The sequence below is a fragment of the Panthera uncia genome, chromosome D1 (genome assembly GCF_023721935.1).
Source record: "Panthera uncia isolate 11264 chromosome D1, Puncia_PCG_1.0, whole genome shotgun sequence".
Classification (NCBI taxonomy): domain Eukaryota; kingdom Metazoa; phylum Chordata; class Mammalia; order Carnivora; family Felidae; genus Panthera; species Panthera uncia.
Window position 1 is genome coordinate 66,245,480 of NC_064808.1, and position 72,089 is coordinate 66,317,568.

The 72,089-nt window shown below is 37.1% G+C and overlaps 1 protein-coding gene and 1 pseudogene across 2 annotated transcripts; one reads left to right on the forward strand and one right to left on the reverse strand.

Moving 5' to 3' along the window:
* Positions 1-5,196: 5,196 nt before the first annotated feature.
* HIKESHI (heat shock protein nuclear import factor hikeshi) lies at positions 5,197-47,739 on the forward strand. 2 transcript variants are annotated; one of them, XM_049653064.1, is made up of 5 exons: positions 5,197-5,399; positions 9,662-9,899; positions 38,040-38,191; positions 46,609-46,727; positions 47,193-47,739. In XM_049653064.1, exons 1-5 carry the CDS (start codon positions 5,370-5,372, stop codon positions 47,266-47,268), a joined length of 615 nt encoding a protein of 204 aa, XP_049509021.1. In that variant the 5' UTR covers positions 5,197-5,369; the 3' UTR covers positions 47,269-47,739. The 2 variants fall into 2 exon arrangements, with proteins under 2 accessions (XP_049509021.1, XP_049509031.1); XM_049653074.1 differs by having other exon boundaries at positions 5,201-5,399; positions 47,660-47,739.
* Positions 47,740-66,313: 18,574 nt separating this feature from the next.
* Positions 66,314-69,773, reverse strand: LOC125938044 (G patch domain-containing protein 1-like; annotated as a pseudogene).
* Positions 69,774-72,089: the final 2,316 nt, after the last annotated feature.

Genomic DNA, 72,089 nt, shown 5'->3' on the forward strand with positions numbered 1-72,089 from the left:
CTTGGCTTCAGCTCAGGTTATGATCTCACAGTTGATGGGTTTGAGCCCCACATCTGGTTCTGTGCTGACAATGCAGAGCCTGCTTGGGATTCTCCCTCTCTCTCTCTCTCTCTCTCTCTCTCTCTCTGTCCCTCCCTGGCTCACCTGTGCTCCCTCTCTCTCAAAGTAAATAAACTTAAAAAAATAAAATAAATTTTAGAACCAAGATATCAATTTCTACAAAAAGTCAACCAGGATTGTGATTGAGATTGCATTGAATCTTTAGACCAATTTGGGGAATATTGCCATTTTAACAATATTAAGTCTGCTGACCCGTAAACATGGGATGCTTTTTTATTTATGTAGATCTTTAATTTCTTACAATAATGTTTTGTAGTTTTCAGAATACAAGTATTACGATTTTTAGTCAAATTTGTTCCTAGGTATTTTATCCTTTTTGATGCTATTGTAAATGAAATTGTCATCAGAATTTCATTTTTTGATTGATCATTGCAAGTGTTTAGAAATACAGCTGGATTTTGTATGTTGATCTCATATCCTGTAACCTTGCTGAATTTATTAGTTCTAATTGTATGTGTGTGTGTATGTGTGTGTGTGTATTCCTTAGGACTTTCTATATACCAAGTTATGTCATAATAGAGATAGTTTTACTTTTTGATTTCCAATCTGATGCCATTTATTTATTTATCTATTGATCTATCTATCTTGCCTATTTGCTTTGGCTGGAACCTGCAGTACAATGTTGAATGGAAGTGGCTAGAGCAAATATCTTTGTCTTGTTCCTGATCTCAGGAGAAAACATCTAGTCTCCCACCATTAAGTATGATTTAGCTGTGGGATTTTTGTAGATTCTGTTTATCAGGTTGAGGAAATTCCCTTCTATTCCTTGTTTGTTGAATTTTTTTTTTTTTTTTAATCATGAAAGGGTGTTGGATTTTTACATGAATTCTTAAAACATGCTCCTTCTCCCCTATGGATGAATTAGTAAAAGATATCCCTCCCTGCCTGAATGATATAGAAAAAGTCATCCCCCATCCTCCAAGTGGATGTTTTAGAAAAAGCCATTGTCCCTTTGGGTGGACTTAGTCTCACACTGGTGTGTTTGACTTGGTGAGCCAAATGCTCATCTCTTACCTGGGTGTCCTTATTCAAGAACTAATCTATATATGGTGGACTCACCCCATAATCACTTTCTTCAGTATCTACTTTCCTAATGTCTAGGGCCTCTTTGATTCTTTTTTTTTTTTTTTAAAGAGAGTTTATGCCGGGGCGCCTGGGTGGCTCAGTCAGTTAAGCGTCCGACTTTCAGCTCAGGTCATGATCTCGTGGTTCGCGAGTTCAAGCCCCGCGTCAGTCTCTGTGCTGACAGCTCAGAGCCTGGAGCCTGCTTTGGATTCTGTGTTTCCCTCTCTCTCTGCCCCTCCCCTACCCATGCTCTGTTTCTCTCTGTCTCAAAAATAAATTAAAAACATTTAAAAAAAATAAAATAAAATAGAGTTTATGCCAATGGAAGATGTATAGATGAGAACCAGATATAAAATCTTGCATCAGTTTTAAGTAGTGTACCTGTTTCAGTCTACTGACTTACCTCTGCCTTCTGTGGTCCCTAGCAACTCCAATTCCTGAGCTTCTCTGGAATTTATTATCTTTCTCTGTAGGTACCTGAATTTGACCTTCCTCTGTTCTGCTAAGTCATTTGTCTTTCTTCACCCACTTTTGATAGGTATCTTTTTTCTTTCTTTTTCTTTCTTTCTTTCTTTCTTTCTGCTGGTATCTTTTTGACTTGGAGTTACAGATATCTTCTAGTTCAAAGAAGATGGAGTTTGTGCTTCTATTTCTTATTCTCCTTGTTGTGGAAAAGAAAATTTTTCTTAAAGAGAAAAAATATTTTTGCTCTCTTTAAGTCAGAATTCAATGCTCTCATTCTGGAAGTGTGTAAACCTAATGCCCCCCCAAAATGAAACAAATCACCTCATTCCTAGGCTAGTTAATGAAAGAGCTAAAACTAGAATTCAGAATTCCTGATTCCCTAGCCCAAACTTAACAATGAATTTATTGTTTATCCATAGAAGCATACAAGTGAGCGCTGATAGGTAACTTTGAGGTCCTAGGGCAATTTCATGAAGTTTTCCATGAAACTCCTTAATAATATAACATAAATGGATTTCAGCATTTGTTCAAATGTTGGTGTGAATAGGAGAATTCACTGTCCCATGTCTGTCTATTCTTATTTCAGAAAGCTCTGATTATTAGAAAAAAATTTTCCCCTAAAATGTTTTTCTTCATTTCCATTATCCTATTCTGCTGTCTTTAGTTACAAAGAGCTATTATATGTAAAAATAATAATATAGCTTGGTGAATAAAAGGCTGGTTGTTATAATTTGGAGAAAGGATACTAAAATCACTGCTTCTAATTCTTTGCCCAATGTTAGATCTGGATTATTCACCAGCAAAATGGAGAAAAGCCTGAAATTCCACATAACAAAGATTGGGATAATTAATCAACAGCAACTTTAGTTTATAAAAATAATTTCTAAGTTAGCTAGCTCTCAAACCATTAAATAAAACTTCTGTGTAACAAAATGAATGACTAATTATCAAGGGATAAGATTCCTGAAGAAAATATTTGAGTCAAGTGGGAGGTTGTATATGAAATTGCCAAGTAAGTATTATAGGTACATAACATAAGTTGTGTAAGCACAGAAAGATTGGAAAGTGTGAATTGCTCAGAGAATCAAATGTATGGTAAGGGTATAGAAAGGAAAAAATCTGGTCTTTCCTCTGGGTTTCTCTTCACTCTCATACTACTACCATACTCACAACACTTCGGACACCAAAGGTGTGGATTTTTTTTTTCCCCCACACCAAATAATTCTGTGACACCAGCTGGGTGTCCTACAATTTAACTCAATCCTGACACTACTTGGAGATAGCATCAGATCACACAGGTTAAGAACTCAATCCCACAAGACTGTCCCTCACTTAAAAAAATTTTTTTATGTTTATTTTTGAGAGAGAGAATGATAAAGCATGAGTGGGGGAGGGGCAGAGAGAGAGACACAGAATCCAAAGCAGGCTCCATTCTTTGAGCTGACAGCACAGAGCTTGATGTGGGGCTCGAACCCATGAACCCTGAGATCATGACCTGAGCCTCAGTAAGATGCTTAACCAGCTGAGCCACCCAAGCACCCTAACTGTCCCCCACTTTAGATGCCAATTACAAGTAATAGGTCTGGGTTACCCACAACTTTTGTCCAACATGGCCACAAATTGGAGGCTCCCATGATTTCCTCCCTCTTGGATTCTACTATTTACTAGAAGAGCTCACAGAAGTTGGGGAAACACTTATGTTTACCTGTTTGTTAAAAGATATGATAAAGAATAAACTGCCAGATGAAGAGATACATAGGACAAGGTCTGGGAGGGTCCCAAGTGTAGGAGATTCTATTCTCTTGGAAATGGGGTGTGGTGTGTCACCCTCCACACTATTGGGGTTTTATGGAGGTTTCCTCACATAGGCAAGATCAATTAATAACTCCATTTCCAATCCTTCTTCCTTCTCTGGAGAATGGGGCATGGGGCTGAAAATTCCAGGCTTCTAATCATGGCTTGGTCTTTCTGGTGACCCGCCCCCATTCAGGAGTCTACCCAGAATCACCTCATTCGAATAAAAGATGCTTTGTAGTGCTCTTATCACTTAGGCACTTAGGAATTTACAAGCATTTTAGTGCCCTATGTCAGAAACTAGGGGTGGAGACCAACATATTTATTTTTTATTATTTCACAGAGTACATGGTGGTTATGAAGACATAGAAAATCTGTCAGGAAAGGTAATAATGTTAAACACTAACATTTTATTAAGCTATATTCTGGCTATATTTAGTACTTTTAATGCAAGAACCTTCATAACAATCTTATGATGCAGATACTATTATTATCCCATTTTACAGATGCAGAAAAGGAGGAATGAGAGTGTTAGGTTAACTAACCTAAGGTTATATAGTTAATAAATGATAAAGAAGGACTTCGAACCCAGGCAGTGTACCTACCCCTCAAGAAGTGATCTTATCACAAATGGTCTTTCTATTTTGAAGGTTCTAGGACTTTTTAGGTAGGAAGTTGGAGACATTGATAGAAACATCCTCTTCTCTCTCTTCACCTTTGGCCTGGCTATCTAAAAGGAATACCTGAAATAAGATAAGTGGTTGCAGTTTTTGGAACCAAAGCGGAGGCCAGAGGATTGTTACAAACTCTCTGATCCTCCATATGTAACCTGGGTTTGGGAGGACAGACCTGTTGATGACTGGTATTTCAAGTAGGGTAGAGACCCTTGCGAGGGGATACCCTACCTTCCTATATAAGAAGAAAGATAATTAAGCTGTGAAAGGAGAATGAGTATTGGTGTCAATCAGTACTTGATGCCAGTTCTTTTGGCTATTGTTTTTCACTTCCTATGAATCTTTTCTGCAAATGCACATAGAAAAAAGTAAGACATTTAAAACCCCCATAAATTAAGCGCTGCCACCTATTGTTTTTATACATACTAACTCATTTAATCCTCTCAGCAATCCTATAAGACAGGTACAATTATTATTCTTATTTTACAAATGAGGACATAAAAGTGCTAAGTTACAAAGTTATATAGTATCTTGCTTACAGTCTTACAGAAAATAAATGGGGGAGCTAAGTGAAGCTGAAACGAACAATAAAGCTGCCAATAAGTACTAAACAGCTGATTAAAAATTAGTATTTTTGAGATACCGTGTAGCAGAAAGAGCTGATTTGGATGAGGACTTGGATTCAAGCTCCAACATTTAGTGCTGTGTAAAGATTAGGGGCTAGCTGGTCACCCTGGGCAATTTCCTGGCATACCAAAAGGGAGACAGTAATACCTACTTCATAAGTTTTTTGCCAGGATCTAGTGAAGTGATTATTGTAAAGCGCAGTGTAATCCCTAAATGTCACACAACCGTGAGAAACAACTACCGACCCACAGTTCGGAAATTTGGGATCTGGACAATCCTGAAAAACAAGCCCTATTGACGCTCCTCCCGGAAACCGGAAATCGACGCAGGGCCCTCTGGGATTTGTAGTCTTGAACAGGCTCTGGCATGATTTTCTCCCTTAGTTGGGGAGGCTCGTTGTAAGCCCCGGAAGTACTCGTCGCCCGAGGGGCGTGCTGGCTAGGAAGTGGGGTCAGAGGCCGAGCGGGGCAGAAGGCGTTCCTGCCACTGGCCTAGTTGCTATGTAGTGGAGGGGCAGGCGTCGTCCCGCATGTTCTGGAACGTTCTTGGGCTCGACTAGGGCAGGAGCCCCAGGACTTCTAGTTGCCGGCTTCGGGTCCCTGCCGGCTGAGCGGAGTCGCCGCCATGTTTGGCTGCTTGGTGGCAGGGAGGCTGGTGAGGATGGGGCCGGGTGGTATCAGGAAGGGGGCAGGACACCCGAGGGCGAAGCCCCGGGAAGGGGAGGGTGCTCCGGTGCAAGAGATGCGGGGAAACCCCCTAAGTGTTCTTTCCAGCTACATATTAGGGTGGAGAGTGGGTGTTGGGGTGTTCGTTCTCCTTTGCCCTCAGCTCTGTTCAGTCATTTAAATAGTAGCCACGTTAGCTACCATTTATCGAGTGTGGATTATCTATATGCTTGGCAATGCACGCTTTTTGTCCATTTCTCATAATTTCAGCCTTCTAGGTAGCGCTAATTTGGCACTTCACATTTAACCCTCGTAACTCGTGAGATAGTTATTATAATTTCTGTTTTGCAGTTGAGGAACTTAAGCTCAATCGGCAGTTTATTTAAAAAAATTTTTTTTAAACGTTTAACAGAGAGAGACAGAGCATGAATGGGGGATGGCCAGAGAGAGGGAGACACAGAATCTGAAACAGGCTCCAGGCTCTGAGCTGTCAGCACAGAGCCCGACGCGGGGCTCGAACTCACCGACCGAGAGATCATGACCTGAGCTGAAGTCGGATGCCTAACCGATTGAGCCACCCAAGCACCCCTCAATCGGCAGTTTACACGCCTGAGCTCATAAAATAAGTTAGAGATAAACCTGGCGTTTGAATCTAGTCTGTAACATACTGTTTCTAAAAGATTAAGGTACCGGGGCAGTGTATATACCTTTTCGGGCCTTTTGGAAGGACCCCAGTAAAAATATGCTTATGGTAATTGGAAGTTGGCTGATAGAAACACCTAAAACTTAAGTGTGAGTCATAGCTGAGGTACCCCAGAAGGGTATGAGCTGCGAAAATCCTTACTGGTCCAAAGAGATAATAACCTGCTTTGCCAGATGATTAGCGTTAAATGAGATCACCTAGAATTGTTAAGGAATAACCTGAGAATAATCAAGAGAATGAACCTTGCTTCCCTTAGAAACCACCCAGAAATCCACTTCAGACTCTACTCCTTTCACCCAGAGTTCTTTTTCTTTCTTTTTTTCTCCCTGCTTAGTTAAATTTTGCAGCCCCTTTGTTGAATTAAAATTTTTACCAACTTTTGATAATGTGTTTTGTGCATTAAGAAACCACAAAGATAAATTGGAGATGACTAGCCTCAGAAAGTTTATTGTCAGTCTCTTGAATGACTGGGAGGCCACTTTTGGTGATGGTGGTAATTGGTAATATTGGTGAGATAACTTTGGATTGCTCCCTGCTGTTGGCAGGGAAAATGAAAGGACCAGACTGGGGTGAGTGTGGGACTTGTATGAATGAGTGTCCTTAATGAATGGTATTTAAAATGTGTGTATGTGTTTTGTTTTTATTTATTTTTAAGTAACCTCTCTGTCCAACGTGGGTTTCACCTCATGACCCCGAGATCAAGAGTCACATGCCTTAGCAACTAAGCCACGGAGGTGCCCGTGTGTGTGTGTGTGTGTGTGTGTGTTTGTGTGTGTTTTAAAGAAAAGCACATAGATCCATGTATCTCTCACGTTGTCAACTGATTGGGAAGGACATTTAATTATAGCAATACCTGTGTCTACTTACCTAACACCTAACCTCTGTAATGGAAATACAGTAGAGGTTTCTTTCTTTCTTTCTTAACGTTTATTATTGTTATTATTATTTTTTTTTTTTTTGAGAGAGAGAAACAGAGTGGGGGATGGGCAGAGACAGGGAGACAGAATCTGAAACAGGCTCCAGCCTCTGAGCTGTCAGCACAGAGCCAGATATGGGACTCGAACTCATAAACCTGGTCATGACCTGAGCTGAAGTCGGAGGCTTAACTGACTGAGCCACCCAGGTGCCTCTCCAGTAGGGGGTTTCTTAAAGATAAGCTTTTTGGGAGGTGTGTGACTCTTAGTTAATCAAAGAACATGTTAATCACAATGAAGGGCAAATAGACCTAGAGACATCCAAAACTTAACTTCATTATTCTCTAACCAGAAACACCCACTTAACCTAAAATTATGAACTCAGTTTCATTCCTTGAAAATTTTTTCTTCACTAAAAGAGTTCTCTTTTCCCTAAGGTCAAGGATTAGTGTGTCATAATACAGATTTACAGAATGGTGGTTGTTAGAGTTGACGTTTAACAAATACTTGTTTTGTCTGATGGCTATTTCATGCTTTGTAAATACCATAATTTCATATGTTTTTTTAAGATTATGTGCATGCCAAAAACTGGTGAAATTGAATTTAATACTAATACAGGCAGTTTGTCTTTCTATTTATGTTTTTCCTTTGTTTTGTTCTCTGTGTTTAAACTGGACAGTTTTTAATAGGGTTGGAAAACTTCAGAAGAGGAAATCGAAACTTGATTTTAAGAACATTCATCCTTAAAAAAAACAAAAACAAAATAAAACCAAAACAACAACAACAACAAAAGAACATTCATCCTTCATCTCTTGGGAGTAAATTTAGGGCAATTCATATTAGATTATTGATAATATGTAACTAAAAATTTTTAAAGTTTCTTTGTAGGAGTAGCTAGGATATTATAAAGGAAAAAAAGTAGTGGCACCTGAGTGGCTCAGTTGGTTAAGTGTCAGACTTTGGCTCAGGTCATGATCTGGTGGTTTGTGGGTTCGAGCCCTCTCAGGCTTTGTGCTGACAGCTCAGAGCCTAGAGCCTGCTGCAGATTCTGTGTCTCCTCTCTCTCTCTCTGCCCCTCCAGCCCCCCCCCCCAAATAAGTTAACATTTTAAAAAATTAAAAGAAAAAATAAGCATTTTTGTAACAGCAAATACTAGCAAAGGAAAAGAAGTTACATTCTGGGTAATAAGAATTGACCATTAAGAATCTTAAAATACTGGTAGTGATTCAGATTTGGTGTTTTGGTCAATAGTCAATGGCCATAGCAATTAAAAAGAAAACGAAAAAACGTTGTATCATGTTAACTCTTGACGCCTATCGACCTGAGTGCCCTCAGAATTACTACTTTTTGCTAATGGATGTGATATGGCAATTACCAATAATTTTTTTAAAGTCGATAAAAGAATTTTCTCTGTGGAAGTAGATTTCTCAAACTTCAAAATAAGATAAGATCTCATTCTAGAAACTGACATTCAATTCTAGAACCGAAAGTTAGATTATGAAATGAGTCAAGAGGAAACTTTTATAGGTTCCCACTTAGCACATTCTGGGTAGAATTTTTGCATTTTATGTACAGTTGATTTTCGTTGTTCACAATAGTTAGGTTCTGTGAAGTCAGTGTGAACATTGATTTGGTAAATAATGAATTGTTTCCCCTAGGGGAAATACAGGGTTAGGTTTCTTTGAGCCTCTGATCTGATGACAGTTTTTATCAACTTATCGTTACATAACTTTGTTTTTTGTATGTTTCTGTTTAAAGGCATGTTATTTAATATGTGTTGTTGATTCATTAACATTGAACTTAACAGCCAGTAACACCATAACTCATTTCTGAATGAAACTTATGTAACATACTTTCTAAATAAGGCACATAACAACCTTTTTGGACTTAGGAATACCAGCCAGCATTTCAGTGTGTCATTTTAAATATCAGAATCACCAACAAAAAGCAGAAAATACAAACATGGCAGTAAATTGATTGTGAAAAGGACACTCGTTTACAGTATGAGAGCTGAAACAAGAAGGCACAGCTAACTTTTTTCCACTTCAGCTGGGAACATGTGCATTAGGCAACTCAGAATTTTTGCTGCTCTGCCCATTAACATGTCCATGAATGACCACCATAGGGTGATGAATATTGATTTTGTGCTTGGAAATAAATTTTAGTGAGTAGACAAATTAGCAAATATGGAATCTGCAAATAATGAGGGTTAACTAATTCCTTCTGGATTGCTTACCCATTTTAATTTCCTGAAGTTCTTTACCTTTATACTAGAGGATAAGGCTTTGGTGGTGTGGTATTTTGAACAGCCTTTCATTTCTGTAACATACTGAAGCTGTAGTAATTTACTTGTGTAAGTAAATTCCTTTCAGGGCACTTCAGAAAGAATTTAGTTATGTTTTTTAAAGGTTACACTCATTACATGATCATTTTAAGGCTGAATATGTATATATTTGGATTTTCTTTTTAAATTTAACACTGGTATATTTGGAAATTCCATATAGACTATCAGATTAACCTGAGGTTATACTGGGTATAATGTCCATAATTGCTTATACTTGGTAACAAGCAATACTGTAAGTGTTCTAGAAACTCCTCAAACTATTGAACTAAGATGAGTTTCTTATTTTCTAGGTGCAAACAGCTGCACAGCAAGTGGCAGAGGATAAATTTGTTTTTGACTTGCCTGATTATGAAAGTATCAACCATGTTGTGGTTTTTATGCTGGGAACAATCCCGTTTCCTGAGGGAATGGGAGGATCTGTCTACTTTTCCTACCCTGATTCAAATGGGATGCCTGTATGGCAACTCCTAGGATTTGTCACAAATGGGAAACCAAGTGCCATCTTCAAAATTTCAGGTCTTAAATCTGGTAAGAATAATATTAAAATAATTTCATAATTAAGCTGTTTTCTTAATAGCATGACATAGGATATGGCTCTTTTTTTTTTTTTCATTATGTTTTTCTGGTTGCTAAAGTGGTATATTATTTTTAAAAATTCAGATGATACCCAGAACATTTGAAAAGTAAAAAGCAAAGGACCTCTTTCTTGGCTCTTCACATTTCCATCCTCTGTCCCTGGAGAGAACAACTTGCTGTTGTTACCTTTGTATGGTATATACTTTTGTAAAGGGATTTTATTGGGTGTTTTAATAAATAATGACAAGGCATCTCAGAATTTGTGATACACATCTGTGTTTTAAATAAACAGACAAAGCAAGTAGACGTGTTTATGAAATAAAATGAGAGTTCTCTTTTTTTTAAATGAAGATTTTTGAACTTTTAGATTTGATTACCCTCCAGTGTTTTTCTCTTGGTTGTACTGACATTGCAGGTGTCAGAACTTACAGGGGCATAATCCTTGCTTTGATGCTTTGAAGTATTTTGGAGAAATGTGAGAACAAAACTAGATTAGGTGCTATTTACTGCCACTGAATCTCCGGTTCCCTTGAAAATCTAGATGAAAACAGACATGAAAATTCTTAGTACATTCTTCTGTCTATTGAGTCCAAGGAAAAATTATATTTAGGCAATATATTTATATATTTAACAAACATTTGGGTATATACTATTAAGATTTAAAGATAATGATTAAGTTCTTGGTGGAGATGACTCATATTCTTATAAAGGAAGATAGTTTTGTAGACCAGTAATTAGAAGGGTGCAGTGTAATAGTGGATGTTTTTACAAGGTGCTGAGAGAGAATATACAGGGGAGCAATTAACTCTCAAGTGGATTGGGGAAGGTTTCCAGGAGGAGGTGATATTGGGACTCTTGGGAGGAGAAGAACCTTGTTAGGCCTGTGGGAGGCCTATTGGACATTCTCTTCTAGGTGGAGATAATATGTGTATAATGGAGAAATTTTGAAAGTGTGGTGTGCACAAAATGGTACAAGGGTAGGATAGGTAGGCATGGATCAAGAAAAGCTTTATGTATCATACTGACTCATTTGAATTTAATAGATTAGCAATTTTAAATGGACTTAGAACACAGGCCTATTTGGTAGTATTAAAAAAATGTGTGACATAATGTAAATACTCAAAAGTTTACATGTACTCTGAAGCCTATCCATTTTTCCCTCCCCATAAAGAACTGCTCCAGGGACGCCTGGGTGTCTCAGTCAGCGTCTGACTCTTGATTTTGGCTTAGGTCATGATCCCAGGGTCGTGGGATTGAGCCCCATGTTGGGCTCCATACTGAGAGTGGAGCCTGCTTGAGATATTCTCTCTCTTTCTTCCTCCCTCCCCCTTCTTCCCCTCCACCCTGCTCGCTCTTATCTCTCTCTAAAGTAAAATGGGGGAAAAAAAAAAAAAAAGACCTGCTCCTATAGGTATAGAGGAGCCGGTAAACAATTTTGGGTACGGGAGGTGATATGATCAGGTTTTGTTTTTAGCCTGGGGGCTGTGTAAAGAATGAACTGGAGCAGTTCTGGCCAGATAATGGACAGTTAAGTGCTGTTATTTTATGTAGTTGGAATTCTACAAGAAGCAGTGGGAGAAAGAGAGAGAAACAGAAGGTAACAATATTTAAAGCTAAATTCTGTTTAGAATTAATGATAAATACTTATCTCTAGATTTAAGAAGCAGGACAAAATCCCTACAGTCCTTCTCAACTGGGGTTCCATGAGATAATTATGCTAAATCCTAAGACAGTGGTTCTTAAAGCATGATTACCTGACCAGCAGAATCAGCATTAGCATTAGCATCACCTGGGAGCTTGTTAGAAATGCAGATTCATGGCAGGACCCCAGACCTACTGTGTCAGAAACTGTGGGTGAAGTCCAGTAGTTTATAGTTAAATAAGTTCCCCAGGTGTTTTGTATGCTACAGTTTGAGAACACTAATGTCTCATACATTTAGCATGGATTCAGTTCTGAATAGTCTTAGGGAGAATTAAGAAAATAGTCATTCTCAAATCACTTTTTCTCTTTTATGTGACTGTGCCTAAAAATAAATGAACAATCTGTAAGTAGAAGGAATATGAATGGACAATTCAGTACATCCTCATGAAATTTCTGGGCCTTTACTGGAAAGAGAAAGTAATAAAGGAATCAGAGAGAAAAGATAAGTTATTTGTAACTGGATGGCAGTTAGTTTAGCAGACTTATCATGAGTGAATAGAGGCCAAAACTAATAGATTAATATCTTTGAAGTGCCAAGGAGACATAAACTAACTCTCAAAACTTTAAAGTAATGGAGAAATAAATATATTGAGTTGGAGGTGGAGAGTTTACTACTCATAGACTATTACTGAAAGAACTATTGAATACTTGTACTTTATAGGAGAAAATTGAACCCACAATGTAGAAGAGCATGCAAGAGGCAAAGTTTAAGATTGGTAAACACGTAGACTAATCTGGCAATGTGATTGTATAAAACAACACAATAAATAACTTAAATGCAGAAGAATTAAATACCGTACTAGAAAATAATGCATAAGACAGGAAGGGTAGTGATCTGAGTTAAAGCTTTCTGAGTTCTTACTGTTTAGAAGGGATAATAGTATTGATTCTACTTTCAGATAATCCTGTTAAAATTTAAGGAAAAGTTAAAAAGTAAAAGCGTACTATATTAAAAACAAAATAAGATGGATGAAAATAATTTCAATTATGTCAATTATCAAAACAAATGTAAACAGGGGCGCCTCGGTGGCTTGTTGGTTAAGTGTCAGACTTCTGCTGAGGTCATGATCTCACAGTTTGTGGGTTTGGGCCCTGCATTGGGCTCTGTGCTGACAGCTCAGAGCCTGGAGCCTGCTTCAGATTCTGTGTCTCCCTCTCTCTCTGCCCTTCCCCACTCACACTCTGTCTCTCTCTCCCTCTCAAAAGTAAATAAAACATTAAAAAAAAAAAAAAAAAAAAGAAATGTAAACAGAATACACTTGCCAGAGAAGACATGGAGGCTCCAGGATGGAATTTTTTTTTTTTTTAATTTATTTTTTAAATATACATCCAAGTTAGTTAGCATATAATGCAATAATGATTTCAGGAGTAGATTCATTAATGCCCCTTACCTATTTAGCCCATCCCCCCTCCCACAACACCTCTAGTGACCCTCTGTTCTCCATATTTAAGAGTCTCTTATGTTTTGTCCCCTTCCCTGTTTTTATATTATTTTTGCTTCCAGGATGGGATTTTTTTTTTAAAAAGCCGTAAACAAATAATTATGTTGCTGCTTATGAGGAATGGATCTAAAACACCTTAACACAAGGAACCAAAGAAAAAAAAGTCACAGATATATTAATTTTAAGAAAAACTAGACTAAGACAAAAGCATTATCAGGATTTAGAAGAAGATTCATTAAGAATGAGAGAATTCATTAGGAAAACCAAAATATTTTTAGGAAAAGATAAGTCATGTATTTGTATATGTAACTTCAATATCTATTTAAAAATTGACATTTATTTATTTACTTATTTTTTAAGTTTACGATTATTTTTAGTAATCTCTACACCCAATGTGGGGCCCAACTCACCACCCAGAGATCAAGAGTTGCATGCTCTTGGGGCACCTGGGTGGCTCAGTCGGTTGATTGGCTGACTTCAGCTCAGGTCATGATCTTGCGGTCTGTGAGTCGAGCCCCACGTTGGGCTCTGTGCTGTCAGTTCAGAGCCTGGAGCCTGCTTCAGATTCTGTGTCTCCCTCTCTTTCTGCTCCTGCCCCACTTGCGCTCTATCTCTGTCTCTCAAAAAATGAATAAACGTTAAAAAAAAAAAAAATGAAAAAAGAAAAAAGAGTTGCATGCTCTTCTGACTGAGCCAACCAGGTGCCCCTAAGAAATTGACATTTAGAATGATAAATGGTATTAATATTTTATCTAACCTCTCTTGATAATTAATACATCAAGTAAATAAAATATTAGTAAAATGGAGGATTTGAATAAAAGATTAACAAGCTTGAGCAAATGACATTTATAGAACCCTGTACCTAATAATTAGATTATACACTTAAAAAAAATTTTTTTTAAGTGTTTATTAATTTTGGAGAGAGACAGAGACAGAATGCAAGTGGAGTAGGGTACAGAGAGAGAGGGAGACACAGAATCTGAGGCAGGCTCCAGGTCTGAACTGTCAGCCCATCGCTCGACCTCAGGACCTCAGGAACCATGAGATCATGACCTGAGCCAAAGTTGGACACTTAACTGACTGAGCTACCCAGGCGCCCCAGATCATGTACATTTTTAAGTACAGAGAACATTTATGACATTTGACTGCATACCAAGTCATGAAGCAAAATGCAGTAAATGGCAGATAATCGGTATGTAGCCTATAATGCAACGTAATTACAAATCAAAGGATAAAACATTGTTAGGTTTTGAAATCTTCCCTTTTCCACGCAGCTGCCCGGGCCCAGATGGTTTTACAAAGTTCAGTTAAACCATTATGAAACAAATTGTTCATCTTATATAAGCTTTCAGAGAGTAGAAAGAGATGGTTACCCAGGTTATATACATATTTTGTTAATGTTTATTTATTTTGAGAGAAAGCAAGCTGGAGAGAGCGATTGTGAGGGAAGGGCAGAGAGAGAGGGAGAAAGAATCCTAAACAGACTACGCTGTCAGCACATAGCCCCACCCGGGGCTCGATCCCACAAACTGTGAGGTCATGACCTGAGCTGAAATCAAGAGTTGGATGCTTAACTGAGCCACCCAGGCACCCACCCAGCTTATATTTTTAAGCTGGTACAATCTTAATACCAAAAAGGACAAGGACAGTATGAAAGAGGAAATTTGGCCTCTGTCAATTTTATTTATTTAAGATTTTTATATCAATGTATATAAAATAGTTACAAAATGAATTCAACAAGATACCTTTTCTTACTTTTCATGGTAGAATATTAAAGCATATACAAAAGTAGACCAGATGGAACACTGAACCTCTCTGTACTCATCACTTAATTTCAAAAACGACCAATTCATGGACATTGTTATTTCTTTTATATTCCCACTCACTTCTCCCTTGTATTATTTGGAAGCAGATTCCAGAATCGTAACATGTAGTCCATAAATATATTTGTATGTGTCTTTAAAAGAGAAGGTCTTTCTTTCTCTTGCTTTTTAAAACAGAACCATAATGTTGCTATCATGTCTAAAAACTAAGGATAATTCCTTAATATGGAATTCAATGTCTAGTGTTCAGATTTCCAGTGATTTCAGAAGTTTTTTGTTCATATATTTTAAAGTTGTAAATACTTTCAATCAACCTTGTATATTGCAACTGGTTGATCTCTCAAGTATCTTTTATAAAAATTACAGGTTCAGTGTATTTCCTGTAAATTAGTTGGATTTAGAGGTTTGATCAGACTTCATTTGAGATTATTTTAAAAAAATTGTTGGTAGGATTATTACAGGTGATAGTATGTTCTTTGATCAGGAAGCAAGTAAAACTTTGGATTGTGAGTAACTTTTTCTATGAGTGTTCTGCAAGATGAGCAAACATTTCTAATAAATTTTAACTGAATAAAGGAGCGATGTTTTGGAATATGAGTAGTACATGATGCCGAACATCACGTGATCACAACTGAGCCAATAGTTCTTGAAATTCTCTTTGATATACAAGTGCTTTGGATTACAAGCATGTTTCCAACGAATTATGTTCACAAACCAAGGTTTTATTGTACATGGTTATCTCTTTTTGTAAAATTAACATCCATAAATATGCAGTGCCTACATTTGTTAATTCAGTGGGGGTTCAAAATCATCATATTCTAATTCTGTTATTTCATTTATTAGCTATAAAGAGACTCTTGAATATCTACTGTTTGGTTACCCAGAGGTAGAGTCATTATAGGAAGGGCATAATAAATGCTTGCCTTTCCTTTTCATATATTAGTGTTCAAAAAATGAGTTGATTTCCTAACATCCAAAAGTAGTAAGCTTTTTTTTAAAGATTGTAAAATCATGGAGTTATGTGGTATATATTTATTTATGTTGTATGTGTTCTAACCATTGGCATACCTCAGGATCCACTGAACCTAATTTTAATTTTTCTGTAAAGATTTTATTTTTTAAAAATAATCTCTACTCCCAACATGGGGCTCAAATTTGAAACCCTAAGATCAAGCATTGCATGCTCCATTGACTGAGCCACCTAGGTACCCACTAATTTTAATTTTTCATTTTCTTTTTTAGGCAGTTACTGATCTTTCGTGATTTTTACCCTTTCTTAAGAAATCTTCCAAAGAAAAGGGGCACCTGCGTGGCTTAGTTGGTTAAGCGTCTCTTTGGCTCAGGTCACAATCTCATGATTCATAAGATTGAGTCCCATGTCAAGTTCTGTGCTGATAGCGCAGAGTCTGCTTGGGATTCTCTCTTTCTCTTTCTGCCCATCCCCTGCTTGCGCTCTCCCTTTCTCTCTCTAAATAAATAAATAAACATTTGAAATAAAAAATACAAACTCTGGGTCGCCTGGGTGGCTCAGTCGTTTAAGCGTCCGACTTTGGCTCAGGTCATGATCTCATGGCTTGTGACTTCGAGCCTGGCCTCGGACTCTGTGCTGACAGCTCAGAGCCTGGAGCCTCTTCAGATTCTGTGTCTTTCTCTCTCTCTCTGCCCCTCCCCTGCTCACACTCTGTCTCTCTCTGTCTCTCAAAAATAAACATTAAAAAAAAAAAAATCTTCCCAAGAACAAAAAACTTACTTTTTATTAATAATTTTAATAATTTATTGAGATATAATTGACATACAATAAATTGTACATTTTTAAAGGGTGCATTTTGATAAATTTTGAAGTATGTATATATACTTGTGAAACACCACACTCAAGATAATAAGCATATCACCCCCAGAAGTTACCTAGTGCTCCTTTGTAATCCCTCCTTTTATTTTGTCTCCTAGCCTAGGCAACTACTGATCTTTGTTTCACTATAAAATAGTTTGCATTTTCTAGAGTTTTATATGAATGAAAGCATACAATATGTATGCTTTTTTGCCTGGCTTCTTTGACTTATCTGAGTTATTTTTAGAACCATCCATGTTGTAGTATGTATCAATTCATTTCTTTTTATTTCTGGGTTGTATTCCATTGTATGGATGTATGACTATTTGTTCATCCTTTTACCCGTTGATGTATATTTGGATTGTTTAGGGGTTTTGACTCAAAAAATAAAACTCATATAAACATTTGTATACAAGGTTTTTGTAGGGACACATGCTCTCCTTTCTTTCGGGTAAATATCTAGGAGAGGAATGGCTGGATTGTATGGTATTTATATGTTTAACTTTTTGAGAATTTGCCAAACTTGGGGCACCTGGGTGGCTCAATTGGTTAAGCATCCAACTTTGGCTCAGGTCATGATCTCAGGGTTTGTAGGTTTGAGCCTCACTTCAGGCTTTGCGCTGACAGCTCAGAGCCAGGAGCCTGCTTCAGATTTTTTGTCTTCTCTCTCTGCCTCTCCCCCACTTGCACTCTCACTCTCTCTCAAAAATAAATAAACATTAAAAAAATTTTTTTTTGAACTGCCAAACTATTTTCCAACATGGTTGTTCCATTTTACATTCAACCAGCAGTGTATGAAAGTTCTAGTTTCTCTACATCCTTGTCAATGTTTGGTTCGGTTCACCTATTCTAATCTGTGTGGAGTGGTATACATTGTGATTGATTGATTGATTGTTTAGAGAGAAGGTGAGCAGGGCAGAGGGAGATAGAGAATCTCAAGCATGTGGGACACAATCCCATGACCCTGGGATTGTGACCTGAGCCAAAATCAAGAGTTGGCCACTCAACTGACTGAGCCACCCTGGTGCCCATATTGTGTTTTATTTTTTGTTTTTATTAAAAAAAATTTTTTTAAGGTTTATTTTTGAGAGAGAGAGACAGAGTGCAAGCAGGAGAGAGGCAGAGAGAGACAGGGAGACACGGAATCTGAAGCAGGCTCTGTGCTCCAAGCTGTCAGTCAGCACAGACCCCAACATGGGCTCGAACTCATGGACCATGAGATCATGTCCACATTGTGTTTTAAATTTGCATTTCCCTAATGACTAATGATGCTGACATTTTTTCATATGCTTATTTGCATGTCTTTGTATGTTCCTTGTTGAAGTGTCTATTATTTTACTAGGTTGTTTTATTACTGAGTTTTGAGAGGTCTATATGTATTCTTGATGCAAGTTCTTTATAAGATATGTGATTTGAAAATGTTTTTTCCCAGTCTTTGGCTTGTCTTTTCTCTTAACAGTGCCTTTCATAGAGCAGAAGTTTTTAATTTTGATAAAATCAGTTTTTCAGTTTGTTCTTATATGGATTGTGCTTTTAGTATTGAACCTAAGAAATCTTTTCCTAACCTTTTTCCTAACCCAAGGCTACCAAGGTTTTCTCCTTGTTTTTTAGTTTTAGATTTTATATTTATATCTGGGATCAAATTTGAATTAATTTTGTGTTTAGGTCAAGGTATAGATTGAAGTCCAGTATATATTTTTTCAGATGGATAGCCAAGTGTTCCAGCACCACTTTGTAAAAAAGACAAAGTAATGGCACATTTTTCTGCATCCATTATCAAGTATGTTCACTTTGGTATTTACTTGGGAACTCCCAGAGTGCTCCATTTTAAAGTAAAATATAAACATACATAAATGAATATTTATTTATTTATTTATTTATTTAGAGGGAGGGCACAAGTGAGCGAGCAGCAGAGAGAGAATGCCACATGTGGCAGAGAGAGAGAGACAGACAAAGAGGGGCTCACCCAGGGCTCATGTTTTTACCCGAAGTGGGGCTCATGCTCACTTGAAGCGTGGCTTGTGCTCACGTGAAGTGGGACATGAGCTCATGTGAAGTGGGACACGAGTTCTCCCAAAGTGGGTCTCGAGCTTACCCAATATGGGACTCAAACTCAGGAATTGTGAGATCATGACCTGAGCTGAAGTCAGATACTTAACAACTGAGCTACCCAGGCACCCCATAAATAAATATTTGTATATTGATTTTAAAAGACAAGAGGGGTGCCTGGGTGGCTCAGTCAGTTAAATGTCCAACCCTTGATCTCAGCTCAGGTCATGATCTCCCAGTTTGTGAGCTCGAGCCCCATTAGTTTGAGCCCTCCTTTGGCCTACGTGCTGACAGCGTGGAGACTGCTTGGGATTCTTTCTCTCTCTCTCTTTGCCCCTCCCCTGCTCGTGCATGCATGCTCTCACTCTCTCAAAATAAATAAACTTTAAAAAAACTAAAGAAAAAGACAAGAAATTAAATACTATTACAGTTTTTCAATTTATTTTATTTTAAATGGTTATTTATTTTGAGAGAAAGCATGCATGTAGAGCAGAGGAGGGACAGAGAGAGAGGGAGAGAATCCCAAGCAGGCTCTGCACAGTCAGCACAGAGCCTGACACGGAGCTCAATCTCATGACCCATGAGATCATGACCTGAGGCAAAATCAAGAGTTGGCTGCTTAGCCAACTGAGCCACCCAGGTGCTTCAATTAGAGTTAAAACAAAAAAAAAAATTGCTAGTTTTAAACATGCTAGAAGATGAGATGGATACTGGTAAATATTTATAGTAAAAAGCAGTATAAGAAGAGAGCTAATTGGGGGAAAGAGTGATGATGTTTTTGGTTTGGGTTTGAGGAGCCTGTGGGACACAATAGCAGTGCCTCAAATATAAAATGGTAAGTTTTGTATAGGAATAGGCTAGTAGCCAGCTAACTGCTAACCTTTTGCATAGTTGGAAAGTGCAGGCTTATATGCAGAATTGTATGCATTAAGGTGAATTTTAGCCACCAGCCGGTAGACGAGGACCCATTGTTTGTTTTTGGAGACATACACATTATATTGTCAATTTAATGCATACCTTTATCTCTCTTCTTTTTGCCTCAGCTTTGCCAGCATTTTGTGTTTCTTTTTCATTTTTGATCATCACTTATTCCTTGCAGGACATGCCTTGGGGAATAGTGAAAAATGTTTTTTGTCTATCCTTTTCTCATTGCTTTTGGCTCTCTTTTCCCTTTTCTCTTGTGATCCCCGACAGGTTGAAGGTTGGTGTGCCGGTGGCATTTTGGGGTAATAATAACCTAGACATTTTCTTATTGTGTTATTTAATCGAATTTGGAGAATATTCAGCAATTAGAAATGTGTTAATTCAATTGCTATACTTGGAACAATAAGTTAGATATGTTTTCTGTTGTGGAGTTAGGTAAAATAGTCCTAAAACCTAATCCCAGAGTAAAACCTGATTCAGTAAGGGAAAATGGATTTATTTCCATTATGATAATAGGAGTAGTTCTTTTTTTCTCCTGCCTTTTTAAAAGTAAATCGTTTGTCATTATTTCCATTTTAACATGTATTGATAATTTTATCCATTAAAACAAATTTTCAAAGCAGTATTTATGACAAAGCACAATATTTTATTAAAAATAAACCAGCTTAAAATGTTTAGAAACTAGTGCATATCAACATTAAGCAAATGATAAAATGCTGTTAAAATGTTTTGTTTTTTTTTACTAGTAAGTTGTTTGGAAAAGCATTTTTTGGATGTTTAAAGTATTAGAGTTCTTTTTACATAAAAATAAGATGTTATTCATAGTAGGGAATGGTGTATTATTAAAATAAAAGAATAGGTTGACTTTTTTTTTTGAAGTTTATTTATTTTGAGAGAGAGAATGAATCCCAAGCAGGCTTCCATGCTGTCAGCACAGAGCCCAAAGTGGGGCTTGATTCCACAAACCATGAGATCATGACCTGAGCTGAAATCAAGAATTGGACGTTTAAATGATTGAGCCACCCAAGTACCCCAAGAATAGGTGGACTTTTAATAGATCTATATTGTTGAACCTTTGAGATGCCCTATATTCAAGGGTATAGGTTTTATTACATTGGGCATTCTTAGCTAAGTAGCATGGCAGGGTGGGAAAGAGACGTGTTGAAGTACCTCCAGGCAGTTGTGATTGAACTGAAAAGTTATGAAGCTGAATTTGTATGAAAAAAATTTCATTAAAAAAAAATGTTTATTTATTTTGAGAGAGAGAAGAGCACGAGCTGGGGGTTGGTGGTGGTGGGTGCAGAGAGAGAGGGAAAGAGAATCCTAAGCAGCCTCTGCACTGTCAGCACAGAGCCCGATGTGGAGCTCAAACTCATGAACTGTTAGATCATGACCTGAGCCAAAATCAAGAGTCGGAGGCTTAACTGATTGATCCACACAGGTGCCCCTCAAAAAATTTCATTTTAAGAAACTTTGGCACTGTGCAGTTTTCTGCTAGATAATGAAAGATTTCTTAACTTTTCACTGAACAGTCCTTGTTGAGGCAGGTTAAGAGAGCTCTGTTGGGAGAATTGCATTTGATAGGGAGTCTTGAAACCAGTTACTGTGAGTTTTATTTTGATTGAGAAAAGATTCTTTGTGACTCTTGGGGTCTGAAAGGAGTTATATGGTGAATACATTTTTCTGGAACAATCTGGGGGTGATGGTTAACAAGTAGGATAAGGCTAAACTTGAAAATACGTAATGAAGGGTTTGATGTTAAGAAACAAAAATAGGGGCGCCTGGGTGGCTTGGTCGGTTGAGCGTCCGACTTCGGCTCAGGTCATGATCTCGCGGTCCGTGAGTTCGAGCCCCGCGTTGGGCTCTGCGCTGACAGCTCAGAGCCTGGAGCCTGTTTCAGATTCTGTGTCTCCCTCCCTCTGACCCTCCCCCGTTCATGCTCTGTCTCTCTGTCTCAAAAATAAATAAACGTTAAAAAAAAAAATTAAAAAAAAAAAGAAACAAAAATAATCTTCCCTTCCTCCCTTCATCCCCACCTACGTGGGATATAGAAATCCTAAAAAAAAAAAAAAAAAAAGCAGCACAAGCTTAGGAGATAAGATTTGGTGGTTAGAGAATTGGAGAATATGGGAAGTTTCTTTACATGAGTCTCTTGTAATTTTGTCTTTAGATGCTGTCCTTGGTCTTTATAATGTGAAAGAGATATTTAACCAAAAAATTAGTAAAAATTTTGAAATACTGAGAGTTCTATATAAAGAGATTCTTCCCTCTATAAAGAAATTCTTCTCTTTAGTAGAAGTGTATACCAACTCAAATTGGCACATACAAAGGAATATTAACAAAATTAAAACTTGTTTTATGGAACTTATATTAAAAGTATCCATAGGTACTATGGGTCTTTGGCTATACCATGATTTTCTTTTCCTATCTTCATATATTGCTTTGAGATTCCAGTGACTATTGGCTGTATAATGTGTGATGTAAACTCAAAAGCATTTCCTAGTGTTTTTTTTCTATTGCTCTTTTTTGGCACCTCCTTCTGTGTCTTTAATTATGCCCCCTTACCCCCATTAGCAACTCTGACTGAACAAAATATTTCAGGTTGTAAACAGAAGGCCCCTGGTTAGCAGAAACCAAACACTATAAATCAAACCAAAGCAGAACATCAAATGAAGTAGACGCTGACTTATCTAGGCTGTTCACTCATGTTAGGGGTTGATTCAATATTTACTCCTTTACCCTTCAAGCTATGTAGATGTCCAGGCTTGAGATACCTGCTGCTTTTTTTGATTCCCATTTCACACTGTGCCTCTAACTTCCTTTTTCAGGGACTGTCTTGTATTCTTATTTTTTTTTATTGAATATTATACTAATTTTAGGTGTATAAATATTGATTTGAGAGTACTACATAATACTCAGTGCTCACCAGGATAAGTGCAGTTACCATCTGTTAACCATAAAATGTTGCTACATTACTGACTATATTCCCTATGCTATACTTTTCATCTGGAAGCTTCATATGGCAGTAACCCATGTGTCCATCAGTAGATAAATGTATAAAGACGTGTATGTGTACACACACACAGCGGAATAATACTCAGCTATAAAAAAGAATGAGATCTTGCCATTTGCAATAATATGGATGGACCTAGAGGATGTTATGCTTAGAGAAATAAGGCTAAGAAAGACAAATACCATATGATTTCACTTATATGTGGAATCTTAAAAAACCACACAACTGAACACAACAGATTCTTTTTCTCTTAAAATTTTTAAATGTTTATTAATTTTTGAGAGAGAGAGACAGACAGAGCATGAGTGGGGGAGGGGCAGAGAGAGAGGGAGACACAGAATCTGATGCAGCTCCAGGCTCTGAGCTATCAGCATGGAGCCCAACATGGGGCTTGAACTCATGAACTGTGAGATCATGACTTGAGCTGAAGTCAGATGCTTAACCGACTGAGCCACCCAGGTGCCCCAACAGATTTTTTTTTTTTTTTTTTTTTTTTTTTTTTTCCCAACAGATTCTTAAACATAGAGAACAAACTGGTGGTTACAAGATGGGGGGTGGGTGGAGGGATGGACAAAATGGATAAAGGGGATTAAGAGGTACAAACTTCCAGTTATAAAATAGGTCATGGAGATGAAAAGTACAGCATAAGGAATCTATTAGTCATTAATTCTATACCATTATTTTCAAGTTGTCTATTTACATTGTGAAAGCTTGGGAAATATACCAGGAATTACTTTAAGCATTTAATAATAAATTATTAATTTATTATTAATTATAACAATTATAGTTGTTTATATACTTGTTTAAATAAAAAAGTTCCTGCTTACGTAATTTAGACTTTGTTGTATTGCTCAACTAATTAACTGAAAATCTGCTTCATTCTTAGCATGTATGCGTCAAGTGATGACTGCTTTCAGTTAGGATCTGAGTGTGTGTGTGTGTGTGTGTGTGTGTGTGTGTGTGTGTGTGAATATTAAAATCACTCCAAGACAGTTTTCAGAGGAAACAAATTAGTAAGCTGAGATAATTTAAAATGGCTTTGTGGAAGATGAGACTGAGTATGTATTTGAAGTATGAACAGGTTTGGATAGGGTGGCAGTAGGAGGATGAGAATTGCATTTGGAAATGATCAAAGTCATAAAGGTAGTAATATGCACTGCACATTCAAATGTCAGTTAGGTGGCAGACTTTGAAGCGTGTCATAATAGGCTCCTATCTGAGAAGTGTCATTGGGGTAAGGTTTTAAAGGTAAAATGGAGCTGTTGTGTGATGGTGTAGCTCTTTGGGTTTCAATTTTTTTCTGGTTAGGCAAGTGTTTTTAGCAAGAAAGTGATATTTTGTATTTTATTTAGTTTTACTTTTACTGTTTACTTTTTTAAATGTTTATTTATTTTTTTTTTTTTTAAATTTTTTTCAACGTTTTTTATTTATTTTTGGGACAGAGAGAGACAGAGCATGAACGGGGGAGGGGCAGAGAGAGAGGGAGACACAGAATCAGAAACAGGCTCCAGGCTCCGAGCCATCAGCCCAGAGCCCGACGCGGGGCTCGAACTCACGGACCGCGAGATCGCGACCTGGCTGAAGTTGGACGCTTAACCGACTGCGCCACCCAGGCGCCCCTAAATGTTTATTTTTGAGAGAGAGAGCGAGCGAGAACATGAACAGTGGAGAGGCAAAAAGGGAGGGAGACGGAGGATCTGAAGCAGGTTCTGTGCTATTAGTGGGGGTTGAACCCATGAACCATGAGATCATGACCTGACCCGAAGTTTGACACTTAACCGACTAAGCCATCCAGGCCCCCTGGATGCACACAAGTGGGGAGAGGGGCAGAGAGAGGGAGAATTTTAAACATGCTCCACACTCAGTGTGGAGCCCAATAGGCCTCTATCTCACAACCCTGAGATCATGACCTGAGCCGAAATCAAGAGTCGGATGCTTAGCTGACTGAGGCACCCAGGTGCCCTGAGATTGATACTTTTTTAAATGATGTTTTAGGAAAGTTATTGTCTGAAATGGCTTGGAAAATCTGTTGTGATTAGAGCAAGAGAAACCAGTTAGGAAGATTTTGTAATGATTGAAGGATGAAGGAAAGGTAACATATATTGAATATCTGTTTGTATAGTGCATTGAGCTAGGCTTTCACGTGTATATAATTATTTAATCTTTAACAGCAGTCCCTAGAAGGAGGTATTATTAGTGTCTGGTTTTTAAGAGGCTGGATTTCAGAGAAGTTACAATATTTTGCTCAAAGAAGAGAGTCTGTTAATTTTGGGGTATTATGTATAGATCTACCTCTTCGAAACTGTTGAATGTTATATGGCAATAAATACCCTAATTTAATTAAACAATTCCCATTGATGGAAATTTTGGTTGTTTCCATTGTTTTAAATTGTTTTATTACCAATGCTACAATAAATATTCTTACACATATCTTTGTACATATTTTCTAGCACTGTATTTCTGTAGAAGAAACTCCTAGAAGTTGGAACTGAATTCCTGGATTAAAAAGGCCTTTAAAACAAATGGTGTAGGAAGCCCGGAGAAAGGGTACTGAATGTGGATAATGGATCATGATTTTCATGGCAGTTTTTAGAAAGTCGTAATAAAGGTACAGTGTACTTGGTACTACATAAAAAAAAACTAATAGAGCATATCCTTGCCAAGTATAATAACAGAGTAAGCCATGGGATATTAGACTGGCAGGCCTAAAAATAATTTAATCCACTCCTTAATTTTCCTGATGAGAATCTTGAGATTTAGAAAGATTGATTCTCATCAATCTCAGATCTCATCAAAGATGAGTTTTTTAATATTTATTTAAAGGGATGAGGGGAGCCTGGGTGGCTCAGCTGGTTCAGTGTCAACTCTTGATCTCAGCTCTGGTCTTGATCTCAGGGTTGTAAGTTAAACCCCAACTGGGGTTCTTTCCTGGTGTGAAGCCTCCTTAAAAAAAATTTTAAAAAAAGAAGAAATAAAGGGATAAGATGATGACATGAGTTAAAAGGCTTTCAGAAACACTGATGTAGAGGATATGGTTCTTTATTTTCTACCTGTTTTAAATGATAGTATAGTATTACATTTTGTTGATAAATTATGGTTTGATTTACCTATTTCTTATTAGACATTTTGGCTTTTTTTTTTCTTAAGTCTGAACATCCTTTACATTTCAGTTGTTTTATTGCTATATATGGAAGTACAACTGATTTTTTTTTTAAGACTTTATTCTTTTTAGAGCAGTTTTAGGTTTACAACAAAATTGAGAAGAAGGTACACAGATTTCCCATATATCCTTGTCCCCACACAGACATAGCCTTCCCCATTATCAACATCATTCACCAGAATGATTGTTTTGTTTTGTTTTGACCAAGGATAAACCTCCATTGATACATCATAACCACTCAAAGTCCAGTTTATCTTAGGGTTCACTCTTGTTGTACATTCTATGTATATGGATAAATGTTTAATGATGTATATCTGTAGTTAAAATATTACACAGTATTTTCAGTGTCCTAAAAATCTACCTATTATTCATCTCGCCCATCTCACATTTCCCCTAACCCTGAGTCCTGGGCAACCACTGACTTTTTATTGTCTCTCTGATTTTGCCTTTTCCAGAATGTCATGTATTTGACATCATACAGTATGTAGCCTTTTCAGATTGATTTTTTTTCACTCGATAGCTCATTTCTTTTTAGTGTTGAAAAATATTCCATTGTCTGGATGTACCACAGTTTATCCATTTACCTAATCAATTATGAATAAAGCTGCTCTAAACATCCATGTGTAGGTTTTTGTCTGCATAGAAATTTCCGTTTCCTTTGGGTAAATACCAAGAAGCGTGATTGCTGGGACTTAGGGTAAGAATATGTTTAGTTTTATAAGAATCTGTCAAACTGTCTTCCAAAGTGGCTGTGTGTGTTTGCATTCCCACCAGCAAGGAATGAGAGTTTCTGTTGCTCCTCACTGAATAGCATTTCGTTATCACACAACTGATTTTTGTATATTGACTTTGTACCCTAAAGAATGAAGGAAAGAGTAGCATATATTGACCATCTTGTTAAACACCCTTATTCTAGTAGCTACCTACGATGTTTTATGTAGATGATTGTAATGTCTTTGAAAAAGTCTTTTTACATCTTTCTTTCCAAATTGGATGCTTTTTATTTCTTTTTTTGCCTTAGTGCATTGCCCAGGCCTTTGAGTACCATGTTGGATACAGGTAGTAAAGGGAGCAGTGAGGCAAGAAAAATAAAATGCATAACAGTTGTTCTCTCTCCCTGTTTTATGAATGTATAAGATTGATGAATTGTCCCTTTCATTTATATGAAATGCCCTTTATCTCTGGTAATGCTCCTGTCTGAAGTCGGCTTTGTCTAAAATTTATATAGCTTTTTTTGCTTTCTTATGGTTAGTGTTCACTTGCTATATTTTTTCTGCATTTTTACTTTTTTTTTTTTTTTTCTTTTATTGAAGGGAGGCGTGGGGCAGAGGGAGAGAGAATCTTAAGCAGGCTCCATTCTCAGTGCGGAGCCTGACTTGGGTCTGGATCCCCTGACCCTGGGATCATGAACTGAGCTGAAATCAAGAGTTGGATATTCAACCAACTGAGCCACCCAGGCGCCTCTTTCTTGTGAACAGTATTTAGTTAAGTGCTGCTTTTTGAAAACTTGTTCTTTCAATCTCTGCCTTTTAAATGAAATACTTAGTCTATTAATATTTAACATTATAGATATGCTAGGTTTAAATTTTTACCTTGTTCTTTGGGGTTTTTATGGCCACCTTTTGGATTATTTTAAATCCATATTTCTTTTATTTTATTATTATTTTTTTTTTTTTGCAAAGGTGGATTAGATTTTTAGTGTTTCCTCTAGGGATTATAATATGCACTGTTAACTTTTCACAGTGTACTATAAATTAATATTAACAATAAACATTCTGTATTTGACAACTACAAAACTGGATCTTGTCATTTTATAAGGCCTCATCTCTAGTATTACTTTCTATGTCAGCCTACTCAGTGAAATTCTGAATATATTGACAAAAACCATGTGGCAAAAATCACATTTTGTGACTTATTTTGAATTAAAGATATTTATCTCCTATTTTTATCTTCTTCATAACACAATTCAACATTGCAGCTCTGTTTTATTTTATTTTAACTTAATTTAATTTTGTCATACTTTTCTGAGAGAGAGAGAGCATGCAAATGGGGGAGAGGGTCAGAGGAAGAGAGACAGAGAAAAAGGGAGAGAGAATTCATGCTGAGCGCGGAGCCCGATGTGGGGCTTGATCCCATGACCCTGGGATCATGACCCGTGTCAAAATCAAGAGTCCGATGCGCAACTGACTGAGCCATGCAGGCACCCCAATATTGCAGGTTTTAAATAGCATGTGAGAGAGAGTCAGATCTGGATAATTGAAGCCTGAAGGTCTGTTGTAAATACTCTGCACATTTTCCTCATTCCTCAGAGTTCAGAATTTTCATAGCTTTCAGAGTTGAATACCAGAGACAAAAGGATTATTTACTCACCTTTGCTTTCGTCGAAGAAGCATTTCATGATCAAGTCCAGGTTGTACTGGGAATTTTTCAGTGGGCTGCATCTTTAATTTTTTTGAATTCTTTTGGGAGATAGGTGGTTTTTCTTTTTCTTTTTTTTTGATGTGTGTATCCTTTCATTAACATAGAAAGTATCTGTACTTTGAAATCCATTTTCCAAATATACTTATTTCTTTCTAGTTTTGTATTAATATTGTCAGATCTCACAGTGCTTTTTGAGTTTTTTTTTCAATTATCTTACCTGAATTCTGTATTGTCTAGTATCATTAAACTGTAAGATGATTAAGAAAACTCAGCATTCATATAGTAGGTCAACTAAGTGCAAGTGTCCCATTTATAATAACTTAAACATCTGTTAAAACCTGTAACAACTGTGAATAATGAGGTGCTATGTAATGTTAACTTTAAGAAGGTTTGGTTCATCATCTGTAAGCATGAGTACAATATCTTTTAAATAAATGTTTAAAATTTTGATTCTAAATTTGGAAGGTGGAAGCAGTTTCTCTTACTGAAAATATAGAACTGAATATATATTATGTACATTTATGCATACTTAATATGCATATATCTGTCAAAGGTAAATCTTTGTAGAGTTCATATACTATTTGAACAGTTTGTTTAAACCACATCCACATACTCTTTCATACACACAGAGTTCAACTTAAAACCTTCCTTTTCTCTGTAGGTTAACTATTTGTAAAGTGTTTCACGAGACAATGAGGAAATGGTTCAATGCCTCAGTCAGGGAGAATTCCAGTGACATCTGCAGTGGAGAATTATGTGGAGGATGGGAAACAGAAGAGGCCAAGATTGGAAGAGCAGGTGGGGGAGTAGGACATTAGGTCAGATGTAATAAAAATATACGTGGAACTTTACAAATATTTTTTTTGTTTGTTTGTAGCACTTTAACATGTGATTGTAGTTAATAGAAGAATAAGAAATAGTTGTTTAAATCACCTGTGGTGTAAAGAAGAGGGATCATTTGTTTATCTGAATTAAATAATGGAGTAGAGCTTTGTAGAATGCTCTTACTATGAGAAAAGGTGATATTTTAATATTTTAGACCTTCAGGGTAAATTGGGCACCTTGTAGTGGGATTTTACCTACCTACCTACCTTTCTGTCTTTCTACCCTGGCCTTATTGTATTAATTTGAAATGAAATTCCAAAAGTATCTGTTCCGATACTTAAAAATTCTTTTTTGCATTAGGGATTTAAAACAACTTTATTTTGAAATAATTTTAAAGTTAGAGAAAAATGACAAGAATAGTACAAAGAATTTCTTACATTGTTCTCCCAACATTTATCAGTTTTGCTACATTTTATCATATAGATCTGGAGATCTGTATACATGTGTGTGTGTATTTTCTTTTTTCTTGAAACTTTTGAGAATAAGTTGTAGATATTATGCCCCTTTACTCCTAAATACATCAGAATACAAAGGTATTCTCTTATGTAATCATAGTATAATTATCAAATTCAGAAAATTTAAGATTAATACAATACTCTTGTGTAACATACAGTATACATTAAAGTTTTACCAATTTTCTTAATAATGCCTTTAGTAACAGGCATTATTGCCTTCATCTAGGATCCAGTTAGGATCATGCATTGCATTCAATTGTCTTTAGTCTTCAAACTGGAACAGTTGCTCAGTCTTTCTTTTTCATGACCATGACATTAAAAATAACTGTGAAGAAAGACTTAGTAGACTTAGTACCCAAGAGGAATTTTTAAGAAATGTTTTTAAAGTTTATTATAAATCATCATTTGAATTTCTTCTTTATAATTCTGTTCTTTTTGGGCTTGCCATATTTTAATGTCCTCACTTTGGCTTTCTCTGCACATGACCTATATGGTCTCCTCTAATTTCATTTAGCTCAGTTGCCAGAAACTTTTAAACTTATTCTAGTTTTTGTTTTAAAATTGGGTTGAGCTTGTCAAGGGGATTAAAAAGGACAACATGAGTTCAAGATGATACTATTAGTCTATTGATATGAAATAGAGCTTGTGAGCCAAAATGGGAAGGAACCTTTTACTTCCTAACATTTCTTGACTTGCTTTCTTGAATGGCTTATTGTGAAGTAAGAAATGAGTAAAAATCAGTGAAGAGTTCATGTCATGGGTTGGTATAAGCAGGTGGGATAATGAACTAGAATGAGTATCAACTTTAGAGTTTGATAGACCTGTTTTGAACCCAATTACTAGCTGTGTAATCTTGACCAAGTTATTTAACTTCAGAGGGGATTTCAGGTAAAGTGGATATCATAATAGCTACAGTGCAAGTGTTTTTGTGAGCATTAGAGATAACAAATGCAAAATGCATATAGTATCTGTCATATAGTTGGTACTCAAGAAATGGTTATTACCTTTTTATAAAATCTTTCTTTTTATAGAAAGATCTAGGAAATATCTTAAAAATCGCCCAGAAAATGAAGCCTATTCAGAAAGATTAAGTATCTGTTACTGCTCCCATTAGATTGTAAGCTCCATTTGTATCTTTTACTGTATGTGCTTTAGAATGTATACAGCACAATGATGGACTTTATTAAATACTGGAATATTTACCAAGTGATGAACTTGGTAAATATTACTTGTTTACATTTCAGACATGCAAATTCTAGATGTATTATAATGTCAGATACATTATCATGTTTATCTGGTTAAAATATTTATTGTTGATAAACCTTTGATAGTCACATTGCTTTTGCACTATGCATGAGTGAAAAATGTAATTTCAGGCTTGTGAGGCTATCGATGGAAATGAAGCATAGAGGTTTTAGAAATAGATTACTGATTTCTAAATATTTACATCCAATATCAACAAGGCTTTTATGCAGGCATAATTATGCCATTTTATGTAGTTTTTTTGCATATGTCATATTCAAATGCCACTTTACAATGAATTACTTATTTTTAGCATAAGTGCTTTCTTTAGTCATCTCTTTGTCGCCATGCACAGCTTTCATATCTTCACCAATGGACCTACTTTTACTTTTTTAGTTTCCTTTTTAGGGTATTTAGAACTCTTAGACTGATATTTCATGAGTATTATTCTTTTGTAGAGGTCTTCTAAAGAATAGTACATTTGCTTATATATTTTTAAAAGTCATTGTATCTTGCAATTACCATATGGATCTACTGGACCATTTCACAAATTTAAAATGAATTTGGTGTTATTAGTAACCTTATTTTTCCTCCATCATGAAACAGTTTGCTCTTTCATCCAAGGAATTATTCATTACTTGTCAATTACTCTCAACTATGCAAAAAAAAAAAAAAAAAAAAAAGAAGAAGAAAATGGATGATGGAATTAGTGCAGATTTTAGCAAACATTTTTGTAAAGAATAAGATAGTATATATTTTAAGCTTTGTGGGCCACATATGGTCTTTGTAGCATATTAGTTTTTAAAAATGTTTATTTATTTATTTTGAGAGAGTGTGTGCGTGGGTGAGCAGGGGTGGGGCAGAGAGAGGGGGAGAGAGAATCCCAAGCAGGCTCCATGCTCAGTGTGGGGCTCTATCTCAGACTACAAGATCACACTCTGAACTGATATCAAGAGTTCGATACTTAACTGACTGAGCCACCCAGGCACCCTTGTAGCATATTCTTCTTTAAACAACCCTTTAAAAGGGTAAAAACTATTCTTAGCTCACAGGTCATATGAGAATAGGTTGTGGCCCAAATTTGGCCTGTGTACCTTAGTTGCCATTGTGTTATCCTACAGTTTTCATATTGCATCATCCAAAAGATTATTTTAGCTTTTAAGAAGTGTAAAAGGAGACTGGAGACACCATCTTTATGGTCTGCTCTTTGCTTATATTGAACAGAATTAGGAATTCATATTTTGTTATATTTTGTTTATAATTGCAAAGAGAAGAAAATTGCAAGGAACAAGTTTCATAATTGTATGAATCAGAAAATGAATATAAAGAGGCAAATAGCCACATTCTAAACTCTAATTATGATGGTGAAGTTGATCATAAAAGGAAAGTCTCAGACTGATTCTTTGGATGATATTGTCTTAGGTGAATTTTCTCATACTAAAAAACTGATGATTGAGCAGTTTATTTCTAAGGACAAAAGAAAATATGGTACTCCTACCCATTTAGTTATTTAACAAGGAGGAGTAAATACAGTATTTTGTGACAAAATCTTGAAGATGTAGTAAAATGATGTATGCTGGCATTCTTTCCTGTTATTCTTTTAAAATTGAGACACTTCAAAAGTGGACATTGCTGAAAGTGGGTGTGTATACAGGTAATTAGAAGGCAGTAGGTGTAGAAATGAAACAAATTAATTGGATTGATTATTCTAAATAATTTTATAAATCTAAAAATGACAGTGTTTTGCAAATTGTGGATCAAAGAAGATGCCCATCCTTTCTTCAACAAATTATGAGCCATTAAATATTTCAGAATTTTAAGATTTAAAGCATTGCATTTTGACAATGCAATTGTTAGAAGAAATAATGATAAGTTAGAACCTATTAGAAGATGTGTTTAAAATCAGGAGTTATTAGATTTATAAGATGGATATGTCTCACATTTACTCATGATAGTGAACAATTCAGAGAATGTGGCTCATTTTGGTTATATATAAACTTAAAAAACTGGTTAGTGGGAGATGAATATTTGGACTTGTTATATTTCAATACTTATTAAAAATTTGAATAAAGTTGTTTTTCACTATTTTCCTGTGAAATTTTTGTAAGATGACTTTTAAAATATATATATTTAAAGACTCCATTAGACACAGATAGTAAGTGATGATTACTGCTTCTCCTTGTATACTAACAGTAAAAGTCTAGTTTCTCATAGAATTTCTTCTTTTGAGTTGTGCTTTGTGTTAGGCTCTTGACTTGCAGTGAAGAGGGACACTTTGAGAAACACCTTTGAAAGATTTTCTGCTGCTTTTACTATTAGAATGTTGAGGAATTTATCTAATTTTTTTCTTCAAGACCAGGTTGGATGTTTTACTTTCTCTGTTTTTGTTTAACTGTTTGACACTAAGACTCAGTATAATTGGTCATGTTTTTCTTTTCATTCTTGCTGTCATGAATTCAGATCCAAAATTAAACACTAAGTTTGTATATTATGTTTCAGTGTTTCTTCCCAGTATTTTATGATTTACAAACAAGAACCTATGTACTTAAAGGTTATCAACCACTGTGTCAAGCCCATTTTGAGAATAAGAGTAAATAAAAGAATGAGTTCATTGCACAGTGGATCTCTTTGAAAATATAAAGATTGCCAAAGACTTTTGGTTTTGTTTTTTCTCTCTTAAGTTGTTTTAGTCCCAGAGAGCTTTAAAATGAAGTCAGAATATTTCCTTAGTCCCCATCTCTTACAATGGGTCTCAAGCCAGTTTTACTTAGTAATTTGCCAGTAGCTTGCATGCAATAAAAGAGGAGGTTAGAGATGACAAGGCTTTCTGCTTGGACAGATCGTCCCTGAGTAGTTAAAACTAAGGCAGTATAAGGTTTCCTTGATTGAGGTCTTTGGAACCTGTTATGCAGACAAATAGCAGTACATCTTCTCAACTTAGCATAATTCTAGGTTTAAAACAGTTAAAACTTCAAAAGAACTTCAAAAGTCCATCTCTCCATAAAAGCAGCAACAGCAACCAAAATTGTCAAAAACTGTCAGAATCTTTTTCAGGACTCTGGAAAGTAACCAAAAGTTTGTAGTAACCAGGGGAGCATTAATCAAGAAAATCACTGCATCTAGGTAAGAACAGCAAGCTTTGTGGCATTTTAACTTACCCTGTACCCATCCCATGTTCCTCAGCTCAGTGGTAGCCTTGAAAATAATAGCCCTTGTTCTTGGTACTGGTACCAGAGAGAGCCAAATAGACCTCATTCACAACACATTATAATTACAGTTGACCCTTGAACATCATGGGGGTTGGGGCATGTACCTCCTGTGCAGTTGAAAAATCCACGTATAACTTTTGACTCCCCAAAAATATAACTGCTAATAGCCTACTGTTGACTGGAAGCCTTACTCATAAAAGTTGAGTAACATGTATTTTGTATGTTATATGTGTTTCATATACTGTATGTATAAGTTAGGGAAAAAATAAGAGAAAAGAAAATATTAAGAAAGTCATAAGGAAAGTGCATTTACAATTTGTACTATAAAAAATCTATGTACAAGTGGACTCACAGTTCAAACCTGTGTTGCTCAAGGGTTGACTGTAATTTTTTTGGTTTGTCTGGTGGTTCCCTTAAGATTAATTGAAAACACTTTCCTTTATCTCACTGAAGTGACAACCTTGGGAGTGTTTGTCAAAAATATGTACTTTGTTACTGCTGCCTGAGGCACTGACAACAATTGGAGCAAAAATAGACTGACTAAAAAGCTTGAGAGGAAAGACTGGGAATAAGATATTTTGAGGAAGAAGGGCTTTGAGGACTTGGACTTGGAAATTTTTGGAAATCTCAAAGACTATTTACAGTCATGGCTGTGCACATGTTCAGGCTGTGCACAAGCTCAGGCTTAGGACCTTAAGAAGGTTGTAAGTTTGTTCTGGCTGACTTTGGGGCTCTGTGTAGTCTGGAAGTGAGGGCTAAGGCAGAGTTGTAAGCTGCTTGGTTAGTATTAAAGGGATGTCCCAACACACAGAGCCCATCTTCAAAGACTGGGAGAATTTTTGGGTTCTAGGCTTTTAAGGAAATGTCTGTTCAATCACTGGTTGACCACTAAGCTAATAGAACAGAGATGTCAGTGATCACACACGACAAAAAATACTTCATAGTATTGGTTCAGAAAAGTCATTAACGAAAAAGTATATATTAACAGTAAATCCCAAGGAGGGGAAACATCTGATTTCTAGATTTGCAACATTGTAATATTCAACATCCAGTTTTCCATAAAAAGTTTTATGAAGCATGCAAAGAAAGTAAGACCCTTTCAGAGAAGAAATGAACAGAAACTGTCCCTAGGAAGCATTATGACCTTGAACTTACTGAAAGTTAAACAACCAGGAGAATGATGCGCCATCAAATATCAATAGAGAAGTTATCAAAAGGAGCTAAACATAAATGATGGAGCTGAAAAGTAACAGTAGGAAATGAAGAGTTCACTAGATGGTTTCAGTAGATTTGAGTAGGCCAAAGGAAGAGTCAATGAACTCAAAGAAAGGTCAGTTGAAATACCTAGTTTGAAGAGCTGAAAGAAGAAAAATGAACAGTCTTTGAGACCTATGAGGTGCCATCAAGTATACCAACATATGCATAATAGGAGTTGGAGAAGGAGGAGAGAGGAGGGGAGGAAAGAATATTTGAAGAAATAATGCTCTGATAAAACTTTGTAAATTTGATGAAAAACATAACACGCTTAAGAAGTTCAATAAACTCCAAGTGGGGTAAACTCTATACCACAACCTATCATAATCAAACTGTCAAAGACAAAGAGAATTTTGAAAGTGGCAAGAGAATCAGCTCCTCAAATAACAACGATTCTTAGATTAACAGCTGGTTTCTTATCAGAAACAATGGAATCCAAAGGCATTGGGATGACAAAGCACTGAAAGAAAAACTAAATAATTCTCTATCAAAACTATCTATCCGAAATGAAGGAGAGATGACATTCTCAGGTAAAGCAGAGAGTCATTGCTTAAAGACTTAGCCTACAAGAAGTACTAAAGAGAGTCCTTCAGGCTGAAAAGAGAGGGCATGAGACAGTAATTTGCATTCACATGAAAGAAAAAACACAGGTAAATGTAACTACGTAGGTAATTATAAAAGTAGTGTACATTTTGTTTGTAACTCCTTTTCCCCCTATTTGATATAAAAGACAACTGCATAAAGAAGAAACTATAAACCCATGTTTATGGGCATGCTATTTATAAAGATGTAATTTATGACAACACATAGAGAAATTATATAGGAGCAAAGTTTTTGTGTACTACTGAAATTAAATTGGTCTTAATCCAGACTGGGTTGTTATAAATGAAGATGTGCAAGGACTAAGGAAATAGCAAAAATATATAGTAAAATAAATGATAAGAGAATTAATATGGTACACTAGCAAAATTAAATTCTTCAGTTAAAAGGCAGAGGTTTTCAGAATGGATAAAAGAAATCCATTTGTTGATTCAGACACAATCATTGGTTGAAAGGAAGGGATGAAAAATGCATCAGTAACTAAACATGCAAACAGTAACTAAAAGAGCTTGAGTGGCTGGACTAAAATCAGACTAAATAAATGTATGAAAAAAATTGTTATAAGAGATAAAAAAGGACATTATATAGTGATAAAGGGGTCAATCTATCGGAAAGGTAATAATTATAAACTTTTTGTACCTAACAACAGAATTTCAAAATACATGAAGCAAAATGTGGCAGGATTGAAGGGAGAATATGGTTCAACAATTATAGTTGGAAACTTAACCCTACTTTCAGTAATGGGTAGAATGACTAGACAGAGGATCATCAAGGAAATAGAAAGTGTGAACACTATAAACCTCCTACACCTAACCAACTTACAAAGAACATTCTTCCCAACAACAGCAGAATGCACATTCTTAAGTGCACATGGAACAGTTTTTTGGATAGGCCATATATTAGGCCACAAAACAAATCTTGATATATTTAAAAACAAATCATACAAAGTATGTTCTCTGACCACAAATATAGAAACAAATCTGGAAAATTCATAAATATATGGAAGTTTGATAAAACAGTTAATTTAAAACTACTGAAACTATCTTAAACTAGTCATATTTAGTGAGAAGTGTGTGTGTGTGTGTGTATTTTTAAATCACAGAAAAATACACTATAACTTTTTATTCATAAGCTTGAAAATTTAAGGAGAGTTTTGGTATTTGTAATGAATGTTCTAGTTATTAGGACTGTGTGTTGCCCCAGGTTTTTGTCCTTCAGTATTTGATTAAACATTTTATAGTCCTATGAAAACAGCAGATAATCCAAAAATCTATTGTATGATTTTTTTTCCTTCAGACTCACTTTTCTGATTATGTCATATGTGGATTAAAAAAATTGGCCTATATTTTCCACATATAAGTTAGATGGCACTTACAGGCTCAGAAGTATACTTAATGATACATTGATTTATAAAGGGAAAGAGTTATTGGTTATTTTCCATTAATAAGCTTCTTTACTGCTTGTTTGATAACATTATCAGGTGTTAAGTGGGAGTGATACATGACATTTAATAAAATATACCATGTCATTTCTCAATCATAATGGTAATTTAAGATCTTTATTTAGTGGAGTGATGAGAAAATGTTAAAACTAACTTACAAAATCTTTTTTTTAATATGAAATTTATTGTCAAATTCGTTTCCATACAACACCCAGTGCTCATCCCAACAGGTGCCCTCCTCAATGCCCATCACCCACTTTCCCCTCCCTCCCACCCTCCCATCAACCCTCAGTAAACTAACTTAAAAAAATCTTAAAAAATATTCTTCCCTTTGAGTTAGCATTGAGAATTTTTTAATGTGATTCATGCTTATTCATTTATTTTTCTCATCGTGTTGTTACTTTTCATTTTTAGCTGCAGTAGTTTTAATAAGCTTTAAAGAAATAACATCTTTTTTCTGGTGGGGAAAATTCCAGTTTTCTTTGTTAATTTGGTAAAAACTAGCCTTTTACATTTATGTGAAAAGAGACCAACTTTAATCGAAACTTTTTAGTGCATGTAGATCAGAGGTTTTTCACATATTTACAAGGGAATTTGGCTACAAGTTAAACTTGAAATTTGCGGTACATGTTAATTTCTTTCAGGAGAAGGAAGCCAACACCCTTTTGGAGCCATGAATATTGTCCGAACTCCATCTGTTGCTCAGATTGGAATTTCGGTGGAATTATTGGACAGTTTGGCTCAGCAGACTCCAGTAGGCAATGCTGCTGTATCCTCAGTTGACTCATTCACTCAGGTAATGCAATGCATATTTCATTATTTTCTAAATTTTAAAATCAAATTCTGTACTTTAAAAATAAGCTTCATGGTAGAAAACCTGTAAAAATGAAGGTAAATATGTATGGCATAAGTTATTGGCTTCTGTGGATAATTTAACCTTGTCTATCTACTTCTATAGGTACTCTAAAATTGGTAAATGTTTTGATGAGACTTGTTTTTATAGTGATGAAATAGCTCAAAGCAATTTAAAAATGGGATTAAATATTAACATTTTTTCCCCTCCCACAGTATACTAGGTTGTAGGTGTATAGTTGTGAATTTTATAAGCAAGATTCTCATCCTCAAGGAGCTTAAACTGACATAATTCCATGATGATTGGCTTAAGCAAAAAATGTTTATTTTTGAGAGAGCACATGTCGGGGAGGTACAGAGAGAGAGAGGGACAGAGGATCTGAAGCAGACTCCTCCCTGACAGCAGCAAGCTTGATGCAGAGTTCAAACTTATGAATCAGGAGATCGTGACCTGAGCTGAGGTTGCACGCTCAACCAACTGAGTCAGCCAGACACCCCAATGATGATTGACTTTTAACCTCTGTATGACAAAAGGCTGAAGGGGAGAATGATGTAGGCAAAGGTGTAGCTAATATAAAGGCCCTGAGGTAGAAAAATAATTTTGTTGTTTGGAAAATAATATGAAGGTCTTTGTGGCTGGAGTAGAGCAAGCAAGGGTGAGAGATGGAAGATGAGATGAGAGTAATTGGGGAGGTGGACGCAGGATAAAATCATGGTACCTCACTGGCTTTTATAAGGACTTAAGCTTATATTCTATTTGGAAAAGAAGACATAAGAGAGTTTTGAGAAGAGTAAGAGGATCTAAGTTACATTTTAAAAGGATCATTTTGGATTTTTGGAGAGACACTGTAGTGGGAAGGAGGAAGATTAATTAGGAGGCTCTTATGAAAATCTAGATGAGAGATTATAATGACTTGAACTAGTGAAGTCCTGGGAGGTGCCTATGAAGGTAATTAAAAGTACTGGCATATCTTGTTTTATTGCACTTCACTATATTGCATCTCACAGGTACTGTTTTTTTATATATTGAAGGTTTGTGGCAACCCTGAATGGAGCAAATCTGTCAGCAGCATTTTTCCAACAGCATTTGCTCACTTCATGTCTCTTTGAACATGTTGGTAATTCTTGCAATATCTTAAACTTTTTTGTTATTTTATTTGTTATGGTAATCCGTGATCAATAACCTTTGATGTTACTATTATAATTGTTTTGGGGCACCATGAACTGTGCCCATATGAGATGGAGAACTTAATTGCTAAGTGTTGTGTGTTTTCTGACTCCTCCACTTACCAACTGTTCCCTGATCTTTCTCTCCTCAGGCCTCCCTATTCCCTGAGACACAACAATATTGAAATTAGGCCAGTTAATAACCCTACAATGGCCTTTAAAGGGTTCAAGTGAAAAAAGAGTCAATCTATGAGGCAAACTTCATTGTTGTTTTATGTTAAGAATTTGCCACAGCCACCCCAACCTTCAGAAACCACCACCCTTGATCAGTCAGCAGCCATCAACATTGAGGCAAGACCCTCCACCAACAAAAAGATTATGACTCGCTGAAAGCTCAGATGATGTTTAGCATTTTCTAGCAATAAAGTATTTTTTTAATGAAGGTATGTACATTTTTTCAGACATAATGCTAGTGCATACTTAACAGACTATAGTGTAGTGTAAACAAAATTTTTATATGCACTAGAAAACCAAAGCATTGACTTGACTCACTTTACTGTAGTGTCTGGAACTAAATGGCAGTATGTCTGAGGCATGCCTATAGTTGATTTCTAGAGATAATTTGAAGATGGAGCCAGTAGTGTTTCATGGTGTGGATCACATGTAAGGTCTGAGATTAAGGAGAGACACCAACTGTGGCCCAAGGATGTTGGCTTGAGGAACCTGAACATGGAATATTGAACACAAGTATGGGCTGGGAGTGGAATCAGGAATTGGATTTTGTTTGTACTATGTTTGGGATGCTTGTTAGACATCAAGCTGGAGATGATGAGTCTAGAGTTCAAGAGCGAGGTCTGGGACACAGATCAAAATGGGAGTCATCAGTGTAGAGATCTTATCTAGAGTTTTGTAGGACTGTGGTTACTAGAGAAGTAATTATAAATAGAAAATTTGATCTCAGGGCCATTTCAAATTTGAGAAGCTTAAGAAATGAAGAGAGAAAAAGAGTAGCCTAAAGTAGGAGGAGACCCCAAAAGTAGTGTTTTGGAAGCCAAGCAGAGACTGGTTTTGAAGAAGGAAGTATCAGTAGTATCATTGCTGATGGGTTGAGATGAGGCTGAGAAGTAACCACTGGATTCGGCAAAATAGAAGTCATTGAAGAGTTTGATAAGAGTTCAGGGTGGTAGAAGAAGAGTTTGGAGTGAGTTGGAGAGAAGGAAGTGGAAACAGTAGTGACTATAGATGACTCTTGATGAGTATAGTTGTGGAGGACGGCAGATAAATGGTTTGGTTACTTAAGGGGGGCTATGGGTACAAGGACTTTGTTTTTACTGTTTTTTAATGGGAGATATTACATCATGTTTGACTGATGTGAATGAAGCATTAAAGAAAAACTAATGATGCAGGAGAGTGGGGAGAGTTGCTGAAGTGGTGTCCTTGAGTAGGAAATGAGAGTACATTAGATAGGATAATGGACAGTTCTCATAGTAATGGATATATGGATACGGATGGATGCAAGAGGTTGGTAAAGGTGGTGATGAGAACTTGTGCACATTCTCTCTTGATTCCTTCTCTTTGTTCAGTGAAATAGGAAACAAGGTCATCAGCTAAGATTGAAGAGAAAGGAGTATTGGATATTTAAAGGAAAAGGATTATTAAATAAGTCCACTAGGAGAGGAGGAGGGTGAATGAACTAGGGAATTCTTTTCTGGGCGGCATATTCTTTAGGGTTTGGCCATGAATTTAAAGGCAGACTTGTCACATGATCTCTTGAGAATGAGCTGAATTATAAAGAATGATAGAGTCTGGGTCTTTTTTTTTTTTTTTTCCAGTAATTAAAAAAACATACTGCTGTGCTGAGAATAGCAAGTTGTAAAGCAGTAGTTACAGTATCCCAGATAGACAATATTAGAAAAATGTCTGAAAAATACATACCAAAGTGGTATTATCCCTGGAGAGAGTTTAAGAAGACTTTTTACTCTAGATATTTATAAATTATTTGAGCTTTTTATTTTTTATTTATTTATTTATTTTTTAACGTTTATTTATTTTTGAGACAGAGAGAGACAGAGCATGAATGGGGGAGGGTCAGAGAGAGAGGGAGATACAGAATCGGAAGCAGGCTCCAGGCTCTGAGCTGTCAGCACAGAGCCCGACGCGGGGCTCGAACTCACGGACCGTGAGATCATGACCTGAGCCGAAGTCGGACGCTTAACCGACCAAGCCACCCAGGCACCCCTGAGCTTTTTAAATAAAGCATATGTATTTTTTTAATGCTTATTTATTTATTTTGAGAGAGTGCAAGAGAGTGGGGGAAGGGCAGGGAGCGAGAGGGAGAGAATCCCAAGCAGGATCCACACTGTCAGTGCAGAGTCTAAGGCAGGGCTCAGTCCCACGAACCGTGAGATCATGACCTGAGCTGAAATCAAGAGCTGGATGCTCAACCAACTGACTGAGCCACTCAGGTGCCCCAAAGCACATGTACTTTTTATTAAATATTTTATCAGATATTTTAAATATATAGGAAAATACATCCTACAAATATTGTATGCCTACTGTGTACCAGGTGCTTTCTAAGCACAAATGGATAAAAATAGGTAGACAAAATAATAGTTGTTCTTATAGAGCTCTCTTTATAGTGGATTATATAAGAAGACTTCAGAGTGTCTCCCACCTAGATTTAACATATTTGCCACTAATTAGTAGCATATTTGCTACTAATTTTTTTAAAAAAGTATTTCAGATAAGGCTTGGTGGCTTCTGCTTCTCTTCCATTTTTCTGGTAGCTACTCTTCTAACTTCATATATTTTTGCCATCCTGTGTTAGTACTTTAAAAGAAACATATATGTCCACAAAAATGTATAGCACTACTCGTTTAAACATGTTTTTAATTTATATTCTTGATTACTCTTACTTCTTTTACTTTTTATTAATAGTACGTGTACGTGGCTTAAACATCACACAGTTTTACATGCAAGACAGTTGTCCTTGGTTATACTTCTTATATTCTTCTCTTTTTCTGCTCCTTAAAAGTACTCACTTTCAACCTTCAACCTCCTTCTCATTTTTTTTTTCACCGATTTCTTCCTGTATTTAACTTCCATGTGTCAGAAAAAACTTGCTTAATCTGTTCTTAACCAATTTGTCTGTTGTAGGTGTTTTCCATCGACTTACCAATACCTAATGTGATTTAGCTCTCTCATTCCTCTGTTCCCCAGCATATGGAGATATTTTTTCTCCCCACTTTTTTTTTTAATGTTCATTTTACTTATTTTGAAAAAGAGTGTGAAATCAGGGAAGGGAGAGAGAGTGAGGGAGAGAATCTGAAGCAGAGACAGAGAATCTGAAGCAGGCTCTGCCCTGCCAGCGCAAAGCCCGATGTGGAGCTCAAATTCACCAACCTAGAGATTATGACCTGAGCCAAAGCCGGTTGGTTGTTCAACCAACTGAGCCACCCAGGTGCCCATCCCCACCTTTTTTTTTTTTTTTTTAAGATTTTATTTTATTTTTAGGCAAGAGATTGTGTGCAGATGGGGTGATGAGGGAGAACAAGAATCTCAAGCAGGCTCCATGCCCAGCATGGAACCCGATGTGGGGCTTGATCTCCTAAGTCAAAATCAGGAGTGAGATGCTTAACTGCATCACCAAGGCGCCCCAAGATTTACAACAAATGTGGAGCTTAAACTTAAAACCCCAAGATCAGGAGTCACATGCCCTACTGACTGAGCCAGCCAGGCACCACCACCCCCCCCCCCAACCATTTTATTACTGATTTTCATTTAATTAATCAGTTTTCAGTATCATGATCACTAAATGTTTTTCAGAACTGAGCCAACATACTGTGATTTGCATTTTCTTTCTTGTATAACTTTTTATTTTTCTCGGTTAATAAATGCATTTTTCCTTTGTATGGATTTCTGTTTCCAGGTCTAATTTATGCCCAAACTCTGCCAAGTATAAATTCCTATTCAGTATATTTTTAAAAAGCAGTTTTTAAATTTTTTTTGCTAATATCCTTCTTGGAACTCTGTTTTGTTCTTCTGTGGACTGATTATTCTCTGGGTCTGTTGCATAACTATAGTCAAGGTTTTATTTTCTTTAACCATTATTGGAGAAATTCCTTTTTTTTTTTTTTTTTTTTTTTAATTTTTTTTTTCAACGTTTTTTATTTATTTTTGGGACAGAGAGAGACAGAGCATGAACGGGGAAGGGGCAGAAAGAGAGGGAGACACAGAATCGGAAGCAGGCTCCAGGCTCGGAGCCATCAGCCCAGAGCCTGAGGCGGGGCTCGAACTCACAGACTGCGAGATCGTGACCTGGCTGAAGTCGGACGCTTAACCGACTGCGCCACCCAGGCGCCCCTGGAGAAATTCCTTTTATTTCTCTTCTGTGTTGTAGTCCTTTTTTTTTTGTTTTCTCTGTTTTTCTTTCTTGTTGATTACCCCTTTGTATCTTTTTAAATTTTTTTTTAAATGTTTATTTATTTTTGAGACAGAGACAGAGCGTGAGCGAGGGAGGGGCAGAGAGAGAGGGAGACACAGAATCTGAAACAGGCTGCAGGCTCTGAGCTGTCAGCACAGAACCCGATGTGGGGCTCAAACCCACAAACTGTGAGATCATGACCTGAGCTGAAGTCGGACGCTCAACCGACTGAGCCATCCAGGCGCCCCTTTATTTATTTATTAAAAAAATTTTTTTTAATGTTTATTTTTGAGACAGAGACAGAGTGTGTCCCTTTTGTATATTTTTTAAATGAATGTAAATGGTATACTGTGCAAATTTCTGCAGCTTGGCTATTGTTCATTCAACATTTTAAAGATTTATCTGTGTTGACACATGGAATAAATCTAGTTTATTTCAATTGTTTTATTGTATGCAATTGTATGAATGAGACAGTTTTTTTTTTCATTTCTATATTGATGGATATTTTCACTAATTTTTGTTAAGACCTTAAATTTTTGCCAAACTGATGGGTGAAATTTGAATACCACTATTGTTTGGATTTGTATTTCTTGATTACTGGTGAAGTTGAACATCTTTTCTCATTTTGACCTGCATTTGTTTTGTTTTTATTTTTGAGAAAGTGCATGCGTGCAAACCGGGAAGGGGGAGAGGCAGAGAGGGAATCTTAAGCAGGTTTCATGCCCAGCGAGGAGCTTGATGTGGGGCTCCATCTTATAACCATGAGATCATGACCTGAGCAGAAATCAAGAGTCTAGTGCTTAACTGACTGAGCTACCCAGGTACCCTGCAGGCTGCCTGCTCAGCACGGAGCTTGTCACAAGGCTCAATCCCACAATTCTGGGATCATGACCTGAGCTGAAATGAAATCAAGAATCAGATGCTCAACCGACTATGCCACCCAGGCACCTATATATATATTTTAATAGCAATGATGGTTTATATATTTTGCCCAATTTTCTATTATTTGGCAGTTTTTAATTTTACCTTTTTGGGAAGTGGTCTTTATGTATTCTGGGTAATAATCCTTTGTTCTATATGTTGTAAGTTTTTGTCCTAGCATGTTGCTTGTCTTTTAGTATTGTTTTTGGTATTTTTTGCATGCAGATGTTATATTTTTGTGTTGATGATCATATCTTTTGTGATTTTGTGTGTGTGTGTGTGTGTGTGTGTGTGTGTGTGTGTGTGTGTTTGAGAAGTTTTTGCTGTCCTAATGTGTGAAGATGTTAGGTTCTCTTATGGGTATTTAAAGGTTTAACCTTTTACTTTTTGAATTATTTTTTGTATGTGGTATGGGAAGGGATCTAAATTCATGTTTCCCTTAAGGAAAGGTAGGTGTCCTAACCCCATTAATTGAAAGCTAGTCCTTCTTTTTGTTTGTTTGTTTGTTTAACTCTGAGTTAATAGCATCTTTGTTATATATCACATTGTCACATAGGCTTAGATAGGTTTCTGGCCTCTCTCTTCTATTCCAGTTAGTTCATTTGTCCCTTTGCCAGTAAAAGTCTTAATATCTGTTAGGTCAGACCCCTCCTCCTGCTCATCAAAATAAGTTTAGATATTCTCCATAATAATTTTAGTATAAGCTTATTGAGTTTCATGAAAAATTTATTGGATTTTGTTGGAAATGACATTGGATTTATAGGTTTGATTTGGGGAAAATTGCTGTTATTATATTATGTCTTCCCATCTGTGCACGTGTTGTATCTTCCCACTGAACATGGTGTATAGATCTTTTCATTTGGTTTCTTTTCTGTCTCTCAAGACAGTCTTGAAGTATTTTCCACCCCAGTTTTATCAGCTTCTTAGCAGTTTTCCTAGATATGTACAGACTGTGTCTATTCTGAATTGCAGCTTTTAAAGTTACATTTTAAAATTTTGTTGCTAGTGTGGAGGTTTGCTGTTTTTTTCCTCCTGATACTGATATTTTATTTTATTTTTAAAAATTTTTTAATGTTTATTTCATTATTTTTGAGAGAGAGAGCCAGAATGTGAGTCAGGGAAGGGCAGAGAGCAAGAGGGAGACACAGAATCTGAGACAGGCTCCAGGCTCTGAGCTGTTTGTTGTCAACCCAGAGCCTGAAGTGGGGCTCGAACTCACAAATGTGAGATCATGTCCTGAGTCGAAGTCGGCCGCTTAACCAACTGAGCCAATCAGGCGCCCCCTGATACTGATATTTTAGTTAGTGATTTTACTGAACTCTGGATATTAGTTCAAGTCACTTAATGGTAGCCTCTTGGATTACATTACCTTTGATATTACTAGGCAAAAAGATAAAAAACTAATAAGGTATTTCCTCATTACATTTAAGCCTTTATCTTTCTGGCAAGAAAAAGACTTCTTAGAGATGGTTGTTATTTTAGATATGAGAAAGTAGTTTGATGTGAGGCGGGTGGGATTTGAGGAGGGGGCACGGTATATGTAGAGGTAGAGATAAACGATATTTTGAAGGAAAACATTTTTTTCCCCCAAAATGAATATGTTAGGAAATTAAACTAGTTAAAAATCACAGAAATACTTTGAGATACAAAGAAAGTACTAAAGGCAGGTTGTTAAGATTTTGTGCCACAGTGTCATTTTATGACTTTCCTTAACTTGCAGCATTAGACTGTCTTAGAACTCACAAGTCCTTAAAATCAAGTTACTGCAGAAACATTTTTAATTAAAAATACTAAGGTCTAAGTGGAATATTTAGCATGATTCATTAATCTATTCATTATTAACTTTTCAGTTCACACAAAAGATGTTGGACAACTTCTACAATTTTGCTTCATCATTTGCTGTGTCTCAGGCCCAGATGACACCAAGTCCATCTGAAATGTTCATTCCAGCAAATGTGGTTCTGAAATGGTATGGGAAATTTTGTGTCTCTAATATTAAGGCTTTTAGTAACCATATATATTTTTTGCCTGTGAATGTATTTCTTCTTTGACATTTAAACATATTCTTTTATTGTGGACATCAGCACACATTAACATTGGCATGCCATGAAAAAGTGTACTGTGGAGTTCGTATTGAGGAATATTCTTACCCTAAATATTCTGTTATGTAGTAGCCAATTGAGTTGATACAGTCAGGAAAATACAATTGCCTGTGTTTAGGGACCACAATTAAGGATTGTAAATTTTCAAATATTTTAACTTGTAAGTAACCATATAGGAATCTTGAAATACAAAGCAAAATTTTTTCGTAAGTTTAGAAAGTCTTGGTCTAACGTAGACATTGTATAAGGTATCAGGGTGGTTTATACTGCATCCTATACTTAAGTGATTAATCAAATTTATTTCTCAGCTTTCCCATATTTCTGTTTTATAGGTATTCTTTTCACTTTGAATATCCCAGTGGTGGGATGCATAAGGAGAATTTGTTGAGCAGTGGTAGCATGGTGTAGCATGGATAGCCCTGAAAGGTATTAGGTTTGAGATTTGTTAAAATGTAGGTATGTGACCTTGAGTAAATTCTTCCTCTCTACTCATCTATGAAATGAGGGAGGAGGAGTTAGATTTGTTTTTTTTCTTAGGTCCCTTCTAGCTGTCAGATTTGCAGAAGATAAAAAATTAATAAACTTTATTATGATTTGTACTCTCTGATACAAGCCAGTCATACTTAACTCACTATGCTTAGTGTCCTTTTATAAGAATAATTAAACTTTCAGATTAATATTTTAGCTTTTTTATCTCAGCTTTTTAGAAGTGACATGTAAAGTTATTTGCTTTTTAACAAGTCCTTTAGTAGATTATGAAAGATCTTAATTTTCTTGTAAATATGTTTTTCTTTTGTAGGTATGAAAACTTTCAAAGACGACTAGCACAGAACCCTCTCTTTTGGAAAACATAATTTGAATAAAATAATTTTTAATGGATTCTGAACTTTGTCATGTTTTGAAGAGAAATGCCTCCATTTAAAAGTGTGAAGTCAAAAGGATCATGAAACCTAAGTTTAAAAACTGCTTATTGACTGCAGCTTAATTATAATCTTTATAAAAAATTAAACACATGGAAAAATGAAAATATGACTTCATTAATGAGTTTTTTTCCCTTAAGCTTAAAATATTCAGATGCAAAACACTTTGTTTTGGCTAGGATTTATTTTTTACTTAAAAATAAGGCATATTTACAACAATAGTGTGCCAAATGCCATTGCATTTATAATCTTTCATTTATTTTTATATTGGTTTGCTAGAGTAGTTAACTTAAAATCAGCTATATCAAAGTATGGGAAAACATATCAAATACACATTCTTACATATGGGGAAATTATTTTCAGTTAGTATTTCTTAAGATTACAAGTTTTTCCATTAACACAGGTTGGTTGTCAGTTTTATATCTGCAAATTCATACATGTTTGTTTTTTTAATAAAATTACCATGGTTAATACTGATGAGGTTATATTTAATGCTGGTAATGTTGTGAGGCATTTGTGTGTAGAATATAGGATTTAATTCCTTTGCCTATTAAGGTAAAGCTATTGTGTCTCCAGAAGGGAACCCTTGGCTCATTTATACTGGTGACATCCATTGACCAAAAACTACCAAGATCTCACCTGTAATCAAAGCTATGTTTACTAGCTAGCTGCACCAAAGGAGTCAGACACCAGAAGAACTGTGGGGTATCTCCAAAGGAAGGGTACGTACATATAGGAGTTTGGGGCCTCTAGTTTGTTTTTAAACATTTTGGCAAGGATTAGTGAAAATTTGGAAACTAGAGAGTTGCTAGTACAGTCAGTGTCGTTAGAACGCTTGACTATGCAGAGTTATCATTAGATCGGTTTGTGGTCTTATCTTGAAATGTGTATCTGATTGAGCTAGCAATCAAAGTTTGAGCTTAGGCAATTTCTTGTGTTGTCAAAGTTTGGTAGACTTGCACATCTTGCAAGTTGTACATTTTTGCAAATTGTAGTTTCTATTTTTTATTTAGTTTTTAATTTATATCCAAGTTAGTTAACATATAGTGCAATAATGATTTCAGGAGTAGATTCCAGTGATTCATCCCCTATGTATGACACCCAGTGATCATCCCAACAAATGTCTTCCTTAATGCCCCTTGTAGTTTCTCTTTCAATTGGTAATTCTCTTCTGGTCTTTATTTGGTCTATGTTGAAGGATAGGCCATTATCTTCTGGAATTGTGATCAAGTCAGATTAGTATTTCTCTTTACTGGGTTATAATTGTGTATCAAGAATCTAATGGTAGTCCTTAGTTTCAGGTCTTCATGTTAATAATGGTTGATTGTTGTTGAATCATGTGACTTGACATTGCTACACAACAGCATTTAAGACTCAGAACAGAAAGCATCTGCCAGCTGTAACAAAATTACCAGAAGCAAAATGAGTATTCTACTAGAATGCAAAGCCAGGAAGGAGCCTAGATTACAAAATGCAAGCTACAAAAACATATCTCTAAGTCCAGCTGGGTCTATTCTATAGAGTCAGGTAGCTTCTTTCTTTAGCTTGGTCAAAGACCATTGTACCTATCTAGTGATCTTTATAGATCTTTATATATAATATAATAAGTGCAAACTGCCCCTTGCCTTGCCAAGAGGAAATAGAAGACCATGTCATTTCCCATGACAATCCTGTAGTGAATTTAAACTGGTTTGTTGGACTTTCACAGCCTGAGTCAAGATTTGAACCACCTTTCCTAGTTGTATTCAAGAGAGTTTGCACTTTGAGAGATCTCCTAAGTAGCCAATTCCTGCTTCATTTTTAAAGGCTCTGGTTATCCTTCCCAAGGAAAATGCTACACTGGATAAAAAAGGGCTTTAAATATCTGAAAGCTTAAATATTATTCTGTACCACAAGATATGTTTGGGTTTAGGAGGTAGGCAAAAGCCTGGTGTAGACCTGAGTAATCCCTGGTGAGGTACAGAGAATATTAGGAATATAAATAATATTTTATCACAACAGAAATGAGCCAAAAATTGTTTCCTAGAGGTGGGCACATGTCAGTGGAGTTCAGTTCCTGCTTAGAAGTCTGGAAAATCTTTGGAGAAATGATTAGTGCCATGAGAATAGCTCCAGCATTTGTTCCCCTCCCTGGGAAGTCTAGTTCTGCCAACAATGCTCTTACGTAATTATAGCAGAAGCATTTTGTTGACTTGGAGTAAACTTTTTAGTTTTTATTCAGAATGAAGGCTGGGGCTACTGATAAGAGGAAAACTCAAGAATCAAAAAAGACCTTTGGGAGGAAATTGATCTCAGGAGTTTAAAGGAACAGGTATTACATCTTTTATAGTGGAATTTTATAACAAGAGTAGCTGTGATCTGAGAAAACTGTAACATGGAATGCAAAAAAAAGTTTTGCATTTCTTAAGGTGGCCCAAAAAGACCATAGAGGATTAAGAATAAAATGATACAGATATCTGAGGGCATTCTGAGAAAACTTTAGGGTTATCTCTAGGAGGTACCAACATATAATAAGCAAAAGAGGGAAAAAGAACAAAGGTATCAGAAAATTAATCATGTTTTTTTGCCTTGGGCAGAAGCAGTTCATTTTCTGTTGTCATGTCTTTGACCTGAGGGTTTGATTAGTAGTCTTCCTTCAAAGATCATGCTTCTGGAGAATCCCTGAGAATCAGTGGCTTAAAGTCTGGTGGAGTGGTTGTCCAGCTGTCTGGAGAAGATCTATGTCATTTAGTTGGGAAACATGAATCCAGGAATCATTGTTTTGGACTTCTGCCATGCTAGTTACAATATCTGATAAGCTTATTTTTCATTGAAGGCAGTTTTTCTCTGATGTCTCTTGCAGAATATTAAATTTGCTGAAGACTGAGGATGTTACAGACAGTGATGTTTTAGTAGAATGGAGAGTTGAATTCACTATTGAGGTATAGCACAATTATAAGATTATTATAAATTATTACTATGAGACAAGGGTATTATGGACAGTGACAATTTTCTAGGCCTGTAATTTATTCCACAAAGTATGTATTTTTTCAACACAGTTATTGTATCAGTCTTTCCATAACCATGAGTATGTTTCTTTTTACCTGAAATACATACAGTCATTTGCTTTGGTGTGAATGTGTATGTTCCCATGAAATTTATATGTTGAAATTCTAATGCCCAATGTGATGGCATTAGGGCCTTTGAAAAGTGATTAGGTCATGAGATTAATGCCCTTATAAAAAGGACCCTAAGAGAGTTCCTTTGCCCCATCCACTATATGAGGATACAAGGAAAAGTGTGAACCTGCAAGAGGGCCCTCACCTGACCACACTAGGCAACTTGATCTTGGGCTTCCAGCCTCCAGAACTGTGAGAAATAAATTTTTGTTGATTATAAGCTACCTAGTCTCAACTATTTTGTTACAGCAGCTTGAATGGACTAAGACACACTGAAACATTTTTATTAACACGTTTTACTTATGCACATTTTAGGAATGCTGACCTCTTGATTTTTCAGGCCTTTTTTAAGTTCGATTTTTAAAATTTTTTTAATGTTTAGTTTTGAGAGAGAGACAGACAGCAGGATAAGGGCAGAGAGAGAGGGAGACACAAGATCTGAGGCAGGCTCCAGGCTCCAAGCTGTTGGCACAGAGCCTGATGTGGGGCTGGAACCCACGAACCATGAGATCATGACCTGAGCCAAAGTTGGATGCTTAACTGAGCCACCCAGGCACCCCTAAGTTTGATTTTTAAAAAATAATTCTTAACAATAGTTTTGAATTAATTAAAATTTGAAGAATGTCAATCTTAATTTTTCCTATTATCATTTCTTCTATAAAGTGAAGGAAACCTGGAGTGCAGGCAAAAAGACATCTTAACAATTGTATTATGCCTGAATTTGGGAAAGGCAAAATCATAAAGAGATGTCAGAGGAGACAAGGTATGAATAGGAGTCAAAAATATCCAAAGGTAAGAAATAATCTTAACCAATATCTATATTCAGTATACTAGGAAAAATACTAACACCACTTACCATCTGTGACCCATGGATCTATTTTTTAAAATGCTTCTAAGTAAGTTACTTCTTGAACAAGAAGTAAAAGAATGGTAAGGAACTTTATTAGAATTTTAAATAAGGAGAAAGTAACAAACTAGTTTTCGTATTTTCATGGTTTTGATGACACATGTACCTGATAAGGACATTGTCTTCTGAATGTAACTCAGTTGTCATGTATGAACCTGGAACATGTTCATCTTGTAAATGCTGATTCTAGATTTCAAATACATCTCAAATAGGTTCTATGTTATTACTTTCTGGTTCTGGTATCCTCAAAATGTCACACTTGAAGAATTAATTGAAAACTGACAGCAAATGATTTTGTTGACAAGAGAATGGCTGTCTTCTTAGCTCCATGGTTGTAAGACATTTTCATTTTAGACTTATAACTACCTGTTAGAATTGTGAAATAATTTTTTATTCTGTGTCTTCTATTTCTTTCCATAACTTTTGTGTACACATCTGCTTTCCTCATTTGCCTATTTAAAAAAAGAGCTTATTGGGGCGCCTGGGTGGCTCGGTTGAGTGTCCAACTTCAGCTCAGATCATGATCTCGCGGTCTGTGGGTTCAAGCCCCGCATCGGGCTCTGTGCTGACAGCTCAGAGCCTGGAGCCTGCTTCGGATTCTGTGTCTCCCTCTCTCTCTGCCCCTCCCCCGCTCATGCTCTCTTGCTCTCTCTCTCTCTCTCTCTCTCTGTCAAAAATGAATAAACAATAAAAACAAAATAAAAAAAATAAAAAAAGAGCTTATTGGGACGCCTGGGTGGCTCAGTCAGTTAAGCGTCCAACTTTGGCTCAGGTCATGATCTCACGGTTCATGGGTTGGAGCCCTGGTTCGGGCTCTATGCTGACAGCTTGGAGCCTGGAGCCTGCTTCTGATTCTGTGTCTCCCTCTCTGTCTGCCCCTCCCCTGCTCACACTGTCTCTCTCTGTCTCTCAAAAATAAATAAATAAAAATGTAAAAAAATAGAAACTGTCTAAATTCTAAAAAATAAAATAAAAATAAAGAGCTTATTGATATATAATTCACATACCATCAGATTCACTCAAAGTGTACAATTCAGTGTTTTATAGTATGTTCGTAGGTTTGTGTGACCATCATTGATCTAATTTTAGAACATTTTTATCCCCCCCTAGAAGAAGCTCCATACCCATCAGTAGTTAATCCCAGCCTCCAGCCTCCAGTCCCTTCACCAGCCCTAAGCAGCTGCTTATCTACTTTCTTTCCTATGGATTTGCATTTTCTGGGGTTTTTTTTTTGTAAATGGAGTCCTAATGTATATGGTCTTTTGTGACTGGCTTACTTCACTTAGCATAATGTTTTCAAGTATATCAGTACTTCATTCCTTTTTTTTTTAAGGAGATTTAAAAAAAAGAAATGTTTATTTATTTATTTTGAGAGAGAGCTGGAGCAGGGGAGGGACAGAAAGAGAGGGAGAATCCCAAGCAGCTGGCCGATGCGGGGGCTCAATATGGGGATGGAAGGGGGGCTCGAACCCAGGAACTGTGAGATCATGACCTGAGCTGAAACAAAGAGTTGCTTTTAAAAAGGCAAATGATGAAAACAGATGTGAGATTATTTCTTACCTTTGGATATTTTTGACTCCTATTCATACCTTGTCTCCTCTGACATCTCTTTGTGATTTTGCCTTTCCCAAATTCAGGCATAATAAAGTTGTTAAGATGTCTTTTTGCCTGAACTCTGGGTTTCCTTTAATATAAACCAATTAGTGCAGGAGCGTCTGTATATTAAAAAAAATGCCTTGCCATCTGATTCATTTATCTTCTTAGGGTGCCTCTCAAATGAACAATTTTTTTCATATCAAAAATTTCCCTGATTGGCCACTCATAATTCCAAATGGCCTTTGGTAATTTTGTCATTGAGAAAGTTATGTGCAAAAATGAGAAAATAGAGGTCAGAATTCTGCCAAGAGGTAGGCCAAGTGTTTTGCAGATAAACGATAAGACAACAAGGCTGACTTAGATTAAAAGGGAAAGTATTCCTGTGTGACTCTTGGGTCATTTATCAATAGCCTCCTGGCAAGTGGAATATGAAGAGAATACCTTTCCCAAAACCAGTTTTTCACACACAGACAAGACTAAAGAACATTTTATATGGCTTTAATTAAAAAGGTCAAATTTTTACAAGTTTGCCTAAATGCTGCCAGGTTATTAAGACCTTATGAAGTCATCAGTCCTTGAAAGGGAAGTTTGGAGGACAGATTTAATGGGTCTATTTTTTTTTTAATGTTTATCTATTTTTGAGAGAGAGAGAGAGAGAGAGAGAGAGAGAGAGAGAGAGAGAGAGAATGAATCCCAAGCAGGCTCTGTGCTGACAGTGGATGCAGGACTCGATCCCATGAACCGTGAGATCATGAGCTGAGCCAAAATCAAGAGTGGGATGCTTAATCGACTGAGCCACCCACGCGCTCCTATTTGTTTATTTTTACATTTTTTACATTTTGTGTTTAAGTTTGGTTATTTTCAACAGACTTATATTCAAGTTCACTAAATTTTTCCTTGACTGTGTCAAATCTACTGATAAGCTGGTGAGGGCATTCTTCATTTCTATTACTGAATTTTTAGTTTCTAGTATTTTCATTCAGTTTTTTCTTATAGTTTCCATCTCTCTGCTGAAATTATCTATCTGATCTTTCATGTTGGCCATCTCTTCTCTTGGAGACTTTAACATATTAATCATACTTATTTTTAATTCCCTATCAGTTCCAACATACGTGTCGTATCTGACTCTGGTTCTGATGATTACTTTGTCTTTTAGGAAGGTAGTGTTTTTTTTCTGGACATTTTACATTCTTTGTGATTTTTTTAAATTGAAAGACAGACATCTTCTGTAGGATTAGGCACTGAGATAAAAGTCTGTGTGCCTGGAAATAGGCATGTCTATCCTACCAGGCCTTGAGCGTAGGGTTAGTGGTTGGGCTGTGTTTTGAGATTACTGACACAAGCTTAAAATTTCCCTAGCCATAGTTTGTGTTTTGGGTAGGACTGGTTTACCAGAGGTTTCCTTTTAATTTTTCTCCATTCTCACATTTATATTTTCTCTTTGTCTTACTTATTGCTAGATGCTAGTTAACTGGCAGTGAGGATTGGTGGTTGAGGTGGAGATGTTCTTTGTTCTAATTAAGCTCAGTCTTAGGCAGTCACCGTGATCCTGGGTCTTGGGGATGTAGTTTTCTTAGTGCTCCTGCCTCCACAAGCACAGTTCTGAGCCCAAGACAGTTTTCTGCCTCTGTACCTGGGATAGATTTTTTTTCTCCTGTTCTCTTCTCTTGCTGCAGTGGGTTTTCCTAAGAACCCTAAAAGTGACAGTTTTTGTCTGCTGCAAATTAAGGCTTTTGTTCCCTCACTGATAGTGCAGAGTCCTAGCAAGCTATTGTCTCCCTATAGCAAGGGCTGCTGTTCCCTCTCCCAAGTTTTGCACAATAAAGAGACTTTCCCAGCATTCTCCAAATCTTTTATGCGACCGCCCAGTGTGGTTCATGGTGGAAAAGCTTGTAACATGGGGCGCCTGGGTGGCTCAGTTGGTTGAGCGTCTGACTTCAGCTCAGGTCATGATCTCACAGTCTGTGAGTTCGAGCCCCGCATCGGGCTCTGTGCTGATGGCTCAGAGCCTGGAGCCTGCTTCCGATTCTGTGTCTCCCTCTCTCTCTGCCCCTTCCCTGCTCATGCTCTGTCTCTCTCTGTCTCAAAAATAAATAAAGACATTAAGAAAAAAAAATTAAAAAAAAAAAAAGAAAACTGATAACAGTGTTCAGACTCCCCATGTTTGCAGCTCCAGAGACTTCATCCTTTCTAACCAGTCAACTTAGCTGAACTCTTATCCTTGTTCAGCTTTATCTAGATAAGCCTAGGATTTCTCTTTCTTCCCCACGTTATGCAATCATTGGTTATGCTAAGTACTGTCATGTCTTCCTCCAAATAGTTCTTAAATTTGTTTACTTTAAAAAAATTTTTTTTGTTTTGTTTTTTATTGTTGAGAGAAAGAGAGAGAGACAGAGACAGAGCATGAGCAGGGAGGGGCAGAAGGAGAGGGAGACACAGAATCCAAAGCAGGCTCCAGGGTCTGTGCTGACAGCACAGAACTCACGACCCCTGAGACATTGACCTGAGCCAAAGTCGGAAGCCTAACTGACTGAGCCACCCAGGTGCCTCAAATGTGTTTACTTCTTTATTTTTTCATCTTCAGTGCAGTTTAGGCCAGTGGCTTCTCAAACTACTCTACCCACAAATCATCTGGGATGTTATAAATGCAGATTCTGATTCAGTAGATCTGGGTTGGGGCTGCACTTGCAAGCTTCCAGGTGATGCTGTCATTGCTGCTGCTGTTCCATTGACATCATTTTGAATAGGAAGGGTTTAGTCCTTCCTTGAAAGAGTCTTCTAAAGAGTTGCTTTGCTACTTTTAATCGTTCCTTCCTCTAGTCTATTAGCTACACTGTAGTTGGAGTAATCTTTATAATATGTAAATATGATCATCTCAATCCTTAGCTTATCATCCTTCAATAATTTCTCATTGATTTAAGAATGATGTAAGGAATCATTACAGATCCTCCTTACCTCTTCAGCTTTATTTCCTAATACTCATCTCCCCACTACCCCAACTTGCTCATGTTCCACCATGTGTACGGCTTGAAGTGGTCTTTGCACATTTTCTGCATGGTTTGCTCTTCTTCTATTCCCTCTGTCCTTATAATCCCTCCATAGGTCTCAGCTTTGATTTCACTTCCTCTAAGAAGCTTTCTTTGAGTTCCCAAGACTAGATAGTCTTCTTTTCTTTTTTTTTTCTCTTATAGCATCTTATGGCATTTAATCGTGCTACATTATTATTGCCTATTTGTTTGTCTAGACTAGTGCCTGGTAATTCGATTTCACCAAGTACTAGAAATCAAATTATTAAGATCTACCAATTGAGGTATCAGCCAGTATCACTCATTGATGAGCTGAACTACCATCACATACCAGCTTCAAAGAGCAATCAAGTTGTCATATCTTTCAGGCTTCTTTTTTTTTTTTTTTTTTGTAACTTTTTTAATGTTTTTATTTTTGAGAGAGAGACAGAGTGTGAGTGGGGATGGGGCAGAGGAGAGTGAAACACAGAATCTGAAGCAGGCTTCAGTCTCTGAGCTGTCTGCACAGAGCCTGATGTGGGGCTCAAACTCACAAACCTTGAGATCATGATCTGGGCTGAAGTTGGATGCTTAACCGACTGAGCCACCCAGGTGCCCCTCTTTCAGGCTTCTTTTGACTGCTGAAATGACTGATAACTATTTGAATACTGGGTATGTGTTGTATTTTTAAAGGAAAACCACATAAATAATGAGACTGCATGGTATAACTAACATATGTGTTTCTTTTTTTAATGTTTATTTGTTTTTGAGAGAGAGAGAGAGAGAGAGAGAGAGAGCACAAGTGGGGGAGGGGCAGAGAGAGGGGGAAAGAGGATCCAAAGCGGGCTCTGCTCTGACAGCAGAGAGTCTGATGTGGGGCTTGTACTCTTGAACCGCAAGATCATGACCTGAGCCAAAGTTGGACACTTATCCAACTGAGCCACCCAGGTGCCCCAAAATGTATTTCTTGTTTGGAATTTTATTTCCTTAATGTGGTCTGTGTTCTTGGGGTTTGAAAAAAATGGAAAAGAGTGGTAGGTAAAAATCCTTCAAAACTTGGGCGTCAATATGGAGAAAAACAGAAGGAAGAATAGATACTCTGTATAGGTCTATATCTATTAAAGAAAGTGAATTAGTAATAACCTTCCAAAGCAGAAAATGCCAAGCCCAAATGGGTTAACTGTGAGTTTTACAAGAAAACATTTAATGAAGAAATTAATACTGAGTATCTACAGTCTCTCCCAGAAGATAGAAGCAGAGGGAATACTTCTGAACTCATTCTGAGGCCAGCATCTTCCTAACACTAAAGACATTACAAGAAAAGAAACTACAGATCAATATCTCTCATGAACTGAGATGCAAAAATCCTCAATAAAGTATTAGCAAATTAATTCAACAATGCATAAAAATAATTATATGCCATGACCCAAGTTCGATTTAACCCAGTTATTGAAGGCGGGTTTAATATTTAAAAATCAATTGACAGAGCAGAAATCAATGCTATTGAAACCAAAAAAATCCGGTAGAACAAATCAATGAAACCAGAAGCTGGTTCTTTGAAAGAAGTAACAAAATTGATAAACCACTAGCCAGTTTGATCAAAAAGAAAAAGGAAAGGACTCAAATAAGTCAAGAATGAAAGAAGAGAGACCACAACCAACACAGCAGAAATGCAAGCAATAATAAGAGAATATTATGAGCAATTATACGCCAATAAAATGGGCAATCTGGAAGGAATGGAAAAATTCCTAGAAACACATAAACTACCAAAACTGAAACAAGAAGAAATTGAAAATTCAAACAGACTCATAACCAGTAAAGAAATTGAATTAGTAATAAAAAATCTCCCAAAAAACAAGAGTCCAGGGTGAGATGGCTTTCCAGGGGAATTCTACCAAACATTTAAGGAAAAGTTAACACCTATTCTCTTGAAGCTGTTCCAAAAAAATAGAAATGGAAGGAAAATTTCCAAACTCTTTCTATGAAGCCAGCATTACCTTGATTCTAAAACCAGACAAAGATCCCACTAAAAAGGAGAACTATAGACCGACTTCCCTGATGAACATGGATGCATTGTTGAGGAACAAGGTATTAGCCAACTGGATCCAATAATACATTAAAAAAATTGTTCACCACAACCAAGTGGGATTTATACCTGGGATACAGGGCTGGTTCAGTAACCGCAAAACAATCAATGTGATTAATCACATCAATAAAAGAAAGGTCAAGAACCACATCCTCTCAATAGATGCCGAGAAAGCATTTGACAAAATACAGCATTCTTTCTTGATAAAAACTCTTAAGCAATTAGGGATAGAAGGATCATACCTCGAGATCATAAAAGCCATATTTGAAAGACCCAACACTAATATCATCCTCAATGGGGAAAAACTGAGAGCTTTCCCCCTAAGGTCAGGGTCAAGACAGGGATGTCCAGTCTCACCAATGTTCTTCAACATAGTATTGGAAGTCTTAGCCACAGCACCAGACAACACAAAGAAATAAAAGGCATCCAGATCAGCCAGGAGGAGGTCAAACTTTCACTCTTTGCAGATGACATGATACTCTGTATGGAAAACCTAGAAGATTACACCAAAAAAAAAAAATTACAGAAAACACTAGAACTGATCCATGAATTCAGTAAAGTGGCAGGATATAAAATCAATGCATAGAAAAACCTATACACTGAAAACTATAGAAAGCTTATGAAAGACATGGAAGAAGACACAAAAAAATGGGAAAATATTCCATGCTCCTGGACAGGAAGAACAAATATTGTTAAAATGTTAATACTACCCAAAGCAGTCTACATATTCAATACAATACCTATCAAAATAACACCAGCATTCTTCACAGAGCTAAAACAAACAATCCTAAAATTTGTATGGAACCAGAAAAGGCCCTTAATAGCCAAAGCAATCTTGAAAAAGAAAACTAAGGCTGGAGGCATCACAATCCTGGACTTAAAGCTGTATTACAAAGTTGTGATCATCAAGACTGTATGGTACTGGCACAAAAATAGACACTCAGGTTAATGGAACAGGATAGAGAACCCATAAATGGACCCACAAACGTATGGACAGCTAATCTTTGACAGCTGTTCCAAAGAATATCCAATGGGATAAAGACAGTCTCTTCAGCAAGTGGTGCTGGAAAAACTGGACAGTGACATGCAGAAAAATGAACCTGGACCACTTTCTTACACCATACACAAAAATAAATTCAAAATGGATGAAAGACCTAAATGTAAGACAGGAAGCCATCAGAATCCTTGAGGAGAAAGCAGGCAAAAAAACCTCTTTGACCTTGGCCACAGCAACTTCTTACTCAACATGTCTCCAGAGGCAAGGGAAACAAAAGCAAAAATGAACTATTGGTACCTCAACAAAATAAAAAGCTTCTGTACAACAAAGGAAACAATCAGCAAAACTAAAAGGCAATTGACAGAATGGGAGAAGATATTTGCAAATGACATCAGATAAAGGGTTAGTATCCAAAATCTATAAAGAACTTATCAAACTCAACACCCAAAAAACAAATAATCTAGTGAAGAAATGGGCAAAAGACATGAATAGACACTTCTCCAAAGAAGACATCCACATAGCCAACCAACACATAAAAAAATGCTCCACATCACTCATCATCAGGGAAATACAAATCAAAACCACAATGAGATACCACCTCACACCTGTCAGAATGGCTAACACTAACAACTCAGGCAACAACAGATGTTGGCGAGGATGCAGAGAAAGAGGATCTCTTTTGCATTGTTGGTGGCAATGCAAGCTGGTTCAGCCACTCTGGAAAACAGTGTGGAGTTTCCTCAAAAAATTAAAAATAGAACTACCCTATGACCCAGCAATTGCACTGCTAGATATTTACTGAAGGGATACAGGAATTCTGTTTCGAAGGGCCACATGCACCCCCATGTTTATAGCAGCACTATCAACAATAGCCAAAGTATGGAAAGAGCCCAAATGCCCATTGATGGATGAATGGATAAAGAAGATGTGGTGTATATATATACAATGGAGTATTACTTGGCAATCAATCAAAAAGAATGAAATCTTGCCATTTGCAACTACGTGGGTGGAACTAGAGGGTATTATGCTAAGCGAATTTAGTCAGAGAAAGATAAAAATCATATGACTTCCCTCATATGAGGACTTTAAGATAAAAAGCAGATGAACATAAGGGAAGGGAAGTAAAAATAATATAAAAATAGGGAGGGGGACAAAAGAGAAGAGACTCATAAATATAGAGAACAAACAGAGGGTTGCTGGAGGGTTTGTGGGAAGAGGTATGGGCTAAATGGGTAAGAGGCATTAAGGAATCTATTCCTGAAATCATTGTTGCACTATATGCTAACTAACTTGGATGTGAATTTAAAAAATAAATAAAATAAAAAAATCAATTGATGTAATCCATCATATCAGTAGGCTAAAGAAGGAAAATCACATAATCATTTAAATAGATACAGGAAAAAAATTGACAAAATCCAGTACTCGTTCATGATAATAACTCTCAGCAAACTGGCAATAGAGGGCAACATCTTCAATTTGATGAAGAACACCTACAAAACACCTACAGCTAACATCATACTTAATGGTAAAACACTAGACGCTTTCCTACTAAGATTAGGAACAAGGCAAGGATGTTGCCTCTCACCACTTCTTTTCTGTTGTACTGGCAGTCCTAGTTAATGCAATAATACAAGAAAAGGTATACTGATTGGAAAGGAAGAAATAAAACTTTTTGTTTGCAGATGATACGATCATGTATGTAGAAAATCCAAACAAATTGACAAAACAAAACAACCCTTGGAACTACTCAGTGGTTATATCAAGGTTGCCAGATACAAGATTAATATACAAAAATCAGTCACTTTTCCATATACTAGCAATGAGCAAATGGAATTTGAAATAAAAAAACACAATGCCATTTATATTAACACCCCCAAAATGAAGTACTTAGGTATAAATCTAACAAAATAAGTAAAATATCTATATAAGGAAAAGCATGAAACTGTGATGAAAGAAATCAAGAACTAAATAAACAGAGAGATTACATGTTCATGGATAGGCTGATGCAATGTTATCATGTCAGTTCTCCTTAACTTGATCTATATATAGATTTAATGCAATCCCATTAAAATACCAGCAATTAATTTGGTGGGTATCAACAAACTGATTCTAAAGTCCATATGAAGAGGCAAAAGACTCAGAAGAGCCCATTCAGTGTTGAAAAAGAGCAAAGTGGGGCACCTGGGTGGCTCAGTCAATTAAGCATCCAACTTCAGCTCAGGTCATGATCTCACAGTCTGTGAGTTCGAGCCCCGTGTCAGCCTCTGTGCTGACAGCTCAGAGCCTGGAGCCTGCTTCAGATTCTGTATCTTCCTCTCTCTCCCCCTCCCCTGCTCATGCTCTGTCTCTGTCTCAAAAATAAATAAAAATGTTTAAAAAAATGAAAAAGCGCAAAGTTGGGAACACCTGGATGACTCACTTGGTTGAGCATCTGACTCTTGATTTCAGCTCAGGTCATGATTCCAGGCTTGTGGGATTAAGCCCTGTATCAGGATCTACACTGATCATGGAGCCTGCTTAAGATTCTCTCTCTCTCAGGATGTGGAGGAACGGGAATCCTCTTGCACTGTTGGTGGGAATGCAAATTGGTGCAGCTGCTCTGGAAAGCAGTGTGGAGGTTCCCCAGAAAATTAAAAATAGACCTACCCTATGACCCAGAAATAGCACTGCTACGAATTTACCCAAGGGATACAGGAGTACTGATGCATAGGGGCACTTGTACCCCAATGTTTATAGTAGCACTCTCAACAATAGCCAAATTGTGGAAAAAGCCTAAATGTCCATCAACTGATGAATGGATAAAGAAATTGTGGTTTATATACACAATGGAGTACTACGTGGCAATGAGAAAAAATGAAATATGGCCTTTTGTCGCAACATGGATGGAACTGGAGAGTGTGATGCTAAGTGAAATAAGCCATACAGAGAAAGACAGATCCCATATGGTTTCACTCTTAGGTGGATCCTGAGAAACTTAACAGAAACCCATGGGGGAGGGGAAGGAAAAAAGTAAAAGGAAAAAAAAAAAAAGAGGTTAGAGTGGGAGAGAGCCAAAGCAGAAGAGACTGTTAAAAACTGAGAACAAACTGAGGGTTGATGGGGGGTGGGAGGGAGGGGAGGGTGGGTGATGGGTATTGAGGAGGGCACCTTTTGGGATGAGCACTGGGTGTTGTATGGAAACCAATTTGACAATAAACTTCATATATTGAAAAAAAAATGAAAAAAAAAATAAAAAGATTCTCTCTCTCTCTCTCTCACTCTCAATTCTCTCTATCTCTCCCTCCCTCCCCCGTCTCCCTCTCCCCCATCACCTGCTCACGCTTTCTCTCTTTCTAAAATAAAGAAAGAAAAAGAACAAAGTTGGACAACTGACAGTGTCTAGCTCCAAGACTTACTATAAGGCTACAGTAAGACAGTGTGGTATTGGCAAAAGACTAGACAAATAGATCAGTGACACAGAATAGAGGGTCCAGAAATAGACCCATATAAATATAGGCAACTCATCTTTGGCAAAGGAACAAAAACAATACAATGGGGCAAAGATAGTTTCTTCAACAAATGGTGCCAGAACAACTGGTCATTCACACGCAGAAAAGAATCTAGACACAGACATTATACCCATCACAAAAATTAACCTAAAATGGATAATAGACCCAAATAGAAAGTATGAAGCTATAAAATTCCTGGAGGACAACAGAGGAGAGAATCTCAATGACCTTAGGTGTGGCAATGACTTTTTTGATACATCAAAGGCATGATCCATAAAAGACTTGATAAGTTGTCAGCAGTCATGTTGACTCTGTTTCCCTGTATCAAATATATTCTTCTCCCTATGTTCCAAGATGATAAAGAGTCCGTGGGCAGGGAGCAGGAATTTGGCTTTTGTTCTACTTAACTCTTTCCCTTGCTCTGTACAAGAGCAGAGCTAGACCTAACTGCTAAGCCACAAGGTGATAGAGTATCTCAGGAGAGATTCTCCTTGTTTCTTTGTCTTTTGGACAAGCCACTCTTCAACCCACAAAAGAAAGACGTTTTAACCCTTAGTTTCTTTTTTTGTCTCATAAATTCTCTTGCATAATATCTTCATTGGAGTATACATTTGGTCCTTCTTTTCTCCTCCATTTGTCTCTGCAGAGAGAGAGGTTCTGTAAAGTGGGGGAGAACAAGGGGAGTCCATTGAGTGCCTCCCAGCTGCAGCTGGTCTCCTCTAAAATACCTCAAATTAGTATGCTACTATGAGGATTGATTTCTATTCTAGGACTCCCAATCTAATCTACATTAGAAATGTCTAATTTTCCTACTGGCATTTGTCCCTTTCTTTTTCTGATTTGCATTTAAAAGGACCCTCACCTTAACTGCACGTAGCTCTGCTTAAGCTACCTGACTAACTGAAGCTAGGATTTAAGTGTTTTTCCTTAATGCTCAAGTTTATTCTCTGATGATGGAATGGGAGGATGTATAGCCTCATTTTATGCCACCACACTGGTCTTTTGGTTGTTTTACAAACTTATAAGCAGACAAGACCACAGGTAATGGCTTGAGATAAGGAGAAGGGAGTTATTGGAAGACTTTTAGGAAGCTTACGGAGTAAGGGAGCTGGGAGACTCAGACTTGGAAATGGGCAAGAATCAAAGGGCTGTGGAGGGCATTAGGAACCCTGGCACTTATTGTAAAGCAGGATAGTGAGGAGGGCATGCCATACCTTCAGTGCACATCTTCCAGAGTTTTCTGTTGTTTCTGACACTGGCTTAACAGTCTGAGCCCAAGAAAGAGCATCTGATAACTAAGTTTGGGTCACATACCTGGCCCCTGTCCCTATTGAGTTAAAGAGGGCAAGGATCTGTTTCCTTCAGCTTCAGTAATGGAATGTGGTCACTAGGAATTACTTTCCCACCAAAATTACACACAGTCTGGATGTATGCATTTCAAAAGGAAATTTGGATGCTCTCAGGGCTGTCAAAACAAAACAAATGCCAACTAGAACTGTGTTTTCAAATGGACTAGTTGAAATGTAGGAGAAAGGGCTTGAGAAGTGAGGATGAGAGGAAATAGGGAAGAGGGTAAAAACAATGGGAGTAGTTAGAAGAGCAGGAAACATTTCACTCAAGAAAAAATATTTTTTGGCAATAGGTACATCAGCGTATAAGTCATCATGGCTTTTTTTGTGTCCATAACATGATCTTTAAAGCTCTCTGAAAGCGCAGAGTATGGGAAGCACATCTTGGTGACGTAGAAGTATGGTCACCCTCTTTCACCACCAGAGGGTGCTTTCTGTGTAAATAGTATGCTGTGGATTCTGGGGATATTCCCAAACACCCACTGTTTACAAAGTGCTTTTATGTAACAATCACTCAAGAAATATTGAGTTGCTATTGGAGATGAGAAATGTAAGCCCAGATGAGAGACACCTAACCAACCCATACAGATATGGAGGCCAAGGTTTCCTAATAACATCTCTGGCTTGGGCACAAGGACCTTGTAGAAATTAGAAGGGGAATTCAACCTAAGATGGAACTACCAAAGAGGTAGAGAGGCTTGAGAAAGCACAGTGCTTTCTAGGAATCACAAGTGGTGGGATGGGAATGTAGAGAGGGAGAGTATTTTTTTTTTTTTAACGTTTTATTTATTTTTGAGACAGAGACAGAGCATGAACGGGGGAGGGGCAGAGAGAGAGGGAGACACAGAATCGGAAGCAGGCTCCAGGCTCTGAGCCATCAGCCCAGAGCCCGATGCGGGGCTCGAACTCACGGACCGCGAGATCGTGACCTGAGCTGAAGTCGGACGCTTAACCGACTGAGCCACCCAGGCGCCCCGAGAGGGAGAGTATTAAAGATAAAGGTAACAGGATAAACAAAGGTGTCCAAAATGTGTGCATAAGTTTAGATTCAACTATGGCTATTTAATTGTTTAGCTTGTTATCTGACTCATCTCAATTTTGCATCCCATGACCAGAACTTGAGCAAATGAACTGTTTTGAATAATTACTCTGAATCTGTCCCTTGGAATTTCCACTGCTTTCCTTAGCCAGTTCTTGTTCTCCAGCTTCCTCATTTTTCCATGCTTTATTTTTTTGTGCTAGAGCTGTATTAGAAGGAACTCATTGCAAAACAAGTGTTGTATTCAAATACACAGAACCTCAAATGCTTATGGAACACCTACACTGTATATATAGAAGAATAAGAAAAAATCTATACCCTATAGTACTGATGCATTCATTCTGCTTGTATCTTATTCAGTGGTTCAAGCAATTATTATTGTGTCCATATGGTATGTCAAATACTGTGTTAGCACTTTACATCTGTTCTCTCATTTAACATGGAGTTGCATGATTCCCATTTTACTGATGATGAAACTAAGACTCAGAGAAATTAAGTCTTGCACAAGGTTTTCAGAATAGAAAATTAAAGGCCTAAGACTTAATTTTCCATTAAATATTACCATGTCTGGCTTCTTTATATCATGCAGGCCTCTGTTCGAATGTAATCTCAGAGAATACTTTCCAAATAGCTGCCTCACTCTGTGTTCAATTGTCCTGGCTTATTTTTCATTGTAGTACTTACTATTACATTATTTAAATTTTGTCATTTGTATCTCCCACTAGACTCTGATTCCTGTGAGTTTGAGCTCTTGGCTATATTACTTACTGTTTATTATAACACTATGCATAATACAGCCTGGCACATAATAAGGAGCTGAGCAAATTTTTGTTGAAGGATTGACTCTCAAACCCAAACTCAGCCACTATTCTATGTGGTGTTTCTAATAGGTTAAGAAGATTTCATTTTTTTTAATTTTTTTTTTTTAACGTTTATTTATTTTTGAGACAGAGAGAGACAGAGCATGAACGGGGGAGGGGCAGAGAGAGAGGGAGACACAGAATCAGAAGCAGGCTCCAGGTTCTGAGCCATCAGCCCAGATCCCGACGCGGGGCTCGAACTCAGGGACCGTGAGATCGTGACCTGGGCCGAAGTCAGACGTCTAACCGACTGAGCCACCCAGGCGCCCCAAGAAGATTTCATTTTTAAATGCCCTGATACCAAAGAGTGTGATGCACAGAGCTTGTGAATGCAACGTGCCAAATAATATGTAAACTGCTGGTCCATACTTTTTTAAAATTAGAGTTTAATTTGCATGTAGTAAGATAAATCTTAAGCATGTATGTATTTTTTTAGAAAAATTCCATTTTAATTAAACTGTACAGTCTGAATTATTTCCTCTGACACTGAGGTTAAAAATAGAAATCAATTTCTGCAACCTTCCAAAGCAGCCTTTGAAATGTCAAGGTTTTAAAAATTATTTTATAGCATGAATTTACATATAAATACAAACTGTTCAATGTATTAACTTAGCAATCAATGAGCTTCCATCATGGAGAATATCTGGTACTGGGACAGGCCAGGGCAGAATTCAATTACTGCTGCCTTAGTGGAAGACTTTTCAGCCTTCTCAGCAGTTCGTGGGGTGACAGGTCTACAGTCCCTTCTTCACCACTCGGGCTGTCACTGCTGTTGGTACTCTCAGAACTACTGCTCTTCTCCGAATTTTTATTCTTTTGCTTGACTTTGTATTTGTGCTTCTGGTGTTTCTTTTTCTTCTCTTTCCTCCATCTGTGCTCTTTCTTGGTCTTCTGTTTTTCTTTTTTCTTTTTTTTTTTTTTTATGTTTCTCTTTCTGAGGCACCTCAAGTTTCTGATGAACATTGGGCCAGAAGATGGGACGTAGTTGTGGGCTGAACACTTCTCTTTCATCTATCTGCATCTTTTGTATCAGAAAGGAAGATGCGGGCTCCTGGAGGGCTGCCAGCTCACTAGCATGTGCCATGGATTATGTTTCCATTCAGTCAGTCTCTTGGGAGCTTTTGAAGTCAGCCTCCCTGGTACCCGCCTGATCATCCTCATTGTCGCCTTGCTCATCCTAAGAGGATGAGGACTTCTCATCGGAGGAGCTGGCAAAGATGGCCTTAAATAAGTCCATGGATGGGCGGCTCCCTTCTCCTTCAGTCTGTGAATCCACACCTTTGCTTACATTCTTATTTGAGAGTGATTCCATCACATGCTCTTCCTCTTTGATTACTAAAGAGCTGGACTCTTGTTTAGGTGGACCAACTTTTGATCTAGCCAAACTTAAAAATTCACTAATGGGATCTTTTTTCTTTTCTTGTTTAGATGTATCCCATCTTGATGGTTTTTGTGATTTGTCGGGACCTCAGTGTTGCGGCCCTTTTTCACTTGCTGCTTGAGTTGTAGGTGAGGAAGTGGTCTCTGGGAGTGTCAGAAAGTTGAAGACTGAGAATTTGTCACATTTCACTCTTGGTAAGCCAACCAAAGTTGAATCTGGATAAGGGTCAGGGACATGAAACCTCATACACAGAAGCTTGTCAGGATGCCACTCAGATGTGTCTCGGGTAAGCTTCCCGAATGGCTTCAGCTTCACAGCTGACTGCTTGTCATTGACATCATTCTCTTGGTCTTGAGGGACTTCCACTTGATCTGAATCGTCCTCCTCCTTGGCATGCATGAACCTGGAGGACAAGGTCAAATGGGAAGACACATACAGCAGGGCTGCCCAAGCAAACTTATCCCGCTCGTGGCCTCGCTCCCATTCTGTCATACTGGGGTTCAGACAACGTTCCAGGGCATCTTTCTGGAAGATTCCTATTTATTAAATTAGATTCCCATTTCCTATTTACTAAAAACTCTTCTTATAGTTTTTGTTTTTCTGGATCTTCACGAAAGGTTTGAAGTTGCTGGCTCTTGTGGCGGCTGTCCTACCACTCAATGCCATGTGCCATGAGCAGGGCCCAACATCCAGAGAGGAGGGCTGGGGTCTGTTGCTTGAGGCCTTCTGGGCCAGACTCCTGGCCTTGAGTTGAGCTGCTTTAAGGTCAGTTACATGCTTCATTTCTTTGATTCTCTCTTTATCTTTTTGGGACAGAAACTCTAACACTGAAGTAGATGAACCTTGAATGGGTGTTTCTCCCAGCAACTCCACCCACTTGGAGGCATTCAGTTGGTGCCTACTGTGTGTCCCTGGGTTAAGCATTGGCTTTCCAGCTGACTCTGACAATACCTGAATTAAGTGGGTGTTCTCTAAGGTTTCAGCTACCACAGGTCTGAAATAATGTACCGGTTGATAGTCTTTTGGCGATTCAAGTGGTGGGGAAGTGTTTTTAGAAGATAAAGGTTTAGAAGCCAAGGAAAATCCATCCAAAATTTTGCTAATGTATCGAAGATCTTTCTTTGATTCTTTCTGACTTCTATACTGCCTGGGTGCTGTCCAGCCATAGAGTCCATCTCCAGGCTCCTCATCTTTCAAAATGGTGTCATATTTGGATAAAGTTTCTGTGGCATAGATGTCATCATCTTCCTCTTCCCAGGGCACCAACACCAAAAGCCTGGCCTGAAATTCCCAGTTTTCTTCCTTTATTCACTCCAGTCTCTCCAAGGAGATTGCTGGCTCCCTCAGGTCCCGCACTGAAAAGATTAAAATGTTTTCCCGAGGTTCCAAACAATGCTTGGTGGGGATCCAGGCCCTTGTAAGCCAATCCATGCACGTTATCTTTAGGTGTGAAATCCACAGGTGTGATGTCTTTGGGTGCAGAGGTCACATTTTCAGGCACATAGTCATTGTCTTCATCCTCAGATACTTCAGAGCCTCCAGGGGGTAATGCACAGCCATAGATTTTTACTCCAGGATCAGGTATTTGTCAGTGAGGTCTTCTCTTTACTCGAGAGCCAATTCCTTGTCCTTCCTTCCAACCCATTTTTCTTAGCAATTCAAAACCAGTACATAATTTTGTTGGTGTTATGAGGTCATCAAGCAGAGTAGCTCCAGGAATAGGGGAGTAGCAGTTGCTAACTGCCTGGCCTTTTCTCATATTCTATCTTTGGTTTCGGAAGCAAAATCATCCATGGTGACAATCGCTTTAGGTGCTATCCCAAATTCAGTAAGATCCTCTTCATCTATAAAGTCTTCAGGATCAAGAACAGATTTGTCTGCTCTGTTCTGTCATGAAGACATGAAGGAAGAGGGCGTCCATCCTTCTTTTGAGCCAACAATGTTGAAGTACCCAGCAGAGAAACCTCCGCTAAAGGCCCCATGAAACTGTTTATACCTTCCTTTTTCATCTCTGACAGTCTGATCCTGAAGAGGAATTGGTTTCTTTGGTCTTTCACCTTGTAGCGGCTCCAGGTCCATCCCATAGCTGACCAAGTCCTCTTCGCTGTCACTGCCCAGCACCACCATCCTGCTCCCTTCTTCAGCATGTGTGTATTTTTACAGATGTTATATGCTTGTGTAACCACTACGCAGGTCAAGATACAGAACATCTTTAGCCCCTGAGGGAAGTCTCTTTTATTACCTCCCAGTTGATATCCCATCTCCCAGAGGTAACTTTTTTGACTACTGTCACATAAATTAGTTTGCTGGTTCTTGAGTTTTATATAAATGTAATCTGTAGGTTGTACTTTTGCATTTATAATCTTTTAGATAAATGCAAATCATCTTTTGGATAATATTTTGGAGATTTATCTATGTTGTATATTTCAGTAGTTTATTCTTTTTTTATTATTGTGTCATGTTCCATTGTATGAATATACCACAATTTGTTTATCCATTTATTTATTTATTTTTTTAGAGAGAGGGTGAGTGTGAGTGTGAGAGGGGCAGAAAAAGAAGGAGAGAGAGGGAGAATCCCAGGCAAATTCCATGCTGTCAGCACAGAGCCCAACATGGGGCTTGATCTCATGAATTGTGAAATCATGACCTAAGCCAAAATCAAGAGTTGGACACTTAACCGACTAAGCCACCCAGTTGCCCCCCATTTACCTTAAAAAAAATTTTTTTTTAATATTTATTTATTTTGGAGACACAGAGAGCGTGAGTGGAGGAGGGGCAGAGAAAGAGGGAGACACAGAATCTGAAACAGGCTCCAGGCTCTGAGCTGTCAGCACAGAACCCAATGCAGGGCTCAAACCCATGAACCATGAGATCATGACCTGAGCCGAAGCCACTCAACCAACTGAGCCACCCAGACGCGCCCCCCCACCCCCCATTTACCTTTTGATGGATGATGTTCAGAATATTGCTAGTTTTTGACTATTAGAAATAAAGCTGCTATAAACATTCCTGAACAAATTTTTATAGACACACACACTCAATATGTTATTTTGGGGAGGATATACTTAGAAGTGGAATTGCTGCATTATAAGGTACATGTATGTTTAGTTTCCTTTTTTACCTTTTGTATATCATGGATACAATCCTTTATCAGATGTATCAGACATACAGACTACAAACATATTCTCTCAGTTTGTAATTTGCCTATTCAATTTCCTGATGTGTTTTGATAATAGAAGTTCTGAGTTTAATGAAGTCAAATTTATCAACTTTGTCTTTTAAAGTTAGCACTTTTTTTTTGTCATGTTTAAGGAATCTTTGCCTACCCCAAAGTTGTGAAATTACTTTCCTTTGTTTTCTTCTAGAGATTTATTTTTACATTAAGGTCTGTGATCCACCTTGAATTAATTTTTGGGTTTGATGTAAGGTAGGGTTTACTGTTTTTTCTGTATGAATTTGTAATTTTTGAAGCACCATCTAATGAAAAAGACTATTATTTCCCTGCCGAATTGTACTGATACTTTTGTTATAAACCAAGTGAGTCTGTATGTAGAGGTGCATTTATAGACTCTGATTTGTTACATTGGTGTTTGTCTATCCTTGTACCAACACACCAGTCTTAATTGTGCAAGTCTTGAATTCTGATAGTATAAGTCTTCCAACTTTTTCGTCTTTAAGATTGTCATGGCTATTTTAGGTTCTTTGTATTTCCATATAAACCTGAGACTCAGCCTGTCAGTATCCACCAAATATTCCTGCTGGACTTTTGATTGGGTTTGCACTGAATCTACACATCAAATTGGGAGAAACTGACATCACAATATTCATGCTTTTGATTCATAAACATGATAGATAGCTCTGCATTTATTTAGGTCATTTTTAATTACTCTCTATAGTATGAACTTGCAATATTTTATAGTTTTCAATATTAGCCTTATGTAATTTTTCTTAAATTTTTTCCCAGATATTTTTATTCTGCTGTAAGGGATATTTTTAAAAATTAAATTTTCTGATTGTTTTTTGCTGGTATATAGAAATATGATTTTTTAAAATGTGTTGACCTTATATCTAGAGAGCTTATCAATAAGCTTCACTTATTGATTCTAGTAGTTGATGTATTTTTGGATTTCTGCCTTTACAATCATATACATATAATATAAATATTCTTTGCAATCATATATATGATATAAACATATATCTTACAATATATAAATGAAAAACATCTTACTTTTGTTTTGAATGTTATGCCTTTTGTTTCCCTTTCTGATTTTATAGCACTGTCTAGGGCCTTTAGCACAATGGTGAATACATGGTTGTGGATATCCTCATCCTGTCTTTGACCCTGGGGAGAAAGCTGTGCCTATTTCACCGTTGCTAATGATGTAGCTATAGGGTTTATTAGTAGGTAATCTTTTTAAGATCAAGGATGTTTTCTTCATTTCT

What these genes read in the sequence shown, in the direction of transcription:
- HIKESHI (XM_049653064.1), top strand. Translation starts at nt 5,370, where the DNA reads ATGTTTGGCTGCTTGGTGGCAGGGAGGCTG. An exon ending in AATTTCAGGTCTTAAATCTG is followed by an intron (nt 9,900 to 38,039) that starts GTAAGAATAATA and finishes AATTTCTTTCAG; the next exon opens with GAGAAGGAAGCCAACACCCT. An exon ending in GCAAATGTGGTTCTGAAATG is followed by an intron (nt 46,728 to 47,192) that starts GTATGGGAAATT and finishes TCTGTTTTATAG; the next exon opens with GTATTCTTTTCACTTTGAAT.